General features: G+C 45.2%; 3 protein-coding genes across 5 annotated transcripts; 1 reads left to right on the top strand and 2 right to left on the bottom strand.

Annotated features, from left to right (window-relative positions):
• Nucleotides 1-19,680: 19,680 nt before the first annotated feature.
• LOC308671588 (E3 ubiquitin-protein ligase MARCHF5-like) lies at nt 19,681-34,357 on the bottom strand. Its single transcript, XM_081333880.1, has 6 exons — nt 34,050-34,357; nt 25,213-25,415; nt 24,286-24,416; nt 22,209-22,392; nt 21,196-21,365; nt 19,681-20,063 (listed from the first exon to the last, which is right to left on the bottom strand). The coding sequence occupies exons 1-6, from the start codon at nt 34,085-34,087 to the stop codon at nt 19,893-19,895; spliced, it is 897 nt and encodes a 298-aa protein (XP_081190006.1). The 5' UTR covers nt 34,088-34,357; the 3' UTR covers nt 19,681-19,892.
• A 1,317-nt stretch (nt 34,358-35,674) lies between these two features.
• Nucleotides 35,675-60,106, top strand: ACTR1B (actin related protein 1B). Of its 3 annotated transcripts, none has more exons than XR_014027241.1 (12): nt 35,675-35,898; nt 42,430-42,494; nt 42,905-42,980; nt 43,389-43,514; nt 44,643-44,767; nt 48,438-48,654; nt 49,333-49,425; nt 49,915-50,089; nt 52,742-52,803; nt 56,616-56,656; nt 57,478-58,840; nt 58,958-60,106. XR_014027241.1 is itself a non-coding variant. In XM_081333879.1 (11 exons), exons 1-11 carry the CDS (start codon nt 35,851-35,853, stop codon nt 57,578-57,580), a joined length of 1,131 nt encoding a protein of 376 aa, XP_081190005.1. In that variant the 5' UTR covers nt 35,675-35,850; the 3' UTR covers nt 57,581-60,106. The 3 variants fall into 3 exon arrangements, 1 of the variants encoding a protein (XP_081190005.1); XR_014027242.1 differs by having other exon boundaries at nt 57,478-58,845; nt 58,974-60,106; XM_081333879.1 differs by having other exon boundaries at nt 57,478-60,106.
• A 1,918-nt stretch (nt 60,107-62,024) lies between these two features.
• Nucleotides 62,025-68,249, bottom strand: COX5B (cytochrome c oxidase subunit 5B). The gene is made up of 4 exons (XM_081334202.1): nt 68,058-68,249; nt 64,299-64,369; nt 63,537-63,636; nt 62,025-62,255 (listed from the first exon to the last, which is right to left on the bottom strand). The coding sequence occupies exons 1-4, from the start codon at nt 68,152-68,154 to the stop codon at nt 62,146-62,148; spliced, it is 378 nt and encodes a 125-aa protein (XP_081190328.1). The 5' UTR covers nt 68,155-68,249; the 3' UTR covers nt 62,025-62,145.
• Nucleotides 68,250-70,381: the final 2,132 nt, after the last annotated feature.

The raw sequence follows: 70,381 nt of genomic DNA, 5'->3' as shown, positions 1-70,381 counted from the left end.
CCAGCCTTGTGCAACTCTTTAAGTCACAAAAAATATCAAAAAAACAAGCAAAGGTTACCATTAGGAAGTTGTTCAAAGCATCTGCTAGGTTTTTAACTGATCTGGGGACGATTGTTGTGCAAACACTATCAGGCTAAGATAACTCAGACTCTGTCAGTGGGGTGGGTGAGTCCCTAAATTTGATATATAAATAAATAAAATAAACAAACATCTCACATAGCTTACATTCTGTGGAATTGCTGTAAGGAAGGTTGAAAAAAGAATACAGGTAATCCTTATGATTACCACAATGGTGACCAGAATTTCCATTGCTAAGGTAGTTGCAATTGCACCCTTTTTGTCATATTTGTTAAGCAAATCATTGCAGTTGTTAAGTGAATCACATGGTTGTTAAGCAACTCCAGCTCTTCCCCATTAACTTTGTTTGTTGGAAGCCGGCTAGGAAGTTTGCAAATGGTGAGCACATGACCCTGGGATGCTGCCACCATCATAAATATATGCCAGTTGCCTAGCGTCTGAATTTTGATGACACGACCACGGGGATGTTGCAACGGTGCAGGGACCGGTCATAAACCATTTTTTTTCCAGTTCCATTGTAACTTGGAATGGTCATTCAATGAATGGTTGTAAGTCAAGGACTACCTCTGTTAGTTGTACCTGCTGTGCTAAGATTTGATATAATGTGCTTGGTTTGGACTTTGCCATGCTGTGCTTAGCATCCAGCTATTCAATTTTATAGCCCTGGTTTATAGTTTAGTACACTGTGTAAACCCAGTCATTGTGGTTTACTCAATAAACTATGGCTAAAGAAACTGTCCTTTTACAGGGTGTTCAGATCAAATTGAAATAATTAAGACAACCTTCCTTCTAACCAAGTATCGCACTTAATTTTATATAAAGATTTTATATAAAGATTCAAGTAAGTAGGCAAATAAAGTGTGAACTATTCATTAGTGAACCAGTGAGGGGGAGGAAATATTTAATTGGATAATCAGTAGCCTCTCTGTGTGGGGTCAAAACCTGCAAGATGGAGGACTTGACATTGCAAACCAAGTTCTACTGCCCCCTTTTTATACATCTATTGACATCACATTCAACCACAAAGGGGCAATGCTTGGATTTTTATCTTGCAGATTTTGACACCTTCCCATGGACCCCAATACAGTTAAGGTAGACTAATAACAGATCCAGAAGAATTTAGTTACAAGAATGACAGAGACAGAAGCAATGCATATCAGTAGGAAGAAAGTTAAATTATGAAGACTGCCATGTCCCATACTTTGAAGACCTACTCAAAGAGGATTCAAATGGATTATAGATTTACCCCTCCCAATTTGTGGCAAGCATTTGATATCTATTGCTATAGTTTGCCAGTTCAGAAAGGTTAGTTGAGTTATCATTCTGACTTTGTAATAATGCCGCTGGGGTGTGTGTGAAAGCCCTAATAAGCAGGCATATACATAGAATGAAGGCTACTGCTAAGCTTGTAAGCCGCCCTGAGTCTTCGGAGAAGGGCGGGATATAAATGGAATTAAAATAAAATAAAATAAATAAAAATTCTCAATGTTATGTATGCAGGCACCTGCATAGCAACAGCCACCAGGGGGCGTTGGCCTGAACGGTTTTGGCGGGAAACCCTGTTTCGGCGGGAAACCTAGGGCCAACCCCATTGGCTGTCCGCTTACCTGGCCAGGTATTTAAGGAGGCCAGGTAACCCTCATTCTCGAGTACGCTACCTCCTCCAATAAAGAGCTGAACACGTACTCCGGCTGGCGTCTCTTCCTTGCGTCGGACCCACTACACAATACTCAATGTGGAGAATGAGTTTCAAGAAAGGTGGCACTGCCAGTTCATGCCTTTGCTAAGACGACATTTCCAGATGGGATAAGAGAAAATGAGCTGTCCATGGTCCTGTTCACCTCTTCTCTATCAAGACAAAGTTAAGCAATAATAGAACATGGAATAAGAGTTGGAAGAGACCTTGGAGGTCATCTAGTCCACCTCTCTGCATAAGCAATACAATTCCAGACAAGTGGCTGTCCAGTGTTTTCTTGAAAACCTTCTGTGATGGGGCACCCACAACTTCTGAAGGCAAGGCACTGGTTGATTATTTTCACAGTGAAGACATTTCTCCTTAGTTCTAGGTTGCGTCTCTCCTTGATTAGTTTCTCTCCATTGGTTCTTGTCTTGCCTTCTGGGGCTTTAGTAAATAGCTTCCCCTCCTTATCTTTGTGACATCCCCTCCAATTCTGGAACGCTGCTATCATGTCACCCCTCGTCCTTCTTTTCTCTAGCCTAGCCATACCCAATCCCTGCAACCGTTCTTCATATGTCTTAATCTCCAGGTCCCTAACCATCTTAGTTGCTCTTCTCTGCACTCCTTCCAGAGTCTCATTGGCTTGACTTGCTGCCTCCTGACTTAATGGCTATGTTTGCACAAAACACTAAACCACGGCTTAGGCACCACTATACCTAAACCAGACAGGACCCTCTGGAAAGCAGCCACCTCTTTCTCTTCCTTTCTCTGTACACAGAGCATCCATGGCGTTGTGCAGGTTGATTGGGCATGCTGCTAGTTCATAATAAGTACAGGCTGTGCTGCAGGGCTTATACCAAAGCCAGAAAAGGCTGCTTTGTTGGCAAGCAAGATGATAATGTGGCTATGGAGGATAGCTTTGTTTTCATTTTCATCCGTGAGAAACTAGCCAGAGAACCATCATCACGATTTACTAGTACAGAAAGAATGGGCTGTTTTAGCATATATGAGGTTTTAAAAATTCTCTTTAATTGACGGAAATTAGAAAATGTTTTCTCCCTCTGACGGAATGAGTCACTCTGGATTATTTCATTTTCATTCCGCTTATGTATATCTCTCTCTTTCTGATTTCATTAGCATGATAGATGTTGTTTGGGGGTAATCAGGCCAGATTAGATCAATAGTCCTGACCAGACCAAATCATTCCTTATTAGGAAAGAGGTGGGCAACCTGCAGCCCACTCTGTACCATCCCGCTGCTTCTCCATGGCTTCTGAACTTTCCTGCGATCACTTTAGCTGAAACCTGGAAAATGACAGTACGGGTTCTACAATACACTTAACCTGTCACGTTTGATCTAGTGATTAATACACCAGGCTAGAAGGCAGGAGACCATGAGTTCAAGTCCTGCCATTAGCCATGAAAGCCAACTGGATGACATTGGGCCAGCCACTCTCTCTCAACCCAGTTCGCTCACAGAATTGTTGTTGTGGGGAAAATAAGAGGAGGATGCATTTTCTGTCTTGCGTTTATCTGTAAAAATAATAAAGGTGGGATACAAACCATCAAACAAAAAAAAATAACCCAATTTGAAAAACAAAGATCTCCTGTCTGCCCTCAGAAAATCAAGGGAGGATCTCTAACCGTTCTGCATTGTTGCCTTATTCTTCTTAAGACTCTAGCTCCACCAAATGCTGGGCAATTCCACCCCGCAAAAGGTGGTCCATCCTGGATTAGAGGGTGAAAGACTTTGATCTCTGACCTTGACTCCGGTCAGCATGGCTTGTCTGTGGGGAATGAGGGCTCAGTAAAGTCAAGAGGGAGATCAAGGTGCCACCTCTTTTTTACATGCCTCAGAATCCCCCCACCTGACACCCCTCTTGGCAACATGACCAAATGACATGATGTCCCACCCTGGGGACATTTTGATGAGGGACTCTCAAAGGATAATCATACCCAAGACCCATAAAGGACCCAAATGCCTGTACACGAATGCTCAGAGTTTAGGGAACAAACAGGATGAACTAGAAGCACTAGTGCATGAAAGCAGATACGATATAGTTGCCATTACTGAAACTTGGTGGGATGAAACCCATGACTGGAATGTACTGATGGAATAGCTTCAGAAGTTGTGGGTGGTCCCTCACTGGTGGCTTTTAAGAAGAGATTGGACAGTCACTTGTCTGGAATGGTATACTATAGGGTCTCTTGCTCTAGTAGGAAGTTGGATTAGAAGACCTCCAAGGTCTATCCTGATTGATTGAGTGATTGAATCTCATTTCCAGAGTGGATTATCTTCCCACATCTGCATCAGCCAGGTGTGTTGGACTATGTTTCATTATGCCAAACAACATAATGTCAGATCAATCAATTTCCCAATCTTTCTGACATCCAAAAAGCTTCTGTCTGTGTGCTTGATGTCTTATGGGACTGCAGTATTTGGCAATTCTAGCCAAACGTGACTGATCTCTTAAAACACTAAGCAGGACCAGATCAGGTTAGTATTTGGATGGGAGACCACTCCCTGAAGGGCTGAAGGCTGTGTTGTGATTCAGGGTCAGCCTGTGGGTTCGGCAGTTGGGTCGGACGACTCAGAGGAGGAGGGGGGTGTTGAAGACCTTGCTGAGGGGGTTGAAGATCTTGTTGATGAGAGCCCTCAGCCAGGCCCCTCCCACTTGGTCACCACGGAGACCCAGCTGTGTGAGCCTGACAGCGTGGATGAAGATGACCCACAGCTGGCCCTGTTCAAGGATGCCCGACGCAGGAGGCAGTCAATTAGGAGTAGACAGAGGAAGGCAATGGGGCTTCTCGGAAGGAGGCAGAGAGAAGCCACGCCCTGAACTTTATATAAGGGGATTGTGTGGGGAGGGCTGGTTTGCTGAAGGCAACCGCTTGGATAGTTTGTGTTTCTTAAAGCTCCGGTTTCTTGGTTCGTGTCTTGTTTGTTTTTGTAGTAATAAATTTGGCAAGCGTAATTCCAGCCTCTTGCCTTATTGTAAAAGGGGTTGTCCCTGCCTTTTCTGCAGGGCCGGTAGCAGGCTGGTACAGAACAGGCTGAGAAAAATATTCCCATAGGACAGAATGATCAACCCTCTTCCATACAGTTTCAGGGAAGTTGCACAAACATATCCATGAAGTCACCGTTTACAACAGATGCTTTATTTTTATCTTCATTTTTGATCCATTGTCAGGTCTGCCTTAAACAACAACCCAGCTGAGCTGCAATATCAGCATTATCATCCTCTAATCAAGGAACTTTATTTTTTTTTAATTGTCCTAGCAAATGTTCACAAATTCTTCATTTGGGAACACTTCTGGAAAACCTCTCAGCCTCCTTTTACTGGAGCATCTTGTAAGCAGGACAGCGGCAAGGATTAGAGTTAGGGGCTGCTGGCATCTTCCAGTTGCTCCTCCCCAAAGGATTGCCATAAGCTCCAAATGGAATTCATCCCTTTTTCTTGAGTATTTTTTGGAGGATAGATCAGCTCTAAATATCATGAAGATTGGTCCCCCTTTGCTTAATAATAGTGGATAAACACTTAGGAGGCCCAGGGTGAAACTTTCCCTCAGGCCCTGGATCCTTTTTGAGGGGCTGTCACAGAGAAGAGGGGAGTGCAGAACAAGGAGTAACAGATGGAAACTTATCAAGGAAAGATCTAACCTAGAACTGAACAGAAATTCCCTGTCAGTAAGAACAATTAATCAGTGGAATGGCTTGACTCAAGAAATTCTGGATGCTCCATCACTGGAGGTTTCCAAGAAGAGATTGGGCAGCCAGAATGATGTACGTAGGTTCTCCTGCTTGCAAGGAGCTTGGACTAGAAGACCTCCAAGATCCCTTCCAACTCTGTTACTCTGTATTTCGTATCTCCCTTGGCTGCATTGAGCCAATCCCTCTCTCTTAGCCCATCATCCCTGGATGGACCTTGAGCTCTGACTTACAAACAAAACAGAGCTATCATGCTTGATGTCCACTTTCAAAGAGAGTTGAACCAGAGACCTTCTTTCCTTTTGAGGATTTTCATAGGAGAACCTTCCAATGCACTGCAGCTGATCCTGACACATATCAGCTTTTACGATGCTGGCCAACGGCTGTTTTCTGCGCAAGAGATGATGCAAGCGTATCTCCAGGGCAAAAAGGACTTTCAAATTCCGTTGCAGAAAAGGACAGTCATAGCCTGACAAATATCAGAGCCTTGTTAAAGGTGTGTGTGGGGGGGAAAAAAACAACTCCATACTGCGACACTCTTGCTTGATAGTGAGATGGGAAGCACATAAGTTTAGTAAATAAATAAACCTGTGTGCCTCTTGTCATTCATTCCAAGACTTCTGCATCTTATCTGCGTAGCGTTCTGTTCCCCTCCATCAAGAACCTATCAATCGCCAAGGTAAATTGAGAATAATCTTCTTTGTTTTGCTTGCTATTGCTTCTGTGGTCAAAATGTACACTTCATCATCCAGAAGTATTGACTAGCTATATTGGATTGGTGCTAATACATTAAATCATTCTTTGCTGAGCAGTGGTAGTGCAAAGGGGATGCAGATAGAGATAAACAGCATCTACATACCATTTAAAAGAGAGATTCAAAAAGCTAAAAAGGAAAGCCAAAGGCCAAAACACCTCCTTGCCAACAATCAACAGCCAGATAAGCAGGAATTAACACTAAGATTAAAACTAGACCTACAATCAAGCAGTAAACAACACCCCAATCGAGGAACTACCAACTCAGACAATCAAACTGTAATCAACAACCTAATCAAGCAACCAACAAGAACATTTCCACCACAGTGACAAAGCAAGCCATCTATATATAAACAGAGATAAACCCCACTCCCTTCTAGCATTGATGATGTTACTATTTGGGTAATGGAATGTCTGCAAGAAAACAACCAAGCTCAAAGAGTACCAAAGACCCCATAGTCGTCATCATCGTCGTTGTCATCGTCCTCCTCCTCCTCCTCGTCCTCCTCCTCCCTGCAAAACCCACTCCCTTCTAGCATTGATGATGTTGCCTAGTTGGGTAATGCAAGAAAACAACCAAATTCAGAGAGCATCAAGAATTCCCCCGGCCCCCAGGAACAGATCTTTCTAATGGCTCTTAGAGTTCTAAATGCTCCTAGGAAACTAGGAAGATCCCAAGAGATTCTGTAGCAGTTTTGTTTTAGAGACAAGACTTTAGATCAGGGGTCTTCAAACTCAACCCTTTTATGACTCATGGACTTCAACTCCCAGAATTCCTCAGCCATGCACACTAGCTGAGGAATTCTGGGAATTGAAGTCCATGAGTCATAAAAGGGCTGAGTTTGAAGACCCCTGCTTTAGATGAAAATTAACATCATCTGGCCAGATCAGTGTAGGATCTGAGAAAGTTAAATAGTCCTCTGGGTTTAAAAGCATTGTGCTTGTGTGGCAGACGTGATTTGGAAAATAAGCAGTGGTCCACATGATATTGTTCTTTCCACATCTGAAGGACCACATGCTCTCCATCCCTGCTGTGGCTTTGATATGAACCAAGGCCACTGTGACATTTTGAGTTAGAAAGAGAATGGCGGCAAAGGAAAATCTGCTTGGTACAATCAGTTGCAAAGGCAACAGACTTGCTCCTATTAGTAGTAAGGGGGATTCCATGCCAATCCTCCTGCCACAGACTTTCTTCCTTCCTTCCATCTTCCCTCCCTCTCCTTCCTTCCTTCCTTCCTTCCTTCCTTCCTTCCTTCCTTCCTTCCTTCCTTCCTTCCTTTCTTTCTTTCTTTCTTTCTTTCTTTCTTTCTTTCTTTCTTTCTTTCTTTCTTTCTTTCTTTCTTTCTTTCTTTCTTGGATGGCTGTCTTTAACAAGAAAGGGCAGACAGGCAAAGAGTCTGGTATTTTCTGACACATTTTTGTATTTTTTTATGCATTTACTGTATTTCTGTGGTATTTCCAAATGGATGGCTGCTCCCAAAGGAATGGCATCCAGTCAAAAGACATTGCGCAACTCTTCTATGAAAAGAAAAATGGGGGGAGGAGCAGTGGGAAAACACATTACAGGGTGTCCAAATAAAAGATGTCCTCATCTGGGTCCTCAGAAAAATTCCAAGAAATGAAGTAGGATGATTGCATAATTCTCTTTCTTTCTTTCTTTCTTTCTTTCTTTCTTTCTTTCTTTCTTTCTTTCTTTCTTTCTTTCTTTCTTTCTTTCTTTCTTTCTTTCTTCTCTCTCTCTCTCCCTTCCTTCCTTCCTTCCTTCCTTCCTGCCTGCCTTTTCTTTTTCTTTCTTTTTCTTTCTTTCTTTCTTTCTTTCTTTCTTTCTTTCTTTCTTTCTTTCTTTCTTTCTTTCTTTCTTCTTTCTTTTCTTTCTTCCTTTCTTCCTTCTTTCTTTCTTTCTTTCTTTTTCTTTCTCTCTCCCTTCCTTCCTTCCTTCCTTCCTTCCTTCCTTCCTTCCTTCCTTCCTTCCTTCCTTCCTTCCTTCCTTCCTTCCTTCTTTCCTTCCTTCCTTTCCTTCCTTCCTTCCTTCCTTCCTTTCTTCTTTCTTTCTTTCTTTCTTTCTTTCTTTCTTTCTTTCTTTCTTTCTTTCTTTCTTTCTTCTTTCTTTCTTTCTCTTTCCTGTTTCCCTCCGTCCTTTATGAAACAACTCAAAATAATATTCATAGTAACAGCTTTATAACGATACAAACAATAATATATTGGTAACAGTGGGACTATAATTCTTACCTCTTTGATAGATTTCAGATACTTGAATTATAGACAAGAAAACCAGATGCGTCCTTGAAAAACAATGTTCTCTTTCCAAAGTCATGTTGACAATCAGATTAATTTCAGGCCAAAATATGGCAACAGGACAATCAGCTCAAACCGTAAGCACACCAACCCAGCCACTGGCTTATCCCTCCAAATCTTAATGTGCATTTTCCTGCTGCCTTGTGAACATCCTCACAGCTGGCATCCTTAAACTCACAAAGATGTCCATGAGCCAGCCTGTGCCCTGTCCAGCTCAATGGGGAGGGGGGGGAGCACTGAAAGCAGACTCCAGCCAGCCTCCCCCTTTCTCATCATTGCTTTGCAAAATGGACTGAAAAATAAGCCACTCCTTGCAAGAGGCATCTGCAAGGTCGCTTTTCTGCTTGATCTCCCCAGCATTTCTTTCTGTGCTGTGGCTGAGTCAGAAGTTAACCGGCTGAAATGTGGAAGGGCTGCTGCAGAGCTCGGGCATGGGAATAGAGGGATGTGTGGCTGATCCTAGATTGGCATAAGCTGGGGGTGCGGAAAGGGCCCATCAGAGTTCATGTTTCCACTGCCAGTCTCCAACCTAACAGGTGCACCTCAGGCCTCTCTGACTGGGTTCAGATGCAGCCTGGTTTCCTTGCTTTTGATGAAGTGTGCCTTATGAAATCGGCCATTGTGGTCTCCTCAAATGAAGGATTCTTAGTTTACTGCATATGTGTGGCTTCACACTACTGTCATGTTTTTCTCTGGCACCGGAGGCTTTTGTTCATTCACTTGCTCAAAATGTCCAAGCAATCTCTTTGCTCTTTTCACAACCACACCCAAGACCCAACGAATCTGGAGCAACCATCATCTTATCCATGCCAAAAATGTAATAAAAATTAAAAATTAAAAAGGCTGCTAGAAAGCACACAGAAAGAGTTAGCCAGGGAAAATCTGAATATAGATATTAACTTTTTAAAGTAAAAAAATACAGGGTCTACATTCTATGCACCCATGAAGGGTTCTGATAGAAGCCATGATGATTTCACCAACAGAAGAGAATATTTGTAGCTCAGAGTTGAACTGTGGGGTCTTTGGTGATCTCTGAGCTTGGTGGTTTTCTTGCAGATGTTTCATAACCCAGCAAGATAACGTCATTAGTGCTATTGATCAGCACATCAGCACCGATAATGTTACCTAGTTTAGTCATGAAATGTCTTCAAGAAAGCCCCCAACCTCAGGGAGCACCAAAGACCCCACGTGATGATGTTACATAGGCAGTAATGCTAGTGCATATATTAGGTGGTTAATGTGATTTGTGTCAGTCCCATTTGCAGGATGACATCAACGCCCATATTTTGTGGATGTCCACGTCAGGCTGCAAAGTCCTCTCTTTGCCCTTGCCATGATGCACATGGCTTTGTGTTAAGCAGCGTCATCCTCTAGTAATTTTTTCTTCAAATCCAATTTATGAATGTTCCTATCTGTACAGTACAGTTTGGCTGACTTAGTAAAACATGGTTTTTAGGTGCACATAGAAAATGGCTGGAGATTCAACTGCCATCATGATGCCATTTTGACTTTTTTGGATGTCCCTGCATTAGATAGTTGTATGTTGTGTGATTATTTCAGCTTGTTCAATGCCCCATCACTGCCTTTTTTTGCAGGGTGGCAATGGGGGCTAGTGATGTCACAGACATCCATCACTGACCCAAATTACCTCATTTACAGGTAGTCCTCTACTTATCACCACAACTGAGCCCCAAATTTCTGTTGCTAAGCAAGACAGTTGTTAAGTGAATTTTACCCCATTTTATGATCTTTCTTACCAAAGTTATTAAGTGAATCACTGCAGTTCTTAAGTTAGTAACATGTTAAGTGAATATGGCTTCCTCATTGACTTTACTTGTCAGAAGGTCGCAAAAGTGGATCACATGACCCTGGGACAGTACAATTGTTATAGATACATGCCAGTTGCCAAGTGCCTGAATTTTAATCACGTGACTGTGGAGATTCTGCAACAGTCATAAGTGTGAAAGACAGTTGTAAGTCACTTTTTTCAGTGCTATTGTAACTTCAGACGGTCACTAAACAAATGGTTGTAAGTCAAGGACTACATGTACATATGATGTCATTGTAGCTTCTACTGAAGAGCTATGTCTATAGCCTTTTCAGCTCTCTGGCACCTGCCCAGACAGAAAGGAGTTTTTTCCCCAAGCACACTTGGAATTAACAGAGGGATAGAATCAAGGTCACGTGAAGTACTAATACCACTTTACAATGCCTTGGTAAGGCCACACTTGGAATGCTGCATCCAGTTTTGGTCACCACGATGTAAAAAAGATGTTGAGACTCTAGAAAGAGTGCAGAGAAGAGCAACAAAGATGATCAGAGGACTGGAGGCTAAAACATATAAGGAACGGCTGCTGGAATTGGGCATGTCTAGTTTAATGAAGAGAAGGAGTAGGGGTGACATGACAGCAGTCTTCCAATATCTCAGGGGCTGCCCCAAAGAAGAGGGAGTCAAGCTATTCTCCAAAGTGCCCGAAGGCAGGACAAGAAGCAATGGATGGAAACTAGAGAAGCAACCTAGAACTAAGGAGAAACTTCCTGACTGTTAGAACAATTAACCAGTGGAACAACCTGCCTCCAGAAGCTGTGGGTGTTCCAACACTAGAAGTTTTTAAGAAGAGACTGGGCAGCAATTTGTCCAAAATGGTAGGGTTTCCTGACCAGGAGGTTGGACTAGATGATCTCCAAGGTACCTTCCAACATTATTATTATTATTATTATTATTATTATTATTATTATTATTATTATTATTATTATTATTATTATTATTATTATTATTATTATTGTTTTTGTTTTTGTTGTTGTTATTGTTACTTCTGCAAGAATGTTTAGCAAGATTTATTGAGAAAAAAGGATGGTACTATAAGAAGTTTGGCAGCTAAGCAATGAAAGGTTCCTAAAGAGTAGTGTGAGAATCCCTGGTGGGGGGTGTCCCCAAGACCCTTTCATATATTCTGCAAAATCAGAATTACTTCCTAGATATTGAAGATATTTGCAAAATCCTAAAACAATGTCACTGTTCTTACTATTATTATTTGTTAAAAAAGTATAACATTTTTTCATGAAACATACCGGTATTTTGTTGATGTTAATACCTCATGGGTTTAATACAGGTGGTCCTCATTAATGACCACTCATTCAGCAACTATTCGAACTTACTATGTCACTAAATCAGGGGTCTTCAAACTTGGCGCTTTTATGACTTAGGGACTTTGCTGGCTGAGGAATTCTGGGAGTTGAAGTCCACAAGTCATAAAAGGGCCAAGTTTGAAGACCCCTGCACTAAATGAATAAGAGTTATGATGGAGCCTTGTATTTAAGTTGGTTGCAAAATCCCCAGTTGTGTGATGGCAATCTTTGTGCTCAACGCCTGGTTCACAAATAAAATGTCACAGCATGCTGCAACCATGTGATCACCATTTGTGATTTTATTTAATGGTTTCTCACAAGCAAAATCATTGGGGAAACCAGCAAATTAAAAAGATACCAATCATGTGACATCCTTGCTTAACGACATATATGGTGACTGGTGGATGGCAACTGGGAGTGCTGGAATTGCCACTTTAAAAATGTGTGGATTTAAGTTCCCAGAATTCTCCAGTCAGAATGCTGTTGAAGTCCACACATCTTTCAGTGGCCAGATTTGAAAAACACTGGCCTACAATTTATGAAAAATGGTTCCTTTGAGTGCATTACTTGACCTTGAATTCCATAAAGACAGATGCCAGGAAGTTATAAAACTTGTTCAGTTGGAAGCTGTTCTCATCTGTCTTGAAAAGCCTCTTCTGGAATGTTAAGTGTTGGGAGGCCAGACAGGCGGAGAAGAAAGTTGAGAGAGAGATGCTTTGCACCTGCTCAGAGACATTTTTTTAAATTGAACTGGCTCAGAGCCTTGATGCTGCAAACAGATGTTGGGGGGTGGCATGATTTGCTGCCTTATTTTGGTATTCTGCTTCCCTCTCATTCTTGTGTAAGCTTTTGGCTTCTCACACTGGGCTGCAACAACTGGAACTCAAATTATGCTGCCACCCAGGACCTGTGACAATCACAACGGTTTATTGTGTGCTACGGTTGCCAAGGAGAATAACAATTTGTGCACTGCTTACTGGCTTTTTGATTCTGAACAGCACCGTGTGGAGATGTTGATAATGCAGATAAGATCACGTTCAGAGGAAAGTAAGGGACAATTTGGAGCCTAAAGCTAAACCTCAGACTACATTTAAAGTTTTGCAGGGATGATTCTGCTGGTAAATAAAGTTTGGGGATGAAGAAACATATTGATTTCCATATTTTTATTGGCTTCAGTCTCAGGTCACACATCTTGCCTCTACGTGCCACACCCCTTCAGGCTCCGCCCCTTACCTGTCAGATAACACCTTAGCCACCTCCCCTGGCAACTCGAGCCAAAGGCAGGGGCATCCAGGAAGGAGGTCAAAAGATTCAAGATGGTGGCTGTGACTGTGCAATTGAAGCCCCACCCCTTTTTATATAATGTAGAGCACAAATCCATGTTTACCGTATCATGGTTTAATGAAGAAGCAATAATGGGAGGGGATCACTAATCTAAGGTTTATGGCAAGGCTTTGTACACATTAAAAAGTAAAACTACAGAAAAGGCCAGGAGTGTCTCTGCAGAGGAATGAGTCAAAAAAGTCAAGATGGCTGCATGTACATAAAAAGGGGAGGAGCTTCAGCAGCAGCAATCATCTCAACTGTATTGACACTACAGGCATGGCTGAAAACCCCATTCGCTTGGTGTGACATGTAAAGCCAATTGTACAAACTCTGCACATTCTTACAATGCTGCAGTTGCACATTGGTACAAGACTGTTGAGCTATGCTGTAATTCAATTCATTTTGCTCTGGCTGGGCACAGGATCAGCCTTTTTTTCCCCCCACTGGGGTCACACTTTAATTTTTGCAGCCTCACAGGGGACTCGGGACATATGACTAAGGAAAACAAACCCTAGCATGATATCTGATGGTTGTGGTTGATGGCAGGCTCAGCATTGCAAATGGACTTTAAAAGTCATCAGCTGTACAGTCCCGGCAGTGTTAATTTTGGAGGCAGGCGGAAGTGATGCCCTGCAGCTATCAGAGGTTTGAAACAAACTCTTCAGAGGAGCATCCCTGAAAATCCAGCTCCTAAGTGCTAAGCAACTGACATTATTAAATAGATAAATACAGAGTCTCAAGAGAAGAAGATTGTCAGATTTAATTTTATGACTGTGTGTGTAGCGTCTGCAATTTCTCTCTCTCTCTCTCTCTCTCTCTCTCTCTCTCTCTCTCTCTCTCTCTCTCTCTCTCTCTCTCTCTCTCTCTCTGTGTGTGTGTGTGTGTGTGTGTGTGTTTGAGAGAGAGATTCAGGGGAGGAATAGGTCACTTTTTCCCAGTTAATGAGAACAAACGGCAGGTTCCCAACTGAGCAAAAAGCCAATATTAGCAGGGGAAGGTAGAACTCACTTTGCCTTCCCTGCTGTTTCTTTAGCTGCCTTCCAAAAGCAGCTTGGGTTTTTAATCCCCCCTCCTTCCATCACTTGCCAAGACACTCTGATTTTTATTTTTATTTTTTTTATTTTAATTCCATTGATATCCCGCCATTCTCCGAAGACTCAGGGCGGCTTACAAGCTTAGCAGTAGCCTTCATTCTATGTATATGCCTGCTTATTAGGGCTTTCACACACCCCCCCAGCGGCATTATTACAAAGTCAGCTTAATTGCCCCCAACAATCTGGGTCCTCATTTTACCTACCTCGGAAGGATGGAAGGCTGAGTCAACCTTGAGCCTGGTGGGATGCGAACCTGCACTAATTGCAGGCAGCTGGTGTTACTTAAGGAGGCATTAGCCCACTGCTCCACCAAGATGGAGAAGAGACCTTCCAGGTACTTTCTCTTGATTTCCATCATAAAACATAGAATAATAGGGTTAAAGGGACTGAGGTCTTCTAGTCAACCCCACTGCTCAAGCAGGAGAACTTACCATTCCGGACAAATGGCTGTCCAATCTCTTCTTAAGTACCTCCAATGATGGAGCACCAAATGAAAACTGTTCCACTGGTTAATTGTTCTCATGAAAATTCTTCGTTCTTGGTTGGATCTCTCCTTCATAAGTTTCTATCCATTGCTTCTTGTCCTGCCTTCAGGCATTTTGGAGAATAGGTTGACCCCCAATTCTCTGTGATAACCCTTCAAATATTGAAAGACAGGAATTATGTTCCCTCCCAATCCTTCTCTTCATTAGACTGGACACAGCCAGTTCCTTCACCCATTCATTGTATGTTTTAGCCTCCAGTCTACTAATCATCTTTATTGTTCTCTGCACATTTTCTAGTGTTTCAACATCTTTTTTGTACCATGGTGACCAGGAGTGGGTGCATGAAATCAAATGTGGCCTCACTAGTGCAGTATACAGTGGCACTATCACTTTACGTGATCTTGAAAGTATTCCTCTGTTGATGCAACCTAGGAATCAGCACATTTTCTCCTGATAGAACCTCATTTGAATAGATATGGGACTATCTGAGCGCTCTTGATGTAGATACTGAAGTTATTTGGTTGAGGAGGGAGGGGCCTGGGTGTACCAGTGCAAAATGATGAGATGGAGACAGGATTCGGTCTTCAGCCCAATCACAGGCCCTCATCACTTAGCAACTTTGCAGAATTAGGCTGTCAAAGCTGGACTGCAGTGCTGCAAACATTGAAATTCAGCACAAAGGGAAGAGATCTCAAAGAGTGCTTGGCAGCAGGAATTCTGAGACTTTGCTTGAAAAGGATAGGTAAAAGGTTTCTTAGGAAGTAGAGAAACCAGCAATCTGGAAAGGTGTAGCCAAAAGTCAGCCTGGATGGTACATTTTCTCCAGGTTGGATAATTTGATCCAAGCTCCAAACTCCAAAAAAGAAATGGGTGGGTCACGACAGAGATTAAAATTCATTTGATCTATGTTGGGTTGCAGCAAAATATTGGGATGTGTGGATCAGCTGCAGTCAGCGTCAAATTATGCATTCAGTTCAGATGGTTGACTTGTTCCAGTTTAATAACTGAAATCCATTGGGGAAGTGGGTTGATTTGATTTTCCAAATTATATTTTGAAAAATCACCTAATTGTTTTTGAGGTCCCTGGGTGGATTTAAAGCTTCAGTGCAAATCCATGAACCCAAGTGGAAGTTTTTACTCAAGGGTCAATCAGATTGCCTTTCATCCAAATCTCTGAATCAAAGCTAGGATTCAGCAAATCATGTTAAAGCCGTGGCTTAGTTCAAACTAGGCAATCTCTTTTAGATGTTATCTTATCTCTCTTTCTTTCCCATGCAGGAAATCCCCAGAAAAGAACAGACAGAACTGATCACTTACAGAAGGCTTTGGAAATTAAATCAAGGTATACCCACAGCTGTTCCTGGTGTAAGGAGAAGCTCTTCTTCAGGACAGCCTTTCCCAACAGAGAACCTTCTCTTTAAAGTGGTGTGCTAGAATTCCCATCAGCCCCAGCTAGCAAAACCAATGCAGAGGATGATGAGAGGTATCGCTGCACAGGTTTGGAAGACACCAGAATGGAAAAAAAACCCGTTCTAGCATTAAATCCAATAAATGTTGTTATATCCTGCCTTTATTTTATTCAGCTGAAGGTTATGTATGCAATGCTCCTATGTAGTGGTATGTGAGAAAGACCTTGGGAAAGAGGGCAGAGAGATGCTGTCAAGAGAACAGTCCAATAACAGACAGCATCTGCGTTGCAGGCAAATTCTGCCCACTGCCAGGAGTTTGATGCTGACTCAAGGTTGACACAGCCTTCCATCCTCCCGAGATCGGTAAAATGAGGACCTAAATTGTTGGGGCAATATGCTGACATTTGTAAACCACTTAGAGAGGTCTGCAAAGCACTGTAGAGTGGTATATAAGTCTAATTGCCATATAGCCCACAGCTGGATATTGAACGGGCAAGAGGCTGCGAAAGGACCTTCTCTACATTCTCGTAATGTAAAGAAGACTGTTAAAAGATATTTAAATCTTCCGGCGCGATCTAAAAACGTATTTATTTGAGCAATCTGACCTGGTTTGATGGGTTAGGGTTGGGGTTTTAATATGTTTTTAATTATTGTTTTAAATTTGGGCATTATATTTAATCGTTTTTTAACTTTTGTATTCTGTTTTTATATTTATTGCCCTGTACACCGCCCTGAGTCCTTCGGGAGAAGGGCGGTATAAAAATATAATAAATAAATAAATAAATAAATAAATAAATAAATAAATAAATAAATAAATAAATAAATAAATAAATAAATTTAGTAGCTGGAGCAGTGGGGTCGTGCAATGAGCCAGATCAGTTATAGCTGATTGGTCGGAGAATGCTGGCTCCTGTGTGAGGCAATCTGCGCTGTGATTGGTTGCTGTGGGTGTGGAGGGGGAGTTTCCCTTTTTTCCCACCTTTTTCTTCTGTGTGTGCTCTGTGATTTTCCTCATGATGCTCCTGTTTTCCTATCTCAACTGATGTAAATATAGATGTAAAATATATTTGTTTACACAAAGCCACAAGTTCGTGTGAGCATCTCTCACTTTGTTTGGACACCTGCTGTGCAATTCCCCTGACAGAGATGTTGAGAAAATTGTACTTTCAGACTTGCGGATTCTGTAAATGTAGTTTTACAATAAAGTAGAATTAATTGAACTGGTTGTATTTCTTGTCTGACCTACCTGGGAATGTGGAAATCCTGTTTCCTATTTGCCCCACAACAACAACCCTGTGAGGTGGGTTTCGCTGAGAGGAAGGAATTGGCCTCAAATCACCAGCAGCTTCCCTGCCAAGGGAGGCCTCGAACTCAGGCCCTCCCGGTTTCTAGCCCAGCACTTTCGCTATATCTCCAAAGTGACTCCCTAATAAAAAGATGTTTCTGCTCATCTGGTGATGGAAAATCTAAAATCTTATTTCTTTCAAAATTCAGCTGGTCCAAGAGGAAAATGTTGGGGGAAAAGACTGAGAACTCTGGTTTGAGGAATGAAATATAGTCTTTAAACTAGACAAATCGTGTGCTGGGAACTGCCATTGCTTTCAAAATAAACTTCCACTGGGGATAATGTTTCATAAACATTATAAAAATAATGTTTCCGCAAAATAAACTGTGGTAGATCTGGCAAGCTTCAAACCTGCTTACCTTTTTTTTGTCTAAAGTCAGGAGCTGAAGAGAATCCCTTGATATTCTTTAAACTGCCAGCACCATCTTGTGGTTGAAAAGGAGTAAAAGAATATCAGAGGAACAGAGATGGAAGGGACCTTGGAGGTCTTCTAGGCCAGACATGTCAAACACAAGGCCCGGGGGCCAGATCCGGCCCACAAAGTGGTTTCATGTGGCCCGCGAAACCATCCTGGAAACAGTGAGGGAACGGCCCCCACTGCCTTGGCCCTGGCCCAGAGACCCTCCTTCTGCCAGAGACCCTCAGATATGTCCCACTCCTGCCCAGGCACCCATAGGCACCCTTGATGCGAATGATGTAGAGCTGGCCATGCCCACCCAGTAGGCCATACGCACTCCAGCCATGCCCACCCTGGCCATACCCACCCGGCCCCTTGAGGGCAACCGCAATGCTGATGCGGCCCTCAATGAAATTGAGTTTGACACCCCTGTTCTAGGCTAACCCTCTGCTCCAGCAGGAAACCCAATCCAGACAAGTGGTTGTCCAGTCTCTTCTTAAAAGCCTCCAGTGCTGGAGCACTCATAACTTCTGATTAATTGTTCTAACTGTCAAGACATTTCTCCTTAGTTCTAGGTTGCTTCTCTCCTTGATTAGTTTCCATCCGTTGCTTCTTGTCTTGCCTTCAGGTGCTTTGGAGAATAGCTTGACACCTCTGTGGCAGCCCCTCAAGTATTGGTACATTGCTGTCATGTCTCCTGGTCCTTCTTTTCACTAGACTAGACATACCCAATTCCTTCAACTGTTCTTCATATATTTTAGCCTCCGGCCCTCTAATCATCTTTTGTTGCTCTTTTCTGCACTCTTTTTAGAGTCTCAACATCTTTTTTTATAATGTAGTGACTAAAACTGGATTCAGTATTCCAAATGTCTTCTTGCTAAGGGCCCCATTCCTGCGTAGCGTTTCATCTTCAGAATTTTTTCCGTTGACACCAACGGAAAGTGTCATGTGTAGGCAAACGTACTATGAGAATTTCAGAGGAAGAGTTCACCCTGCCTCCCTATACGTTTTGCCATCCCAAAATCACAAAACTACCTGTCTGGATAACAACGGAACTGAGTGCTTCAATTCTGCCAGTGGAAATTTCACTACTAGCCCTCTTCCTCTCCCCAGGAAAATAACTATCATTTGGAATAGAATGTAGTGGGATGGCTAATCTGAAAAACTGATTCTTTTGCAAAAAGAATAATGAATCTGGAAGTAGCCCTTGCTGCAGGTATTCTAGGTGTGTTTGAAAAAAATGGGCTTGGTGTGGATATGTGGTTGGCTTCTCTTGGACTCAGAGAGACAATTGCTGACCTGGAGGTTCCTGTTCTTGTGATTTCCAGTCTCTCCTTGGAACACCATCCCCATGGAGATTAATTAGACTGTTTCCCATTGTGACACTCTTTCGCAAGGCCCTGAAGACCTGGTTTTGCCACATGAGCCTGGGGAACCCAGAATAGGATGGAACCCATGAAGTGGCTTGCTTGTTTGATTGACTGCTGTTACCAGGGTGTGTGTGGGACTATTGCTTTTACTATCCGTATATTGGGTTTTTATTTTTTGTAAGCCACCCAGAGTCACTGAAAGTGAGTGGGCAGCCATATAAATTCTCCATATGAAATAATAATGAGAAAGGCAAGCTGTAGGGGAGCATGGGGCTTAACAGTCCAGTTTTAAATCACTGCGCATGTAAAAAGAGGCAGGGCTTTGGTTGTATAGTTATGGCCACCATTTTTACTTTTTTGACACCCCGCCCCCCCCCCCAGGCACCCCTCTTTCCCTACCAAATATGAACATGTTACAACCCAGCATCTTTCTTTGACAAGAAAAGCCATACTATGAATTCCCCTAGCGGGAAGTGGGAGCATCGCTGATTTATTGAAATTATGATTTCTAAAGTGATCGAGGGAAAAGATTCTAGGCAGGATTCAGACCAGACGGAGCGAAAACAGAAGACAGAGCAAGGCCAGCTGGTCAGAACACAAAAAAGGAACTGGCTTGGAAATGAGCATTGTTTACTGATACAGAAGATTCCAGAGATTTGGTTCACCCAAGTCAGCATCTCCCCACAACACACAGCAGCCACATCTGGGTTGCCCGAAAGGCACTTGCTTCAAGAATGACGCTGGATGAGCTACAATCTCTCGTAGAGAAGAATTCGCTTATTCTGGGGGGAATGGAAGGATCTGCAGAAGCCAAGGCTGTTCTTCCTAGCTGAGCCCCACTTCACTACCGCTGTCTTCCTCGGGCTGAGCCAAGTCCTTTTGCACATCCTCTTTCTCTACAAAGTTGAGGATGCGGCGATTGGCTTGGATCAAGTACTGTTGTTGGCGGAAATAAACTTTCAATGCTCCTTTGATGGCCACGAAGGCAATGCCACCCTACCAAGAGAGAAGAGAAGGGAAAGGAATTAAATGGCAGGCGGTGGATCGGCCTTCCTCGTTTGGGTGCCCTCCAAGATTGTCATCTTCAACCTTTACAATCCCAGCTAGCTAAATTTAAAACGATCAAATCAGGATTGCAAGAATAACAGAAACACTGTAAAGCACGGGTCCCCAATCCTTGGTCTTCAGACCAGTACTGATTTGCAGCATGTTAGGAACCCACCACACAAGCGAGCAAAGCTTCATCTATGCTTGTGTGGGATATAGTATTTTGTGAAACCATTCCTCCTGCCGTTGGTCCGTGGAAAAAAAAACTGCTTTCCCCAAAACTGGTCCCTGGTATCAAAAAGATTGGGGGCTGCGACTCTAAAGAATACTACAGCCTAATTTGAGCTCCAAGCCTGGATGAACAAAGTGGTGATGTAACAGATAGAAGGAATAAGCTTTCTTGTTCCTTCTATTATTTCAGGAGGAACAGTCACTATCAGACAATGATTAGATAAAGGAAATGTGAGTCTAAGCCAGAACTGTAACCTGAGAAAGCCTCTCAGGCCTGCCCTAGTTCTCACTAAGACAAAGGGAGGTTGGGGGAAATGTATTCCAAGTTGCAAGACTCTATTACAATAGTTCTATTATAAAAAACAGCATTAGCCTATTTATTTGACTTTAGTTTCCTAACCTGGTTTACCTTGAAGAGTTGGTCCCAATCTTGCAAGTGTAAATGCGCTTCCTCCCTCCCTTTATCTTTGTGAGAACTAGGGCGAGTCTTATCTGGAATGCTTTCTCAGATTATAGTTCTGGCCCAGATTCAGACCTCTTTTATCTGACCATTGTCTTGGTAATGGCTTTTTCTTGTTTTCCTCAAGTTATTCCCATTATGTTTCTTCAATGGAGACTGCTGAAAGACGACTAGATTTTAGTTGACCTTATAATGTTTGTGTATGTGTGTTTATGAGGGACAGGGAGAGGGAGGGGAGGGAAGGGAAGGGGGAAGAGAGAGATGCTCAATAGCAAACGACAGCGATTCCTTACTGAATGCAGTTGGACTGCACTGGGACCAGTTCTGTGGAAGGCAACCCAAACATTTATCGCTGCTAATGGCTTTCTTTCAGCAAATCTCCTGACTCACCAGGATGGTACGCTGGAGGTTGGAATTGACTCTCTGAAATGTGACCCGGCCCATAAGGTTGGCAATAGTTGGGAACACCAGGGCCCCACACAAGGTGCGTGAGATGGAAAGGTGGTCACTCTGGTAGCGTGACTCGGCCAGAGGTATCGATGGGATTGGACGACTGGTTCCTGAGGAGAGAAAACAGGAGAATAGACCACTCTGAAGGGACTGGATTCCCAGATTCCAGGGACTGAACTGCTGATCTCTTAGCTTCATTATAGAGCCTTAATAGGTGGTCTACAATGGCAATTAGAGCCAACAACTGGTCCTGTTATTCTCCTCTGCAGCAGGTGCCCACCCAAACACCAACACACAGAAAAGATTCTCTTTTGGACATTGGCCAGAGATTCAACCTCAGTTCTCATTTATGGGATTCCTCCAAAACACAAATCCACACTTGAACACACATACTGAAAACAAAAATCCAAGGTTCTAGTCCTTAAGGTGAAAATGATATGTTTAAAAATACATGGAGCACGCCAGGTAGAATTAGACTCAAGTTGGTTGCTTAGACAAGGCTTCTTGGGTGCACAGCTGCTTCTCCCTCCCCCCAAAATGATGCAAAATTATTCCTTTTGCAGGACTTAAAACCCTGGTGCACCATCTCTAATGTGGATAAGGATGCAGTACACATCGCTACTGACTTAACTTCCTTGCCATGTTTCTCAGTCTTGAAAATGTGTGGACTTCAACGTCCAGAATTCCCCAGTCTGTTCAACTCCCATGCTGAAGCTCTGTTAAAGTGGTGGGAGTTGAAGTCCACAATTCTTCAAGTTGCCAAGGTTGAGAAACACTGCTCTCATGAGTCAAGGCCAAGGATTATTCTGCTGCCACCTTGATTATGACACCTCCCCACTTGCAGATGCCCCCCATAATGCAAGAAAATCAACTCCATCCCACCCCGCCCCACAAAAAAAAAATCCTTGTCCTTATCACTTCAAAGTAGGAGCCCAGAAGAAGAACACACTAACCTGGAACCCAGGAATGTAGGAGCTGGAGCTTGCTAGAATACTTCCGCCACACTCGGAGCACGTAGTCTTCCCAACGGATCATCTTGCCCAGCACCAGCATGACTGGAATGGTGGGCAGCCCCATGAGCAGGAAGAGGGGATCGGCTCGCTCCATCACATCCAGGCCCTTCTTATGGCCGACCACCTGTGCAGATGAGTGAGGGATGAGGAGTTGCGCAAGCCTTGGGGAGGCCGAGATTCTAGTCTCAGCTCAGCCAAAGAAACTCTCCGGGTGATGCTGGGCAGGTGACTGTCACTCAGCCGAACCTAGCTCGCTGGGGGGTTATTGTGGGGAAAAAATGGGAGATGGCTTTTCGTGCTGTCTTGAGCTCCTGAATGAAAGGTGGCATAGTTGTGCTAACACACAATTCAAAACCATCTTTTACAGGAGAGCCAGCGTGAGCAGAGGTGAAGATATGGGATTCTTGGCGCTCCCTGAGTTTTTTGTTTTCTTGCAAACGTTTCAGTACCCAACTTGGTAACATCATCAGTGCTAAAACAAGAGTGGGGTTCGTTCTCTTGTTTATATACCAGTGGCTTGCGCTATCAATGTTGGTGGGAGTATTTAAGGAATCAAGAAGAAACCCCACTCCCTTCTAGCACTGATGATGTTACCTAGTTGGGTAATGGAATGTCAGCAAGAAAACCAACAAACTCAGAGAACACCAAGGAACAACAGTTCAATCCTGAGCTACAAATAGTTCTCCTCAAGCTTCCTCCTTCCGTTATATATTCAAGATGGACAGTATTTAATATTTATTTGTTATGTATATGTAAGTGTGGGTCTATACATATGTTGTATATAGTATGTTTCTCTCTGCCCAAATCTACCTTGCAGGGTTGTTGCTGCTTGTAAAAATGGGGGATGGGGACGTTTGAATGCCACGCTTAAGATCCTGAATGAAAGGCAGGATGTAAAAGTAAAGTAAATAAAGATGAAGGTAGCCACTGACTTGAGAGAGATGGGCGGTTAGGAAATAGGAAATAAAAAAAATAAAAATAAAAAGACACGTCAATGAAGCTTTCTGCACACATAGGAAGTTGAGGGTGGCTCCTAATATACCAGCAGACATTTTTCTTACTTCTCACGGGTCTGTGGCCACACCTGATACTTTTGATTTTTTAAAAATTTAATTTTAAAAAGTGAGAAACTGATATAGTGCACAGCAAAGTTGCAGCATCCCTTGATATCCAAGAATGTACAAAAGAGACACATCCCATTTTTTAAGGAAATAAAACAGGTGAATGCCTTCAGCCTAATGTTTTCTTTCAAAGAGGCCTTGCATGCTCAGAAAAACTCTTTAGCTGAATTCCTCATGATAGCAAGCCAGTTTGTTTTAGACCTGGAATGAACAAGCCATGATGGTCTGCTTCACTTGGAACATTAAGTGATCAATCAAGGCTGATAAACCACAATGCTTTTACACCTCAGGCTAAGCCTATTCTCAAGCCAGCCTGTTACACACATGCAATGTGTGATTTCTGTTGGATTGCTGTTTCTGAGCTATAGTGCAACAGGATGGGATCAAAAGTAGCTCTGATTCTACAGCAGGGGAATTCTGGGAATTGAAGTCCACAAGTCTTAAAGTGGCCAAGATTGGACACCTTGGTCTATAGTTAATGTGCCATTTAAATCTAGCTACTGCTATATACAGCTCCAGTCACATTCTTTGCCATCTTTTTTTCTATTCTAGTCTGTGTCTTTTTTCTATTGTGAAAGAAACCCAGTTCTACCTGGTTTTCACCAGGGCTGCTTCAGAGGCAAGTATGTGTGTGTGAATGGAAATAGGGAAAGCAGCAGGCACAGTATTATGATTGAAGCCTGCCTCTTTGTCCCGCTCCCTTACAGATGTTGGCCCCCACCCATCCATGACTCCCCTGTCCAGTAGATTAATCCTGATGGAGAATATCAATTCTCCAACAGCCTAAGGCTCTGGACTTCATCATGTTTTGCAGACTAACGTAGTCATGGGGGGGTGTCTCTGCAGAGGGTCTTGGAAGGAAGGGCAACCTTTCCTGCTGCCACATCAAGTCTTACCTGCATCACAGTCACAGCTCCATAAGTCACTGCCGACCAGTACAGTGTGCCCACCACAATGCCAGCAGCAGCAAAAGGGCTCACTTTGGATAAAATCCGGTCCACTTGCTGCAGGAAATAGACCAAGGGTCCTGCAAAGAGAAGACAAAGCATCACAAGAGGTCTTTGTGGACCAGAAGCCAATCTGTATAGCAGTGGCTCCCAATCTTTCCGGCTTTGCGGACGGTGTGGGGCGGGAGAAGAGGAAATGGTTCCATGTGAGTTTCAGGTACGCGCAGCTCAATTTACATGAGTGGTGGGCACGTACGTGCACACGTACCCGCCACTCACGCTGCAAGAACACGCATGCCTGCCACTTGCACGGCCCGATTCTGGACAGGCCGCAGCCCGGGGGTTGGGGATCCCTGCTGTATAGAACAGAATCCTAAACCAGGAGTCAAAACCCAGGGCCCCTGCTTCTGTGCCACATTCAGAAAACAGACTTACAAAAGTTTGAAGTTACAACGGCACTGGAAAAAGTGACTTGTATCTCACACTTACAACCACTGCAGCATTCCCGTGGCCACATGATCAAAATTCAGACGTTTGTCACTTTTTTTCAGTGCCGTTGTATTTTCAGTCACTAAATGAATGTTTGTAAGTTGAGGACTACCTGTATAAGTCTCATTGGTCCTGAGCAGTATTAGACCAGGGAAGGAAGAGGGGAAAAAAATCTTGAATCATCCATTATTGGAAACATCAATAACAGTCATTTGAAGTCTCCAATGTGTCTTATTTTGTGCAAGCTACACCATTCTGGTGGAGAAGACAGAGTTTGCAACGACTCTGGAGGAAATGCAGTGTTTATTCAGCACCTGATTCCATGTCAGTGAAAGGGGGCATTTATCCAGCAGTGGTTGGGCCTTTCCTGGCCAGCTCTACACTCACCTACTTTGGGAAAGACGATGCAGTACTCAGTTCCACACTGGGGACAACTCACGCTTCCAATGCTGTTGCCCTTTTGCTTCTCATCCAGCCATCGTTGGAGGCAAGCCTGGTGGATCCACTTGGTGGATCCTTTGCAACGACAAGGACAAACCCACTCGGCCGACCGGTCATCGCCTTCAGTAGCAAAACACACCCAGCAATGCCTGGGAGACAAAGAGAGAGAGAAAGGAAGCGTTGAAGGGTGATTCCCTCCTCCACTTTGTCCTGCTAAATCAAAAGAGCAAGCAGGAAGATCAAAATTTTCCTGTGATAAATAATTGGAGACATAGTTAGGAGACTTCCCCCCCCCCCAAGAAGGGATGTAGATCTTGGGGGAAGTGGTGGAGGAGGCCAACTCTGTAAGATGAGGTTCTGTATGGCACCGAAACTATCCTGTAAAAGGCTTGCTTTTTTTTTCTTCACCCCCTGTTCTGGTTAACTTTGGGCACCTGATGACTGTTGCTTCCAGAAAAAAAAAATCCCTCAATTGTCAAATGTCCGGCACAGGATTTGACAGCTGGACTTTGCAGGGTCTTTGTAGAAAAGAGTACGCACAGTTCTTGGTCAGAACATCTTTGGCTTTTCAATAATATGCTATACTGCCAAAATAAGGCAGAGACCGGGCAAAAACCATGGAGCTGGAAGGCCTACAAAGATCACTTATTCCAACGTTTTCCAATGTGCAGGAAAACCAATTATAAATCATCCTTGAGAGTGCTATCCAGTTTCTTCTCCAAACCCTTGAGAAATGAACAACCTGCAACCTTCCATTTTTGTATGTTATAGCCAGGATTTTTTTTTCTTTTACAGTATATTGAAATAAATTTAGGCAGTTGCAATTTCAACATCTGTTATTTCAGATCTTAACTTCTGTGGCTGTAGAAAATAAAATTGGGTTCAATTTGATGGATGTTAACTTGTCCTTCCTCTTACACTAAATATTATGGGACTCTTTTATAAGTCCAGAAAAAAGAGAGAACATTTAAAGAAGAATATCTGTAGCTCAGGGTCGAAACGATGGGTCCTTGCTGCTCTCTGAGCTTGCCTGTTTTCTTGCAGACGTTTCATTACCCAAACAGACTGTGATTTGGACATGGTGCTGTGCCCAGTCTAAATGACCAACTGGTCTGAGATCAACTTGTACTCTCCCAAACAGTGGGGTATGCCTCTGGAATCTGCTTCTGAAGTGAACCCAGTTTCTCATATTAATGAAATGATGCAAAGATTTCTGAACAAACCCACGGTAATAATGATGTGTCTGAACTCTAGTGCTGAACAATGTTAATATCAAAGCTGGTCTCACAACTTTGGAACTACACCTTAGGCACAGGAGGAACTTGAAATGAGACACACCCAGCATGTCCCAGTTTTGCCACGCATGGCCTCATGGTTTGAAGTACTATCTCAACCATGTTTACATTGGAAGGTTTTATGTTCCCAAATTTATTTTATTTATTTTTTTATTTTAATTCCATTTATATCCTGCCCTTCTCCGAAGACTCAGGGTGGCTTACAAGCTTAGCAGTAGCCTTCATTCTATGTATATGCCTGCTTATTAGGGCTTTCACAGACACCCCAAGCAGCATTATTACAAAGTCAGCTTATTGCCCCCAACAATCTGGGTCCTCATTTTACCTACCTCGGAAGGATGGAAGGCTGAGTCAACCTTGAGCCTGGTGGGATGCGAACCTGCACTAATTGCAGGCAGCTGGTGTTACTTAAGGAGGCATTAGCCTACTGCTAATTAGGAGGCATTAGCCCAAATAACAAGAGTCAATTTGGTCTGGTGGTGAAGACACCAGAAACCTGTGAGTTCTAATTCCACCTTAGGCGTGAAAGCCAGCAGGGTGACTGTGGGCCTGTCACTTTCTCTCAGCCCAACCCACTTCGCAGGGATGTTGTGGGAAAAAGAGAAGGCAGGACTGTTAAGAATGTTCACCATGTATAAAGGAGGGGATATCAATCTAATAATAATAAGAGGAAGATTGAGCCAGAGTAGTTACTGAGAGGATAGAGACAGCCTTAACAACTACAAACAAATATGACATTTGAATCGGGAACTTTGTGTTTCACCATTACGCTTTCTCAGCTGAATTTAATTTAATTTAATTTATTGAGATTTCTATACCGCCCTTCTCCCAAAGGGACTCAGGGCGGTTCACAGGGCATGTATAAATAACAATACAAAAATTAAAAAACAATTAAATCAATGCCCAAGTTAAAACAAGAATGATAAAAAATAACAAGCCTATAAAAACCCATATACCCCCATCAGGCCAGACCCGCTAGTTCAAATAAATGGGTCTTCAACCCGCGACGGAAGGATCGGAGGTCTGATGCCGTCCGGAGCTCAACCGGCAGTTGGTTCCATAATGCCGGAGCACCCACAGAGAAGGCCCTCCCCCTGGGGGCCACCAGTCGACATTCCTTGACCGGAGGCACCCTGAGGAGGCCCTCTCTGTGGGCACGCACAGGGCGGAGGGGAGTCGACGCCGGCAGCAGGTGGTCCTCGAGGTATCGCGGACCCATGCCATGTAGGGACTTAAAGATCATAACCAAAACCTTGAACCTTACCCGGAAGACAACTGGTAACCAATGCAGCTCACGGAGCAAAGGTGTAACATGGGAGTACCGGGAAACTCCCAAGACAACTCTCGCGGCCGCATTCTGTACCAGTTGGAGCCTCCGAGTAGTCTTCAAGGGAAGCCCCATGTAGAGAGCATTACAGTAGTCTAGGCGAGAGGTCACGAGCGCGTGAGTGACCGTACATAAGGCCTCCCGGTCCAGATAGGGCCGCAACTGGCGCACCAGGCGAACCTGGGCAAAAGCCCCCCTAGTCACGGCCACTATATGATCCTCCAAAGTGAGTCGTGAATCTAGGAGGACTCCCAAGTTGCGAGCCCTATCCACAGGGGGTAAAAGCTCACCCCCTATAGAAAGAGATGGAACATCCCAGGTGTCCCGGGAAGCCGGAATGTACAGCCACTCAGTCTTGTCAGGGTTGAGTTGAAGTCTGTTCCTCCCCATCCAGACCCGAACCGCCTCCAGGCAACGGGACATCACAGCGAGGGCATCACTGGGGTGGTTTGGGGTCGAAATAAAAAGTTGGGTATCATCAGCATATTGATGATACCCAACTCCAAAACCACGAATGATCTCACCCAGGGGTTTCATATAGATGTTGAACAGGAGAGGCGAGAGGACCGACCCCTGAGGAACTCCACAAGCGAGAGTCCTAGGGGTCGACCTCTGCCCCCCTGCCAACACCGACTGCGAGCGTCCCAGGAGATAGGAGGAGAACCACTGAAAAACCGTGCCTCCCACTCCCAATCCCCTGAGACGCCGCAGCAGGATACCATGGTCGATGGTATCGAAAGCCGCCGAGAGGTCTAATAGGACTAGGACAGAGGAATATCCCCTATCCCGAGCCCTCCAGAGATCATTCACCAGAGCGACCAATGCCGTCTCCGTGCTGTGCCCGGGCCTGAAACCCGATTGGTAAGGGTCCAGATAATCCGCTTCATCCAGGACCAGAGGGAGCTGATGCGCCACCACACTCTCAACAACCTTCGCAAGAAAGCGAAGGTTGGAGACTGGACGAAAGTTGTTCAATACAGCTGGGTCCAAGGCAGGCTTCTTGAGGAGAGGTCTCACCACCGCCTCCTTCAAGACGGTGGGGAAATAACCCTCGCTCAAAGAAGCAGATATAACCGCCTGGAGCCAGCCTCGTGTCCTCTCCCTAGCTGCATAAACCAGCCAAGAAGGGCACGGATCCAATAAACATGTGGTGGAACTCAGCTTCCCCATAATCCTGTCCACTTCATCAGGGGTCACAGAATCAAACTCCTCCCAGATAACATTGACAGGACCGCCCGTGTCCTGATCGCCAGACTCTGCCCAGCTGGAGTCCAAACCGGTCCGAATCCGAGCGATTTTATCCGACAGATGTTGACTAAACTCCTCGGCACGACCCTGCAAGGGATCCTCCCTCACCTCCTGATTAAGAAGGGAGCGAGTCACCCTAAACAAGGCGGCCGGGCGATTATCTGCGGACGCGATGAGGGTGGAGAAGTAATTACACCTCGCCTCCCTCATCGCAGCGAGATAAGACCTAATGTAGGTTCTTAACTGCAATCGGTCGGGTTCAGATCGGCTGGACCTCCAGCAGCTCTCTAGGCCCCGTTTCCGACGCTTCATCTCCCGGAGCTCCGCGGAGAACCATGGAGCTCGCTGGGATCTGCACCGGGTCAGGGGCCGCAAGGGTACAACCTGGTCAAGTGCCTCAGTGGCTGCCCTTTCCCAGGCTTCCACTAAGGCATCCGCCGAGTTGTGAGTAATGGAGGCAGGTGGGGACCCCAGCGCCGCTTGGAATCTATCAGGATCCATTAGGCGTCTGGGGCGGTACCATCTAATTGGCTCCGTACCCCCACGGCGGGGGGTGGCAAAATGGAAGAAATGCCAAGAATCGTGGGAATTGAGAGGCAGAAATTTTCAGCACAGAGATGTCAGTTATGAATGTCAACAACCAACAGTTATCCAGCTTTGCAGGAAAAAAAAAGGTTACACCAGTGTTTCTCAAGCTCAGCCATTTTAAGATGTACAGTATGGACTTCAACTCCCAGAATTCCCCAGGAGACATGCATTCATGCTGATAGAGGAAAAGATCTGATTTACTGGCTTCTTTCTACTGTGCAATAAAGATCTTTATCTAGCTTTTTCATGGACTGGGGAGGCTTCAACCAAGTATGATTCTTTAGCAGAGCTGCAGAGTTGAAGGTCAAGGAAATGCTTTTTTATTAAAAATGTACTAATTTCTTTTACACTACCATGCACATAAGAAGAAATCCTCACTATTAAAGGAAAATATATACTAGAAGCAAGCAAAACGTTTTAATTTGAAAAAGGAAAACAGAAAACACTTCTATAATATTCCCGGTGAGCCTAAGATGGCTCTTTCATTTTAAAGACAAATAATGTGGAGGAAAAACAGACTAAATTTGTGTGAAATAGCCACATACGATTAGCTGAGGTTCACATATCTCATTGCATATTATTGCATGTCAAGACTAGCAGTAATACTTTCACAACATTCATTTCATTATTTATTCAATTTGTATACCATGCAATGGTTAGTTTTTGTATCTTGGTATGATCTGCAAACCAAAAGTCTTTGGTTAATTCATGAGTTAATATACTGCATGAACCAGAAAACTGAGGAATTCAATAACCAGCTTAAATGTGTTGTCTGAACAAAGTCACTATGTTGTACAAGCAAAATCCTAGTTTTCCTTTCAGCTATATAAAATAATACAGGTAACCCTCGACTTACGACCAGAATTGAACCCCAAATTTCTGTTGCTAAGCAAAATATTTGTTAAGTGAGTTTTGCCCCATTTTACAATCTTCCTTACCACCATTGTTAAGTGAATCACTGCAGCAGTTAAGTTAGTAACACGGCTGTTAAGTGAATCTGGCTTCCCCACTGACTTTGCTTCTCAGGTTACAAAATATGATCACATGACTTCAAGACACTACAACCGTCATAAATATGAGTCAGTTGCTGAGCGTCCAAATTTTGACCACATGGCCATGGGGATGCTGCAACGGTCGCAAGTGTGAAGAACAGTGATAAGTAACTTTTTTCGGTGTCCTTATAACTCTGAATGGTCACTAAGGGGAACTGTTGTTAAGTCGAGGACTACCTGCAGTACATCCAAGATAACAACAGCAATTTTGAAGAGAAATTGAAAGCAGATCGAAAAACAGGAGACTGCACTCCCTTCTATGCACAGTGTTTTCCTAAGCATCAAAGTTGGAGGCGGACTGGAAAACTGAAAAACCACCCATAACATAGTCAACGTAGTAAGTAAATAACACACAAATCCCAGAAGAAGGTAAACCACTTTTGTTTCCAAAGTCAAGCACAACCAGAAGGAATGTACCTTCCTATCCTAAAAGATCCTGAAAGGTTGATTGGTTTTCTTAAAATCTGGAAACCTGTTTTGACCACTGGACAGTGTCAAAAGGTAAGAATACCACAACACTGTGAATGGAAATCTTTGCTTGTCAGCAGAATCAGACAATCCCAATGCACATTTCCTTGAGCAGGTGCTCTCTGTCATGAATTAGTACCACTTTATAACGTCTATTCTATCATATTCGTACCGCTTTGTAAAGCCTTAGTAAGGCCACACCTGGAATACAGCATCCAGTTATGGTCACATTATAAAAAAGATGTTGAGACTTTGGAAAAAGTGCAAAGGGCAACTAAGATGATGAAAGGAGACTAAAATTTATGAAGAACGGTTGCAAGAATTGGCTATGGCTAGTCTAGAGAAAAGAAGGTGTGACATGATAGCAGGGTTCCAGTATTTGAGGGGCTGCCACAAAGAGGAGGGGGTCAACTTATTTTCCAAAGCACCAGAGGGCAAGACAAGAACCAAGGGATGGAGACTAATCATGGAGAGATCCAAGCTAGAACTAAGGAGAAATTCCATGACAGTGAGAACAATTAACCAGTGGAACGGCTTGCCTCCAGAAGTTGTGGGTATTCCATCACTGGAGGCTTTCAAAAAGAGACTGGACAACCACTTGTCTGAAATGGTATAGGGTTTCCTGCTTGAGCAGGGGGTTGGACTAGAAGACCTCCAAGGCCCCTTCCAGCTCTATTCTGATTGATTTATGTACACAAAGACAGATAAACCCAGCTTCTTCCTTGTTAGATATGGAGAATTTAAACCTTAAGAGAGAACATGAAAAGTTGGAGGACAGAAGCTGGAAAAAAATGATGATTTTGGGTTTAATATATCTGCAAATCTTCTGATACATCTGGAAGTTTCAGAAATCAAATCATTTTAAAAAATGATTTAAGAGTAATTTATTTTCAATATAAACAAGATTTAGGCAGGAAGTTGTGTGAGATTTGTTTATTTTTGGTGTGGATCTAGGAAAACCTCATTGTTTTTGGAGTTGTATATATTAGATATGAAATCAAGTTTATCATCTTTTTACACTTTCTTCAAGCTAAAAATGTTCGTCTTACTTAAGACATTCTCTTATGCTTTGGGAATCTCTCCTGAAATCATGCAGAACTCACTATTGTACCATACTAGCCTAATCTTGCAGTCTGCTTGGAGAATTACAATTTCTCTTGCATATTTTTAAACCAAGTCGCATTTATTCCCCTCTAGTAGTGAATATTTATATGCTTAGATATTTAAAGTGAGAAATATTTGTCTATAGTTATATTTTCCTAACAGTCTGATTTTGTTTATCTGTGAGATTGGCAGGGTGTGGAAGGACCTAGTGTTTCTCAAATGTACACATTTAAGATGTGTGGATTTCAACTCCCAGAATTCCTTATCTCCTACTAAACCTTCCGAAATTATTTTTTTAAAAAATATTTTGGGATGGTGCCAACGTGATACAATCAGAAAATATGTGGTGACAGTGGGAACAACCAAATTACTATCCCAAAGCAGGAGGCGAGATATTAAATCTCAGGAGAAGATTTGTAATCCCTAGGCCCTCTATTCCATTGGCACAACTGTCCCTCTACACAACACTTTATCCATCTGCATAACGTGTCCCAAAAGTGCTTTTCCCAAAAGGCAACTTGTTTTTTTCCCCACTTCTCCATTTTGCTTCTCATCCAAGAAGTTTCTTCAGTTGAGTCTATTTTTATTTATTTATTTATTTTATTGGATTTGTATACCGCCCTATTCCCGTAGGACTCAGGGCGGTTTACAGGGCAGTTAAAACCATGAATACAAAAAATTAAAAACAATTAAAACAATTAAATTAAATTCAAGCCCCAAGAGTAAATCTAAAACCCAGTTAAATTAACAACCCCACAGTCTGGACCAAACAGATCGAAGAGCCAAGTTTTCAGGTCCCGGCGAAATGAGCGAAGGTCGGGGGCAGTCCTGAGTTCTGTGGGTAGTTGGTTCCATAGGGCAGGCGCACCCACAGAGAACGCCCTTCCCCTGGGAATAACCTGCCGGCATTCAGGACTGAAGAATGTTCTTGGATGAGAAGCCAAATGTTTTCAAAGGAAAAAACCCCAAGAAAGTCCAGTTGCCTTTTGGAAAAAGCACCTTTGGGACAACCATGACTTGATTGATAAATCTCCATAGTCATCTGCATACCATAACTGGAGTAAACCCCAAAACCCTCTCCATCCTTTTCTTTTGCCTCCAAGCGGTGGTTGCTCAAGTGAGAGAACTACACAGCTCAGTGATCAGCATTAAACAGAAACAGAAAGTAGGGCAGATCCAGTTTGACCCAGTGGGTCATCAAGAAAACCAGCCGGGAGCCCTGAAATCTAGTCCTGCCCCAGCTGGGTGACCTTGCACCAGCCCTTCTCTGAAAGCTGGCAGGGCAAATCCCCTCCACATTCTTGCCAAGAAAAGCTGCAGGGACTCCTCCAACCGTCCCCGCGAGTCAAGGCTGACTCGGAAGGCGCACGTGCGTACGGGAGACGCTTGGCCAGAAACCGGTCTGGAGCCCCGTTTGTAGGGCGAAAGGGCTGCGTGCCGGGCACCTACAAGAGGCCGTCGTCTGTTTGGGGCTCTTTGGAGGCAGGACAGGCCTCAATCAGCCTTCTACACACACACACCGTCCTACATAGACCCGGTTTGGCTGCGCCAAAGTCGGCCAGCCCCGGTTCAGCCAGGCTGGGAAGACGCGGGTCCCGGGCCGGGGAGGCTACCAGGCCGGGCCCGATGGGGAGCGGGCAGAATCCGGGCGTCCGGGTCGAGGACAGGCGCCCCACCCGCCCCCGCCCGGCCAAGACGCACCTCTCGGAAGCCTCTTGCGCCGCCTCCGCCATCGCCATCCCGTGGGAAGGTCCGCCCGGCCCGGCTGTCCAGCTCAGCGTCCCCCGCAGGGCATCGCCGCGCCGAGAAGCGCCGCAGAGGCACGCGCAAAGCCCGGATGAGCCCGCCGAGGCCGCTCGGCTTGCGCAAGCCCGCGCTCTCGGCGGCGCCACCCCGGCCCGCCGAGCTTCCGGGCCCGCCTGGAGACGCGCCGCCCGCCGTTGAGCGGGGGGGGGGGGGCTCTCGCCTTCTTCGGCAACCGGGCGCCCGCCGGAAGGAGGGCCGGAGAGCCGGGCTCTTTGCAGGCCAGATTGCGGGGGGGGGGCGCACAAGCCCCCTCCCGCCCCGCTTTACCTGGAGCCCAGCGCCCTGGGCAAAGGCGGCACCGCCTCTCCCATCGTCCCCTCCGCTGCTGTGGGGTGGGGACGATGAGGTTTGGAGTATGTCGCCTGCAGCAGGGCCGGGAAGGGCCAGGCGGTTTATGCGAAATGCGGGGGAAGGAACGGATTTCACCCACCCCCCCCCAATATATCGAAACGCTCCAAAGATGTTTTTTTTCCCCTTTGGTTTCCAATTTTGCTCGGTGTGGCTCAGTGGAGTTTGGGGGACGGGTAAAGCGATCAGTCTAAGTCAGGGGTAGGCAAGCTTGGCTCTTTTATGACTCGTGGACTTCAACTCCCAGAATTCCTGAGCCAGCCATGCTGGCTCAGGGATTCTGGGAGTTGAAGTCCACGAGTCATAAAAGAGCCAAGCTTGCCTACCCCTGGTCTAAGTAGAAGCTGCTGCAACAAATTTCAGGGATGAGGTTCCCGGAGCACGAGGGCTTCCGGGTACGTTGGACGACAAATCCCATGAGTCCCTGCTAGCCTAAACATCAAGGATGGAGTTTCGGGGCAGAAATGCCAGGCTCGCTTGAGCTTCGAGTGATGCTGTGGGGAAAATCCAGAGAAAGGAATATTTTGGGAAATATTAAAAAAAAAGGCAGAAATCTTCCATCAGTGCGACGGGCGAACGTCCTGGCTTTTACCCAAGCGGGTTCGGCCCACCTGCCTTCACTGGGGGCTCCCAGCTCACGTGCTGGATGGGAGTGATGGGAACTGAAGTTGGAGGATAAACCCTGGGCCTTTGGCGGGCTTCCTTTCAGCTGCAGCCTCATCGCCTTATTACAGGTGTCTTCAAACTTGGCCCTTTTATGACTTGTGGACTTCAACTCCCAGAATTCCTCAGCCAGCTTTGCTGGCTGAGGAATTCTGGGAGTTGAAGTCCACAAGTCATAAAAGGGCCAAGTTTGAAGACCCCTGCCTTATTAGGTATATTTTCCCTTTGCAATCTCTCTTTTTCCCGAGCCCGGATCCCGTTGCCGGGCCGATCAACCCGCTTCCTCCGCTCGGGAAGCCCAAAGTCAAAATAGCGCGCTGTCCCTTTAAGAACAGACCATGACATCATTTTCCCCGCCCCCCCTCCCTCCCTCCTGCGGTCGCTTGGCTGAGCTTGACACGGAAGGCCCGCCCTTCCGCAGCCCGGGAAGCCAATGGCGGGCGGACTTTCCCCCGGAAAGCGGGAGCTGCCGCCGCCCGTTCGCGGATGTCACTCAAGTGCCGCCGACGCCGACTGGGCGGGATGCTGTCAATCTACCTTGCGCCCGCCTTTCCCCGTGGCGGAGGGGCGGCCGGGTTCGGGTGCGCGGGCTTGGGTGGTGGTTCCCGGGCGCCGGCGGCAGAGCTCCAGCGGGTCAGGCGGGCGGTCCAGAGTCCTCGCTCGGCCAGGCCCAGCGGCCCCGGCCATGGAGTCCTACGATATCATCGCCAACCAGCCCGTGGTCATCGACAACGTAAGCCTGCAGCCCGCCCGAGCAGCCGAGGGGAAAAAGAGCCGCGCCCGGCAGGGCTGCAGCAGCGGCGGCGGCGGATGAGGTGCCGGAGCTGGGTGGGGCCTTGGCCGTGGCCCAGGGAGGGCCGGCCCGATCCCTGCCTCGGCTCTCTCCGTAGAATAAGGGACGCCACGGCTTTCTGCTTGGTTTTTGCATCGAGTGGCCCTCGAGGCTGGGGCAACGTTGAGCCACGATGCAGGACCTTGACTTGCTTGGTTGGTTGGGGGTCCAGCGTGTCGTGTGAAAGCCGGTAACGGATGCGTGTTCAGAATCCCGGGATAAAGAAGGCTTCTTGCTTCGTTGCCTGCAGGAGCCCAGCCGCTCTTAACGCCGCGCGATTACTCAGCGGAATCGGGCAGCGTATGCCTTTAATGTAAAATTGTTGGGGGCAATTAAGCTGACTTTGTAATAATGCCGCTTGGGGGTGTGTGTGAAAGCCCTAACAAGCAGGCATATACATAGAATGAAGGCTACTGCTAAGCTTGTAAGCCGCCCTGAGTCTTCGGAGAAGGGCGGGATATAAATGGAATTAAAATAAATTAAATAAAAATAGGTTGCGTTATTCACGACCGGGTCGGTTTCCAGCGGGGAGGAAATGGTGCGCCTGGATGGGAAAGGATGGGGTGGTTGCAGATGCGGCGGATACTCGCCTGACATGGGGTGGCTCTAGGAAAGGGAGGGAGGTTATTATGGGGGGGTTAAGGATATTGAGGAAGGTGGGTGGTCACCATTATCATCACTCTCCCACCCCAATGGGCATTTCCCTTCAAAACATGGGATAGATTGTTGCTTGGCAATGTTTATAAAACCATCCAGATCTGGAGAGAGTCTTTAAGTACCATCATTTGCTTTGCCTGGAGAGGATTTAGTCCAGCCTTTCATGGCAGCCAAGGAGAAGTGGCCTCCGATGCAGGGCCTCTTTCTTTGTCTTGATGGTGCCAAAGGCCTCCCTGCTTTTCCTGTACAGCCGGTTGCATGTTCTTGGGAAGCCCTGAGTATCTCCAGCCGAAGCCGCGTTCTGGTTTTGCTGAGCCACAAAGATAATCCAGCAAACTGGGGCTGGAGGTATAGCATAAGAAAAGAGAGAGAGAGAGAGAGAGAGAGAGAGGCATCCGTGTTGATCATGGTTCCTACTGTTTTGTTCCATCCCTGCACTTTTTTTTTTTTTGACAGCAATAGTTGCCCTGACCCAGTTGCTCTTTGGTGCTCCACCTGATAGGACTGTTTCCCGTGCTTAATTTCCTGGTGTTGAATGTATTCTTACTGTAGTGCCTGCTTAAATATTGCCGTGGCTTGTGTTAATGCCTCTTATTTTCTTGTGGATGCTTTTTTGCTCCTTTCCAGATGAGCCTCAATAAGTGATTTACATATAGAATAGAATACTTGGTTCGGCTAAGTGTGGTTAGACACACAAGAAATTTATCTCCTTGTGCATCTAAGCACACTTGACCAAATAAAGTGTTCTGTTCTACTCTATATGCAAATCACTGACTGAGCTTTGATTATGATTGTTGAAACATCCAAAATGTTAAGTTTATTAGCATACTCCATAACTTGTTGATACTATAGTGCAGGCATGTCAAACTCGCGATGTATTGCGACTTTTCCCCCATTGCCGGCAATAGGGAGGGTGGGGTTTTGTTGTGATACATCTGGCCGGCAATTTGACATGCCTGCTATAGTGGTTCTGCACCAGGAAGACCCTAGTTTCAATCCCTGCTATTAGTTAATGATAGGTGGGGAGGAAAGGAAGGGCCAATCTTTGTGTAACTCCCTGACGGCCAGCATAATAATTTATAGCACTGTGAAGCATGGAAAATACAGGTAGTCCTTGATTTAAAAGAGTTCATTTAGTGACCGTTCAAAGTTACAACAGCACTGAAAGTGACTTATGACCATTTTTCACAGTTATGACCTTTGCAGCCTCCCCTCGTTCATGTGATCAGAATTCAGCTGCTTAGCAACTGATTCATATTTATGACACTTGCAGTGTCCCCAGGTCATGTGATCCCCTTTGGTGACCTGACAAACAAAGTCAGTGGGGCAGTCAGATTCACCTGTGGCAAGAAATGTCATAAAATGGGGGCAAAACTCACTTAACAAATCTCTCACTCAACATAAATTTTGGTCTCAATTGTAGTCGTAAGTAGAGGACTACCTGTAACTGGATTCTCTAGTTATATGTGTAAGGTAAGTTAGCATTAGCTCCTGTATTGTAGATGAGCACACTTAAGCTCATGAAGTGGATTGTTTAGAACAGGGATCTTCAAACTTGGTTGCTTTAAGACTTGTGGACTTCAATTCCCAGAATTCCTCAGCCAGCCATGCTGGCTGAGGAATTCTGGGAGTTGAAGTCCACAAGTCTTAAAGCAATCAAGTTTGGAGATCCCTGGTTTAGAATATCTAGAAAGAGGTGCTTCTGTGTTTTCCTGATGCATACATAGCTCATTTGTTTAACCAATATATTATGCTGACAACTGGCCTAAAAACATAAGTTAATACCATTGTTTAATGTAATGTAACTTTAAAATAAGTCTTCCTGAACTTCGGATAGGTTAGTGTTTCAGAATTCTAGCCAGTATGGCCAATGGACTCAGCGTATTTTGTTTTATAAGGGTCTATATCTCCAATGGAATTAACACAAATATGTGTGATACAAGTGGAATCTGAAAGATGACTTGGCATTTGAATAACTATGAAATTAAGATGTGTCCAGATTTGAAAGAAAAAGGATACTTATGTTAGACACCTCCTTAATTTAGATGCAATTTTGTAGGATCCCTGAGTTGCAGATAATCGTGATGTATGATCTGCATGTGCTCTGAATGGCCTTTTCCATTTTATCAACTAATATCAAAATCTACATTATATTATAGTAAATATTGTATAACGAATGTTTAGCTGTCAGTACAGTATTGACAATGTTGGTAATACTATCAATGTTGAAGACTCTTAAGAATTAACAATGATATTAAGGACTGCATACTCTTACTATTGAGAGATGCACTTTTTTAAGAGTTCAGATTAACTCTTGTTTTGGAACGTAGGAAGTGAAACAGCATTTAGAATTAAGGGCCCATCCTACCCTACTGTAATTGTAAAAATAGAACATAAGTTGCAACTCAAAATCTAGTACTTCCTAAGAGACAGATTATCTGTCTTTATATTGTTTCCTGCAGTTATGTATGTTTGTCTGACTTTCAGTATAATTCCTAGAAGAGGCCTTAAATTAGGTCTGTTAGAGAGGTGAAGAGCTTCAGACTGAGTTATAGAAAGATGCTTGTACAAGATGCGGTCCTTTTATACAGATGTTGACATACCTCATGGGCTCCAAAGCACCTTTCAGTTGAATCTGAAGCCATCAACTCATAATATTCTTCATTTTGCCTCAGCCTAAGAAGAAGGCAGTGGCAAACCACTTCCAAAATGTTGCTGAAGAACTGCAGGCTTATTTCTATATAATAATAATAGTTTAATTTCTATACCGCCCTTCTCCCGAAGGACTCAGGGCGGAAGTCTGCAGAAGTCAAGACCAGCTTGAAGGTATTATGTATATTAGAAACTGAAGTTTAATAAGAATATTCCTTGGCTGCGTCTTTGGTTCTAAGAAAGCTGGTGTAAGATGGTACTTTGTGAGTTCATAATAGCAGTAAAATTTGGACTAGAGATTTCCCGATTTCATAGTTCAGTTTCCGGCTGAAATTGTACGTCTGCTCATGGGTATGAGAGTGTGTGACCTGTTGAATTTAGTGCAGCTTGCTTCTAAGCATATGTGAATGTGATGTGGTTATTGTGCTGCAAGTGAAAGGACAAACTTGACATGCATCACATCAATTGGATATGTTGTGTTTTTATTGCCAGGTCTGGACTTTTCAAGTGGACTACAAACCAAATGGAAAATCCTATCTAAGTTGCTAGAAGAGAACTCTGTAAAAATTCTCTGCCACAAGTATCCCTCTGAGGTTTCCAGAGGGGTTTTCCCCCCACCCCTGTAGACTATTATTAAATGTTATTCGTAGCTGTTAGGCATTTCTTCTCTCTAGGTTCTTCTCTGTGAATGCAAAGCAACTTTTCCCAATTCCAGAAGTTGGAAGTACAAAGTGTGGAGCTTTCTGTCCCTCATTCAGCATATGCCAGGCGGAGTGTTCAGGGTGGGGATGGTCCCAGAAATAACATTAGTTGGAGGAAAAGATGATTTGTGGTGTTTTTTTGCCTTCTGTTTTTCATTTTACACTTAACAATCCATTGTCACGTGAGTGTGCCTGCCTCCAAGCTCACTACTATTGGTTTGGTCTCTTTGAACTTTCAGCGTTCCTGGCATTTTCTGATTACTCCCTGTTTTGTACGTGTGAATAGACATCCGACAGTACAGTACACAGTATAGTGTTTTTCCATCTTTTTAAAGAATTTGAGATTAAATTGATTTTTATAAATAGAGTATTTATTTTTAAGAATTTATTTGAGGGCTGCCACAAAGGTGGAGGGGACAAACTATTTTCCAAAGCACCAGAAGCCAGAGAAAGAAGGAATGGATGGAAACTAATCAAGGACCGAAGCAACCTAGGAATTGAGGAAAAACTTCCTAACAGTGAGAACAATTAACCAGTGGAACAGAAGTTGTAGGTGCTCCATCACCTGAGGCTTTTAAGAAGAGACTGGACAGCTATTTGTCTGAAATGGTATAGACTCTCCGATTGGAGTCGAGTGTTGGACTAGATGACCTCCAAGGTCCCTTCCAACTCTGTTATTCTATGTTCTGTATGCTAGGAATTCAGGGAAGTAGCTGCATTTATGACTTGGCCAAACTTGTTATCCCTTTTGCTACGCAGTGAGGGTTGAGAGTAGCTTACTAGTCAGGATACGTAAATATCACACAAAGGGTCATTGACTCACACCTTAATGGTGTGTTTATTAATGAATACTGTCACTTTTATAAAATGTGTCCCCCCCTTTTTTTGTCTTTGCTGCTTAGCACTTTTCTTTCTGGAGGCTTTCCATGCATGTTTGCTCTTGTTGTAAATTACAGTAAGAATATAAGAAATATATTGGATAAGATAGAAGTAATTTTACTTCTTGGGGCTAACTAATTAGACTTGACCCACCCCCCTCTCTCTAAATTTGTATAGTGGGGTAGTTCTGACAGGTGTGGCTACGAAAGAGACTTGCTTGTTCATGCTGCAAAGAAATAATTATCAACCGGCTGGAGAGATTTGGGGCAATTTCATAGCTGTTCCCAGAGGCCGATGGACAAGCCGTTGCCCCCATCAAAGGGGAGGTTTGCCCGCAGCTAAGTTGATCCCGTGATTCTCAGGCCTGTGTTGGATGATTAAATAAAGGTGCTTCCTCTCGGGAGATCGAGGACCCATTCCTACCTGCAGCAGAGGGCCGTTTTTGTTGCCAGCCCAGCAAAGCGATCGTAAGTGGATCTTACGACCGAAAGGTGGCTCATAGATTTTCATCCTTGACTTCCAGCACTGTGAATTCTCTTTTCTTTCAACGTGCTCTGGCTTCCGAGTTTGTTACTTGCGGTCATGATTTTGATCTTCTGGAGGAGTGAATCAGCAGTGAGTCAGTCTGATCTTTCCCAGCCAGCAAAAGGGTCTCATGCTTGCTTTGGTGGGCATTTGAAGCTTGCTGGCAGTGATCCAGGCCAGTGTTTTTCCCGACTGATGGCAGGCTTCTGCGATCACGAGCAGCAGCGGACGGACTTCCCCCCCTGCTCTTACTCTCGCTTAATGTGGCACAGGTAGTCCTCGACTTACGACCACAAGCTGAGCCCCAGATTTCTGTTGCTGAGGGAAACGTATGTTTAAGTGAATTTTGCCTCATTTTACGACCTTTCTTGCTGCAGCTGTTATGTGAATCACTGCAGTTCTTAAGTTAGTAACACGGTTGTTCGGTGACTCTGGCTTCCCCATAGACTTTGCTTGTAAGAAGGTCGCAAAAAGGGATCACATGTCCCTGGGACACTGCGACCGTCGTAAGTACGAGTCTGAATTTTGATCACGTGACCACGAGGAGGCTGCAACAGTCGTAAGTGTGAAAAACAGCCTTACGTCACTTTTTTCAGTGCCTTTATAACTTTGAACGGTCAGTAGGTGAACTGTTTTAAGTCGAGGACTAGCTGTATTGTCAAAGACTGAATTAGGAATTGGCCTGTGGTACATAGTAGGTCTTCTGCCACTACAGCTAACAAGGGATTATAGCTGTATAAAAGTTAGATCTGGAGGAAATAAATACACAGGGCTTAAACATCTCAACTGCTTTGTCTGAGACAGCAATGTGTCTCCCCTTGATCTCTGAGGCATATCTGATAAAAGCGGGAGACATTTAATCTGAAAAGTGATACCTACAAAAAGGGAAGGAAAATCTCAGTGCCAGTTTTATGCCAGTAGGCGACGTGTGGCAAACTTTGCTACCAAGTGTGTTTCGAACTAAGATGTCTTCTGCCTTGCTGTTGATGAGGCTGTTTTTTTTTTCTTCCCCATATAGGGTTCAGGAGTAGTTAAAGCTGGCTTTGCTGGAGATCAGATTCCGAAGTACTGCTTCCCAAACTAGTAAGTATTGCTCCAAAACTCCTTGCCTCATAAGCTGTTGGGTGGAGAAAGTTGGGAACAAGAGGGGCGTTGGGTGGGGTTAGGGTTGATGATCAATTGTAGAGGGTCACCCAGTAGAATAATACGTAAGAATTATCTTTGGAAACAGGGCAAAGAGACACAGCCAAGGGAACAGCCGGATAAAAGGCAGCAGAGCCCACAGTAGGAAGGTGGGCAGGTCAAGAGGCTCAGAAGGGACCTGTTTCCTGCGCTGTAAAGGAGATGTTGGGAAAATTGTACTTTCAGATTTGCAAGATTCCCTTAATGTAATCTTACAGTACAGTTGAATTCCATCAACTATTTGTGTTTTCTGCCTGGTCTACCTTGTAAGATTGACCCATGCTGGTGATAATCGCTCTCTTTCTTGCTAGTGTGGGCCGCCCGAAGCATGTCCGGGTTATGGCTGGAGCACTTGAAGGAGATCTCTTCATTGGACCGAAAGCAGAGGTAAAATCCCACCCACAGCACCTCTGGGATACCCCTCCGGTACCAAAGATGGTATAGTCCCAGAACCAGAGGGGTCCGGCTTCATTTGAACCCTGTTCCCGACCTGAAGTAGTAAATGACTTGATTTTTCTCCTTATTAAGATTTTTCCTTACACCACAGAAAAAAAAGACACATATGCCTGGACAATTATTTATCCAACACTAATAGGCAAATAGGAGCATTTGTGTTTTAAACTGCCTTTTAGACAGGTTTGGTCTGCTTTGCAACCTTTGAACTTTTCTGTGGTGTCTATGTAGACCAGGGGTTATGTATTTTGAACATTATCTGTTCTCCCCACCCAAGAGGATATATCTTCTGGCTGCTGGGTGCCATCCTCTGCAGCAGAATTCCTCCTCTGTCTCCTGTAGGAACACCGAGGGTTGTTATCCATCCGGTACCCCATGGAGCATGGCATTGTCCGGGACTGGAACGACATGGAGAGAATCTGGCAGTATGTTTATTCCAAAGACCAGCTGCAGACATTTTCAGAAGAGGTAATATGGCAATACTGGTAGAGATTTGTAACCTCCTGTGTTTGTTTATACATTCTAGTATTTTTAGAATTGGTGCTGTAGACCAGGACTATCCAATCTTGGCAATTTTAATACTTGTGGACTTTAGCTCCCAGAATTCCCCGGCCAGCATGCTGCTATATGCCTTGGTACTCATCATTAGTGGTTCCGGGAGGCGCAAAGAGTACCTAACAAATTTTTCCCATCAGGAATACCATGGTACCTTGGTACTCAACTGCTTTGAAACTCATCAAATTTGTTACTCAACCCATTTTGACATGAAAATTTTGTCCTGGTACTCATCATTTGTTTGGTACTCAATGCCCAAGCTAAAACTTGTCAATGTTGGCTGCCTTGTGACTCATTGCACCATTCCTTATGGGGAAAATTTGCTTGGTACTCATCATTTTTGGTACTCATTGTGCTTCCCGGAACCAATTAATAATTGGTACCAAGGTACCACTGTAATGTAGTGTGTCACAAGGCAGCTGACGCTAACAAGTTCTCGCTTGTGCGTTGAGTACCAAACAAACGATGAGTGCTGGGACAAAATTTCGACATCAAAATGTGTTGAGTACCAAACAAACGATGAGTGCTGGGACAAAATTTCGACATCAGAATGCATTGAGTACCAAATTTGATGAGTTTCAAAGCAGTTGAGTACCAAGTACTCTACCACTGTGTATAGCAGGGGAAAGGGAGTTGGAACCTTAGTTTCCTAACCAGTAGGGGTGGAAAACCACATTTGTGGTAAAAGGATGGGTTCCAGAGTTTTCTAGATCCTGCTGTAAGCCTGATTTGTCTGTGGGTAGTTCTGATGCCAGAGGAGCCCTTTGCTCTAGATTTGGTTCTGATAAATATACATGTTCCTGAAGAACGTAGTGTTGTGAAAAACATAGTTTAATAGAAAGCTCCTTAAGATCCAGTGCTCTGTATCACATCATATCCTTAGAAAAGTAAATGGAATTAGCTTGGCAGTCAATTGCCTTGGCTTCTAATTGGATTGGGGCACTTTTCAGGGCCTGGATGGGGTGACTGAGATGAAAAGGTGCTTGTAAAAACGTTCAGTCGGTTTCGTGACTTGATGTAGACCCTCTGTTTTCCTTCCAGCATCCTGTTCTCTTGACAGAAGCCCCTCTAAATCCTAGCAAAAACCGGGAAAAAGCTGCAGAGGTTTTCTTTGAGACTTTCAATGTTCCTGCTCTGTTCATCTCCATGCAAGCTGTCCTCAGTCTGTGAGTGTCTGTGGAGATTCTCAGTCCTCCGGGTCACAGTTGTCTCAAAGGTGTTCAAAAGGCAACTGGACTTTCTTGGTCCAGTTTTGCTTGAAAACATTTCACTTCTCATCCAGGAAGCTTCTTGGATGAGAAGCAAAACACTTCCAAGGAAAACACCTGAGAAAGTCCAGTTGCCTTTTGAACAACACCTTTGGGTTCTCGGTCCGTAAGTTTCCAATTGCTGGAAGCGGAGGTTGGCTGGATCGGAAGTTACTGTTCACCTCTGAGCTTCAGTTACGGTTGACTTTGTATGTTCTCTTGAAAAGAATTTCAACGACAGAGCTCTTGGAAAAGGCCCATGTCTTGGTAGGAAATTAAATTTCATTAGATGTCAGCGCCACCCAGAAAAATCACGGTGTTGCAAACAGTGAAAATACAGAATGAAGAACAAAAAGCAGAATACAGGTAGTCCTTGGGTTATGACTAGCTGTTCAGTGACCAAAGTTATGACGGCACTGAACCAGGGGGGTTTAAAAATGGGCCTTGAACTTGCAGTCGTTGCGGCAGCCCCATAGCCACGTGATCACAATTGGCAATTGGATCGCAGCTCCTACACTTGTAGCATCCCATGGTCACTTTATATGTGGTGTTCAAGGGCAGCCCCATGTAGAGCACATTTCATTAATCAAGCTGGGAGGTGACCAGGCCATCAGTGTCTCTGTGAAAGGCCTCCCAATCCAGGAAAGTGGCTACATGAAGCTTGGGCAGAAGAAGTCCAAACAGACCCCGCTAGATTGTGCACCATCCTTGAATGGGGAATGTGCAGATTGACTCATGGTTAAAAATGGAAGAGCCCTGGAATCAGATGACCCTAATATTTATAACCATTCGGTAGGATTGAGCTGGAGATGGTCCCTTCCCACGTAGTTCCACAAAGCCTTCAGGCACAGGGACAGGACTTTTGACTGTCTCACGTGGCCAGCCTGAGGTCAACTGATGATGACAATGACTGACAAAACCGTAATGCAAACTAGTGGATGATCTCAGCCAACAGTTTTATGTAAATGTTGAAGAGGAGGAGGAACAGCTAGGAACATTCAGCCTCCTGCAAAGGAGAGGTCTATAGAATGCCCTCTCCCCTCTGACCAACGCTGGAACCGGTCCCACAGGAAGGAAGGGGACCACTGTAAGATGGCGCCCACAATTCCCAATCTGTCTGCTCTTTAAGATAGATCAAAGTAGTTACACATTCTTCATTTTCTTATTCTGGAAGTTGCCTCCTCCCCATTCCTGTCCTTCAAGGCCTTCTAGTCAAGATACTCCGGAATCCTCCCCGGTTCCCTGAAATTGCAGTCTGGTATGTTCTTAAGGAAAGGTTGGGGATGGGATGATAGTTATCCAAGATGATTAAGGCCGATGACAGCCTCTTGACATGGGTACATACCACCCTCTCTTCCAAAGTAAAAGACACCACCTCCTTCCTCACAGAGGCTGAGACCAGACCAACATGGTATTATGACCCAGGTGGTCAACGCAAGGCAGGCCTCTAAAGAGTTCTTTATTTCTCTTAAACAGGGGTCTTCAAACTTGGCCCTTTTATGACTTGTGGAATTCTGGGACTTGAATTCCACAAGTCATAAAAGGGCCAGGTTTGAAGACCCCTGCTCTTAAATAAAGTTCCAGCCAACCGGTAAGGCTCTACCCTCAACGCTACCTTGAAGGTTTGAACAACAGCCCTTATCTAGTACAAAGAAAGCCCACAGAGTAGGAGCACCCTCCCAGGGCAAGGTCCAGGGTTCCGAGTCCCACCCACCAGGCAGGGTCCAGGCACAAGACCAGGGCAGTCCTCAGGTCCCAGAAAGGAAGCAGTTCCAAAGGCCCCAGGGAAGCAAAGGCCAAATGTAGCCACCAGAAAAGGGCCAGGTCCAAAACAAAACGTGAAACGCAATCTTCAAAGCGAGGCAAAAGCCGGAGGAGTGTAAGCCAAAGCAAACTATTGTTCCTGGCAAAGACTTAACTCCCCAGGGCTTTTCCTTAAGTTACTCCCCTCCAGGTGTTCTTTATGAGGAGGGGTGGGGTGACCTCCTCCTCCAGAGTAGCCTTGTAGCCCGTCTCTGGGCTTGCCTCCCCTCCGCTGTCCGTGCCCTTGGATGGAGTGGAGCAGGCAGCTGCTCCTCATCAGAGGAAATTGGCTGCCTATCAGCGCCACTGCCGGGCAGCAGCCGATCCTCCCCTGTGTCTGCAAGCAGGCAGCTCTCCGTCTGGCCGACCAGCTCCCCCAATGCCTGAGGGGCCCAGGACAGCATCATCCTCAGCCCCTCGTCCTTCTCTGTCAGATGGTCCAACTCTTCCTCCTCCTCCTCCGAACCAGCCTCTGAAGAGCCATGACACATGAACCCAATTATAGGTCACCTGCCTCCACCATCTAAGAGGGACCTTGGTCCAGCAAACAATGGAGCACAGCGCAGAGACGCCCTGTCTGCATCCTCAGGAGATCACCAGTTCCAACTCAGCTCACACACAGAGCCCTCGGCTCCTTGGCAAATCCTGTCAAACTGGAGTCCAGCTTAAGGGTGGATCTGAATGACTTTTATCTGCCAGATAGCCAGAATATTCCTCACAGCAGCCCTGCTGAGGGTCCTGTGGCCTGTCCCTTCCCAGTAGGGACCGGGTGATGGCTAGGGCTGCTGAACAGCAGACAAAATAGGAGTGGAGAACTATTAGTATTTTACACCCCATGATGTAATCTCTAGAGACTCTTACTGGTGTTTGGTCAAACTGGCTCCAGATCCCCCTCCAGCGGTGCTCCAGGTGTTTCTTCTGGCATTTCGTCTCCCAAAGTTCCTCAGTAACTCAAGGTGTGCCCTGAGATGGGTGTACGGGGAGAGGCAATGTAGAGCCAATACAGGTGGTCCTCAACGTACAAGAGTTCATTTAGTGACCGTTCAAAGTTACAGTGACCGTTGCAGCATCCCCTGTCTTGGTCATGCGATCCAAATCCAGACGTTTGGTAACTGACTCATACTTAACGACGGTTGCAGCGCCCCAAGGTCATGCGATCCCCTTTTGCGACTTTCTGACAAGCCAAAGTCAATGGGGGAGCCAGATTCACTTAACAACCCTGTTACCAACTTATCAACTGCAGTGATTCACTTAACAACCGTGGCAAGAAAGGTCATAAAACTCACTGAACAAATGTCTCCCTTACCGTGTTTCCCAGAAAATTAAGACCCAACCAGAAAATAAACCCTAGCATGATTTTTCAGGACACTCGTAATAAGCCCCAGTTAAGATTTGACAGCCAGACAAACACAGTTAGTACCGTATTTCCCTGAAAATAAAACCTAACCGGAAAATAAGTCCTAATGCGTCTCTTGGAGCAAAAATTTCGGGGAAACACGGTAACAACAGAAATGTTGGGTTCAATTAGTTGAGGGCTACTCGTATGGTCCAAGACTCCAGCCCCAGTAGAATGAGAACTCTGGCTGAGAAATAGGAGAAATAATAAAACTAGAAAACACAAGTCCCATTTTTTTTAAGAAACAACCACTGCAAGCGCCTTGTTTTAGGAATTGTCTGACGATGTGAAGGAATAACAGATGGTGAATGAAACTAAGTCAGACTAAGTTCCTTACTTAGCCTAATGGACTCCCTCCCTCCCTCCCCATCTCCCTCTGCTTTTTCCCAGTTATGCCACGGGTCGTACCACGGGCGTCGTGCTAGATGCTGGGGATGGTGTGACGCACGCGGTGCCCATCTACGAGGGCTTTGCCATGCCTCACTCAATTATGCGGGTTGACATTGCCGGGCGGGACGTCTCCCGTTACCTGCGCTTGCTGCTACGGAAAGAGGGCTATGACTTCCACACCTCGGCCGAGTTTGAAGTGGTCAAGACAATAAAGGAGGTAAGGTCCAGGGAGGGGGGGGATATATATGTGGGCTGTGGGGGGCTCTTTGCCCTCTTTGCAGTTGGGACGGACTCCCTGGTGTGCTGACAAATGTAGTGTTGAGCATCTCACTGAGACAGAACAGTTGGGAAGCTTCAAGCCGGAGATGGCGTTAAACTGGCGATGGTGGTTTTCAACTTGTCTTGGAAGCTGCTGCCGAGCGGGCGGCTTCTCTGAGGTGTCCGTCAGGCACCGAAGAAGGCAGAAGCTGTTTCCCTGTTTCAAAGCTGCTGCCTTCGGCCAGCGGAAAGCCTGCAACGGAAGCTTCAAAGAACCTCGTAGTCCGTGAAGTGGCTGCTTTGGTACCCCATGCCGAGAGGAACGCAAGCAGCCTTGTTGCTTTGAGCTGGGCTTCTCCAGCGTCTGGTGTCCTTGAACTAAGATAAAATACATACAAAGCACAGCCGAGATCGTCAGAGCTGCACAGCTTGAAAAGGAACGTGCAGATGAACCCCAGCAGACCTGGGAAAGACTTTGAGGTAGTTCAAGGTCTTGCCTGGTGCCGTGGTCGAGTGATGGAGGAGGGGCTTAGCTGACCTCCCACCCCACCAGGAGGACCTACAAGGAGGTCTCTTCTCTACCTGGTGGCTTCCAGGGCCAGTTCAGGTGCTCCACATATTTCTTTCCTCCCTACAGAGAGCTTGCTACCTGTCCATCAACCCGCAGAAGGATGAAGCCCTAGAGACAGAGAAGGTGCAGTACACATTGCCTGACGGAAGCACTTTAGATGTAAGTTCCTGAACTAAACGACCTGTCTCGCTCCTGGGATGGGCAGTCAGGGCCCTGAAACTTCCTGTCTTGGTTTGCAAGAGAGAAGCACTGTCACGATTTTCAGAAAAAGCTTTTTGAGTTCTTAGCTATGCATCAGAGTCTGGTTAATTCAGCTATATTTGGTGAGCTGTATAAGGAAGGGTTAGAGCCTAATGCTGGGAAAGGTCGAGGGCAATAGAAGAAGGGGACAACAGAGAGTGAGGGGGCTGGATGGAGTCACTGAAGCAGTTGGCGTGAGCTTAAAGGGACTCCAGAAGATGGTAGAGGACAGGAAGGCCTGTAGGAACGTGGTCCATGGGGTCGTGATGGGTTGGACACGACTTCGCAACTAACAACCACAACATAAGGAAGGGGCAGGAGTGGGGAGAGGAACCTTCGTCCGGCTTATGAATGTTGTAATCAAACGGTCCTGCCGTAGCAGAGTTGATCCTGTGGCTTTTGGGACAGGTTGGTCCATCTCGATTCCGAGCTCCCGAGCTGCTTTTCCAGCCAGACCTAATAGGAGATGAAAGTGAAGGGATCCACGAAGTGCTGGTATTCGCGATCCAGAAATCTGACATGGACCTGAGGCGGACGCTGTTTGGCAACATTGTCCTGTCTGGAGGATCCACGCTCTTTAAAGGTATTTGGTTGATCTAGAGGAGGTAGGTTCAGCTTGTAACAAATAATAGATAATGGAACAGCAGAGTTGGATGGGGCCTTGGAGGTCTTCTAGTCCAACCCCCTGCTCATGCAGGAGGGCCTATACCAGGGGTAGGCAACCTTGGCTTTTTTATGACTCGTGGACTTCAATAGCCAGAATTCCTGCACCAGCCATGCTGACTCAAGAATTCTGGGAGTTGAAGTCCACGAGTCATAAAAGAGCCAAGGTTGCCTACCCCTGGCCTATACCATTCCAGGTGAATGGCTGTCCAATATCTTAAAAGCCTCCAGGGGTGGAGCACCCATAACGTCTGGACAAAGGAGTTTAGTTCTGCATTCCCAAAAATTGGTTGGAAGGAGATGTGCAGTTTTCATTTCTTTCCCAGACAAGGTATAGGTCCAAGAGAGCAGAAATATGGAAGGAGTATCTAAATATTGGGATGGCAATGCCTCTGGGAATCCTAGACCAGGAAGCTCGTGTTTTAAGGGAATAGAAATTGAAATGGAAAGGAGAGGGAGATCAATTCAATTAGAACGAGAAAAGTGGGGCTTATGGCACAGGCAGGATTTTCTACTAGAATGTTACTAGAGGATTGACTGTTGACGGTGGGAGATTTTGACATTCTAAGCAGAGACAGCTTTTGGCATCACTTCGCTTTTCCGCTCATTTCAGAAAGTGGGAAAATGGAGAGGCATGTTTGCCAAAAAGAACCAACTTCCTGTTTATTAACTAGATCTCACTGAAATCTGCGTTTCTCAAAACATCCCTCATCAACGGATGTCAGTTTTATTTTATTCATAAAGTGGCTGTTGCTTTTCTGGATCGCACATTCCAAGTGAAAATAAACACAATATGTAAATGAGAGAGAACGTGAGTGAGTGTGAATACCTGGTTATCCAAACTGACATACATGCTGCATAAGTCAAGTTTTTAAAAAATGAAGGCGCTACTAATACAGATAGTCTTTGAGATATGACCATTCATTCAGTGACTTCGAAGATACGACAGTGCTGAACAAAGGGACTTACTAACTGGTCCTGAAAAGTTCTGGCTGTTGCAATGCCCCCACAGTCATGGGAGCAAAATTTGGGCACCCGGCAACCAGCTCACGCTTACGACGGTTGCAATGTTTTGCGGTCACATGACTGCCATTTGCCATCTTGCCTGCCAGCTCTCCCCACAAGCAAAGTCAGGAGGGGCGGGGGGTGCTGGCCGTGAAGGGTGCAAGTCATTTGGGAAAGCCTTTGTACCGCCCTGGTGTGTGTGTGTGTGTGTGTGTGTGCGGTGGCCTAGCGGTTAAGATGCAGAGCTTGTTGACCGGAAGGTTGGCAGTTCGAGACCCCAGCCCTGCATGACAGGGTGAGTTCCTGTCAGTTGCTCCAGCTCCTGCCCACCTAGCAGTTCGAAAGCGAGCAAATGCTGTGAGTAGATCAATAGGCACCACTTTGATGGAAAAGTCACCATGTTCTGTGCGTCTCAGTGTATAGTCATGCCAGCCACATGACCGCGGAAGCGTCTTCGGACAAGGCTGTCCCCCTCAGCCGAGGAACGGAGGTGAGCACCTAGAGTTGGGGAAGGGGATACTTTTTCCCACCACCTACAAACTTTCTTTGCTCGCACGTCTCATGCCCCCCTTTGCTGCCACCGCCCCCCCATCAGCAGCCTCCATCTTGGGCCTCCCTGTGCCCATCTTCCTCAGTTTCTCTGCAGTCACACGCGTGCATATGCGTGTACCGTGTCCTCTTTCCACAACCTTTGTGCAACTGCACTGTGTACTAAATCCACAGGAAGACCCACCAGCGCCCTTCTCCTGGGTCTCCCTACCCTTGCGCGTGCCCTACCCCCCCCCTCTTTCCCCAGCCTTCCTGAGTCCCAAAGGTGTTTGGAAAAAATCCCTTTGGGATAATCATGACCTGGATGATTAAGAATCTCCATAGATACTCAGCTTTCCTAAGCTTGCGCTGCCTCTCAGCACCCCCATCCCAAATTTGGGCACAGCCTGCAGTCCCCCAGGGCCTCTTTCCTCTCCCCCCACGGCACCCTGCCCTCCTTATTTGGGGCTCCTCCTGCTTCCCTCTTAACAGCTGGCACACCTTTGGGTTAAGCATGACCACCAGAATTGCCTGGATTGCCATTGCTAAGTGATGCGGTTGCGCTTTTCGACTGCGTAGCTTAGGGAACAGCAATCCCAGTCCCAACTGCTGCCCTAACTCAAGGACTAGCTGTAGGAAAAAAAGCTGCCTGAATTTAAGCGTATCATTAGAAAGTAAGCCATAAAGCAGAATAGTAAAACGTGGTATTTACTAATTGCTTATTTATTTATTTATTTATTTAAAAAAATAGTGTTTAAACACACCTGCCAGATACATCTGAGAAGGGCATTCTGTAAATGGGAAGTAAAATGCCCTCTTCAAAATTGCCGCTTGTTTTTTTTTTTTTGAGAGAGAGAAGTGTGTGTAAGAGTGTGTGTGTGCGCGCGTGTGTGACTACAGCTGGGTGCCAGTTCTCAGGAATTCCACCCAGCAGGGTCAGAGGCCATTGCTTTAATGACCTGAGCAGTTCCACATCTGGGGGGGGGGCTTTTATTCTGGCGCTTTAAGAGGGTGTTAACTTGCCTCTCAAACTCCTAAGGTTTTGGAGACCGACTGCTCAACGAAGTGAAGAAACTCGCTCCAAAGGATGTCAAGATCAAGGTAAATCGATGGGAAAATGTTGTATTCCAGCTCTAATTCCATTCACGTGGGTAAACTCACCTTTTTAAAAATAATAATAATCCCAGTTCCCAATGAAAGATGAATGTTAAAGTCCCTGTGACTATGAAAGTCTTTGTTTTTTTAATGTGACAGTTTTAATGTGTCTACTCCCCTCTTTCCCTCCCTCCCTCCTCAATTATTTATCTAAAAAGTATGCCTGAATATGCTTTCTATTTACTGGCTGGCAAGGATGGTTCCCGGACTGGGTCCACCTTGAGAAAATACTTGCTCTAGATTTCCTGTAGTATTTTGGGAAATCTCAGTGGAAGAATCATTATTTTATTTTATTTTATTATTTTATTTTATATTTTATTTTATTTTATTATTTTATTATTTTATTTTATTTTATTTTATTTTATTATTATTTTTTAATTTTATTTTATTTTATTTTATTATTTTTTAATTTTATTTTATTTTATTATATTATATTATATTATTATATTATATTATATTATATTATATTATATTATATTATATTATATTATATTATATTATATTATATTATATTATATTATATTATATTATTATATTATATTATATTATATTATAGGGACGCGGTGGCTCAGTGGGTTAGGACGCTGAGCTTGTCGATCGGAAGGTCGGCAGTTTGGCGGGTCGAATCCCGAGTGCCGCGTAACAGAGTGAGCGCCTGTTACTCGTCCCAGCTTCTGCCAACCTAGCAGTTCGAAAGCACGTAAAAATGCAAGTAGAAAAATAGGGACCACTGCGGTGGGAAGGTAACAGCGTTCCGTGCGCCTTTGGCGTCTAGTCATGCCGGCCACATGAACACGGAGACGTCCTCGGACAAGCGCTGGCTCTTCGGCTTTGAAACGGAGATGAGCACCGGCCCCTAGAGTCGGAAACGACTAGCACCCATGTGCGGGGGAACCTTTACCTTTTTTATATTATATTATATTATATTATATTAATTATATTATATTATATTATATTATATTATATTATATTATATTATATTATATTATATTATTATATTATATTATATTATATTATATTAATTATATTATATTATATTATATTATATTATATTATATTATATTATATTATATTATATTATATTATATTATAAGTTATTTTGTTATTTTTCCATTCATTAATAGGTTTATTTATTTATTTTATTTTATTATATTTATATACCGCCCTTTCCCGAAGGACTCAGGGCGGTTTACAGGGTGATTAAAACAAAAAATACAAAAGTTAAAAACAGATTAAAAAAAATTATATCCGTCCCTGAACAAATAAAACCCCAGTTAATTAAAATTAAAATATAACCGCAGTGACCACAGATTAAAATCTACCTTTTATAAATGCCTCTCCCCCCCCCCGCTTTATACCATTCTACTGAAGAGCCATTCTGGGCCAGGAGCTTCACCATTTTGCAACTACAGGCAGTCCTCGACTTACAGCGGTTCATTTGGTGACCATTCAAAGTTACAGCGGCACTGAAAAATGTCCCTTAGGACCATTTTTCTCACTTACGGCCATTGAAGCATCCCCATGGTGACGTGATCAAAGTTCGGATGCTTGGCAACTGACTCGTATTTATGACAGTCGCAGAGTCCCAGGTTCACGTGATCCCCTTTTGCAACCTTCTGACAAGCAAAGTCATTGGGGAAGCCAGATCCACTTAACAACCGTGTTACTAACTTAGCGACTCCAGTAGTTCACTTAACAACTTGGCAAGAAAGGTCGTAAAATGGGGCTACACTCACTTAACTGTTGTCTTACTTAGGAACAGAAATTTTGGGCTCACTTATGGTCCTAGGTCGAGGATTACCTTTATTGTACAGAATCAAATAGTTCTTGCAGCAACTGAGGAACTTTCAATAACATGTCAATAACGTTTACAACTAGTCCTTGACTTATGATCACGGTTCTGTCCCAGCCTATGTGAGTCCTTGTTATGCTCACAAGGAGAAACCCCATGCAGGAACCCCAAGAAAAAAACAACCCCTTTTATTCTCACCGACCTGAGTCAGTGTCCAAGGCAACAAACACAGTCCACAGAAACTCGAACCTCAACACGAACAGTTGCCTTCGGCAACCAGCACCTCCCACACCTTCCCTTTTATAATTCTGCCAAGGCGTGGCTTCCTAATGCCATCTCCTTTGCCTTTGGAGCTGCCCCATTGCATTCCTCTGTCCTACTCGCTTCTCTTGCTGGCGCTTTCGTGCATCCTGGATTTCTCCCAACTGTTCTTCATCACTGTCCAACTCAGGGTCCCTGCACAGCCGTGTCTCAGCCTGAGCGCGAGTAGAGGGGCCAGGTTCCTCATCTAACTGTAAGTCTCGGAGTTCCTCAGAGCCTTCCTCTGATTCTGATGTCACTCCAGGCCCCTCCTCCTCCTCCTCCTCCTCCTCCTCCTCCTCCTCAGACTCAGCTGCCGGATCCGCTGGCTGGCGAGGAATCACAACAAATCACAATGGAGCCCAAAATTTCCATTGCTAAGCAAGACAGTAGTTAAGTAAAAGAGCCTTGGTGGAGCAGTGGGCTAATGCCTCCTTAAGTAACACCAGCTGCCTGCAATTAGTGCAGGTTCGCATCCCACCAGGCTCAAGGTTGACTCAGCCTTCCATCCTTCCGAGGTAGGTAAAATGAGGACCCAGATTGTTGGGGGCAATAAGCTGACTTTGTAATAATGCCGCTTGGGGGGTGGTGAAAGCCCTAATAAGCAGGCATATACATAGAATGAAGGCTACTGCTAAGCTTGTAAGCCGCCCTGAGTCTTCGGAGAAGGGCGGGATATAAATGGAATTAAAATTTAAAAAAAAGTGAGTTTTGCCCCATTTTACGACCTTTCTTGCCGCCCTTGTTAAGCGAATCACTGCAGTTGTTAAGTTAGTAACACGGTTGTTAAGTGAATCTGGCTTCCCCATTGACTTGGCTTGTCAGAAGGTCGCAAAAGGGGATCCATGTGACCTGGGGACACGGCAAACCATCCTAAGTCCATGCCAGTTGCCAAGCAACCAAATTTTGTTCGCGTGACCATGGGGAGGCTGCAGTGCTGGTAAATGTAAGGAATAGCCCTAGCTCGTAGTTGTTTTTTAGCGCCGTTGTAACTTTGAACAGTCACTAAATGGAACTGTTGCAAGTTGAAGACCACCTGCGTTCCTTTTTTGCCTAGAGGAGGGCGCAGACTCCAAAATGCAACCTTGGGTCTGTGAGCTTTGCAGGGAGAGGAGCTTTCAGGGGTTGCCCTGACAAGGGGGCCTCCTTGCAGTGGGGAGTGTGTGGTAGCCGGCTTGCAGGATCCAGTCTGGGTCCTTCGGCGGAGGTTTAATCTTCCGAGTTTCCGGACTCTTGCTGGAGCCCATCCTCAGGGGAACGTCTCCCTGCTGTGCTTTGGGCAACCTTGGCTCTTTTATGACTCGTGGACTTCAACTCCCAGAATTCCTGAGCCAGCCATGCTGAGGGGAAAGGGAGAGGTTTCCAAGCTGAGCCATGCTGGCTCAGGAATTCTGGGAGTTGAAGTCCACGAGTCATGAGGGGGCCATGGTTCCCTCATGCTGGCTCAGGAATTCTGGGAGTTGAAGTCTACAAGTCATAAAAAGCCAAGGTTGCCTACCCCTGGCCTATTCTGTGCATCGTGTTTATGTGGTGCCTGGTTGGGTGTGGCTTCCTATTGGTTGACTGGCACGTTGATGTAAGTTGGCTTGTTTGGGAGGACTGTTGTGTATAGCTGAAGGTGGCCTCTGGGCTTGGTCTGAGCGTCCTTCTGTGTTCTTCTTTCCAGATTTCTGCTCCTCAGGAGAGGTTGTACTCAACGTGGATTGGGTAAGAGTGTTCCCCTTCCTCAGCCTGGGGGGGGGGGTTCCACCAGAAGCCCCAGTGTAGCCATTTTTATAATATCTCGGCTTTCCTGAGCAAGAATGCGGTTTATTTGTTTTCAGTTTACTGTTCTTTGCAAATTCAGCCATTGGGTTTAATTACTCTGCAAACCATGTTCAGGTCCAGTTTGCGAATCCAGTGCTCTACTAGATCAGCAGCTCCCAACCTTTTCTACACCCCGCAACTCCCAACTCCCCTGCAAAGTAGGACATTTCAAGCCAGACTCCTCTGAGGGTGGCTCTGGGGGGGCTTCAAATGGGGGCTGGCTGGTTCCCCGTGGAAAGATGTAGCTCGCCGACCTGGTGTAGCACCGTGCCTGACTTCCAGCCGTTGCTTCTTCCACCAGCAACGCTTCGGTGAAAACCTTGCAAAATCTGTGCCCGTCCAGTCTGCAGGTTATCTTTCACCCGTGACATAACTGGGCCCAACATTTCTCTTGCTAAGCAAAACGGTTGGCCAGTTAAGTTAATGACACGGTTGTTAAGCGAATTTGGCTTCCCCCATTGACTTTGCTTGTCAGAAGGTCACAAAAAGGGGATCCCGGGACACGGCAAGCGTCATAAGTACATGCCAGTTGCCAAGCGTCCGAATTTTGATCACGTGAATTTGGGGGATGCAGCAGTAGTTGTAAGTGTGAAAGCCCGTCATAAGTCACATTTTTCCAGTGCCATTGTAACTTCAAATGGTCACTAAATGCATGATTGCAAGTCGAGGGCTACCTGTATCATTTTACCAAGGCAATGATTCTCCTCTGTCTGCTCCCCCAGGGGCTCCATTCTGGCCTCGCTGGACACGTTCAAGAAGATGTGGGTCTCCAAGAAGGAATACGAGGAGGACGGCTCGAGGGCCATTCATCGAAAGACGTTCTAGGGCAGGGCGGGGGTGGCAGCAGCAGGAAGCAGCAGCTGGGGTCGTGTCTCTTCTCTCGTCATCCTTTCTTGTCCAGGGCTGCTCCTTCCTTCCTTCCTTCCTTAATTCCTTCCTTCCTTTCCCTAATTCCCTCCCTTCCTTCTCTCCCTCCCTCCCTCCCTCCTTCCTTCCTCCCTCCCTTCCTTCCCTAATTCCCTCCCTCCCTTCTTCCTTCCTTCCTTTCCTAATTCCCTCCCTCCCTCCTTCCTTCCTTCCTCCCTCCCTTCCTTCCCTCCCTAATTCCCTCCCTTCCTTTCCTTAATTCCCTTCCTCCTTCCCTCCCTCCCTTCCTTTCCCTAATTCCCTCCCTCCCTCCCTCCCTTCCTTCCTTCCTTCCTTCCTTCCTTCCTTCCTTCCTTCCTTCCCTAATTCCCTCCCTCCCTCCCTTCCCTAATTCCCTCCCTCCTTTCTTGTCCCCCCACTTCCCTCTCTTAGTACCCCTGAATGCATGTTGCTAGCATGCCCCTCCCCAGGAGGAGGTGTTGCTCTCTTTCGAGGCCTTGTTTGGGGTTGGGGGGGTGGGGGTTGAAGCTCCTTCCCACCTGCGGCCCTCTTGCTTTGCCCCAGTGCTTGCCTTGGGCTGCAAGCAAGGAGGAAGGCCGCCCTCTCGACAAGAAGTTACCCTGGCCTCCATCTTCCTAGACATCCACATACTCGGTGCCTCTCTGGGGGAACCAGGAACGTTCATGCCTCCTGTTAAAAAAAAAAAAGTCAGAAAGTTGTTAGGGAAGATGGCATCTTAGAGCTGCTGCCCTGCTCGCCACCTCTTGCCAACTTTTATCTCTGGGGAAGACAGGGAGATCAAAGCTTCTTCAGCCTGCCCGCAAAAGTGCTCCGGTCCCCTCGTCACCCGGAGGAGCAACCAGGGGTCTCGGAGAGCAGGGCGTTGGGGGGCCTCAACCGAAGCCCCGCTTCTCCCCTTTTGGAGGCCCTTCCCCCAGCCCAGCCCCCCATCCTGACGTCAAGACCTGGGAGACTCACGAAGAGGCAGGTCCAGAGGGGTGTCTGAACGTCTCTCGGGGAACAGGGCGAGGGTAAGAGCCACGTCTTTCTCCTCTCGGGAGTTTGGCGTCAGCTCCAGGGATGGCATAAGTCCCGTTGGAAGGGCCAAGCCAGAGAGGAGGTAGGCAGCTGCTTAGCATCATCCCGGTCGCTTCTTCTCTCCCTGTTCTTCCGAAGGGGTTCCAAGTAGTGGGAAAGAATATTGAAAACCAAATCTCAGTCTGGTTAGGCCAGGGGTAGGCAGCCTTGGCTCTTTGATGACTCGTGGACTTCAACTCCCAGAATTCCTGAGCCAGCTGTGCTGGCTCAGGAATTCTGGGAGTTGAAGTCCACGAGTCATCAAAGAGCCAAGGTTGCCTACCCCTGGGTTAGGCTAAACAGGAGATGGGAAAGGGCTGCTCTGGAGAGCTATGTAGGCTGCGGGAGCTGAACCATCCCGGCCTGGAGTCCTTGGTGGTCTCTCCTGAGCTAGAATGGAGGGTGACTGCTGCGAGAGGAGGGGGGAGCTTAACAAGCGTGGTGCAGGGCCTGGAACATTTTAAGGTTGACCTAAGAAATAGACAAACCTATCCTGAGCCCACTCTACATGATAGCGTTGGGTTTTTTTTCCATGTCTGGTTTGGCTCTTGATACCTTGATGTGCTCTCTCCCCCCCCCCAAAAAAAAATCCATTGCAAATGGCCGTATCTCTTTGGGGGAGCGGGGGGGGAGGGTTCGCCTTCATCTGTATGAAAGCTGCCAGCTCTGTATCCAATCCCTGCCTCTTAGGCCAGCTTTCCCAAATGGATGGGGCACCCTCCAGCCGTTCCGGATTTCAATTCAGAGAATTCCCCCCCCCCCAAGGCTTCGTGGCCTCTGCCGAACAGCCTAAGGGTTGCTTCCCAGGCTTTGCAGGACAAACCCTGTCTCTCCCTCCCCCCCAATCAGCTCTGCGCGGTGCCCCCCCCCCTTGCTTACTGCCTTTCTGGGGTTTTGGATAGCATTGGCTCAAAGAGTCCAGAATTCAAATGGTTTTCCTAAAAGCTATCCCAGTTGAAAGCCTGTCTGGTTTTGCTAGCTGGGGGGCGAGGGGGTGGAGGGCAGGTTTCCAATAATTTATCCAAACTGCCCAGCAACTAAAGAGGACAAGCTTTCCTCTTGACTTCAGCTGTGTTGCAGATCATGGTCTTAGCCTCGGGCTGGGAAAAAAGCATTCAGCGTTTTTAATGTGTACGCCAATGGATTTATTTAAAAGAAGAAAAAAAAACTCTGTTCCCTTCAAATGTGTACGTACGTCGGCTTCTCCATGTTACCCATCGACAGTAACTAAAACCAAACGGAGGCAGAAGTGCCCTCTTCTTCCCATTCTCCGCTCCCCTCCCCCCCCACCCGTCCTTTCCCCGTGACACACCTTTCTGGGCTGCAATGTACAATAATTTAACACAGTTGCCTGTATTTTTATTTTGTAAATTCATTATACTAATAATTATAAATTAACTGCCAGTGGCTTGGCGTGCGTCTGAGGCTGCTCTGTTAACGGTGGGAAAAAGTGTGATCCTGATTGTAACGCTAGATGGAAGCACTGCCTTTTCAGATGCTGGGATTAGACCCTTCGGCACTCGGTGCTCCACGGGGTATGTTAGAACGCCTTAAATTTTTCAGGAATTGGGGTGGCGCTTCTTCCAGGAAGCGCTGCGTTGCACAGGTTGGGTTTAGGAAGCTCTTAGGTTGCACTTTTCAAAACATAAAAGTCTATTCCATATTGCTAGCCTTACCAAACCACGATTTTGCCATGTGAAGAGTTGATGCAAATCACAAAATGAGATAGGGAGTGTTAGCTGTTGGATTAAATGATTCTCCCAAGGATTTTGTGATGCTTTCCTGGTCCTGCAGATCAGTGAACACAAAAGAGATTGAATTTTAAATCTGTCTCCGTCCTCATTCCCGTAGTGGCTGTCCAGAACCTGTCACACACTAGGTCATTCTCACTGCTATCCTCTTTCTTGGTTGACCATGGTCAGCTCAGATGTAGTCATTTCAAAAATATGTGTGAAGTTAGACAGCGTTTCTCAACCTTGGCAACTTTAAGACAGGTGTACTTCAACTCCCAGAATTCCCCAGCCAGCCATGCATGGTCAGCTGGGAAATTTTAGAATAAATTAAAGTCCACTTGCCTTAAAATCGAAGTGGACCATGGTCTCCTATGTGACTCCTGATTGCAGGATATCGAATAACAGATTTAAATTTAAGAAAAACCAATGTCATCTGTCAGGGATGCTTGAATTTGAACTCTTACCCTGACGAGATTGGATGTTTGATGGCTTAAAGCAGGGGTCTTCAAACTTGGCCCTTTTATGACTTGTGGACTTCAACTCCCAGAATTCCTCAGCCAGCAACGTTTGAAGACCCCTGGCTTAAAGAGCCCTTCCGGCTTCAAAGGGTGGTCCCAATATACTAATTGCACTTTTCTTCTTGGTTATTCTGCCCTTACTAGCAAATAACCATATCCCGTTTGGTTGGAAGTTCCTTTTGGAAAGGAAGTAAAAAATATATGTTGTCTTAAAGGTTTTGTGATAGTCTGGCATCAGGCAAGCTGTGTCTGGAATTCATGTGACAGTGGAATATTTCGCCAGCAATATGATAACCAGTATGAGAAAGTGGTTTAGTTAGGCCTGGATATATAGCAAATACAAAGCACATTTGTTTGTGTGACTATCTAAGACTCCCATTTACCAGGGGGGAAAGGCAAATATATCAATAAATACATCTCAAAGCAACTATTTCAGTTTATTAGTAGATGTGCTTTTTTGAAATGCAGTTATGGATAACGATGGTTAGTGAATCTCCATACTAAGGGAGGATAGTAGGACTGAATTAAATGCTCGAGAATAAAGTAATGGCTGAGGATTAATTGATTGGCCCCTAGCAGAATGATGCTTTTCTCAATATGACAAAGGAAATGTTGCATACCCACACAGGCTTCGCGTCTGCAGTCCCAAGACTCAAAAGGTTGGAATTTAGGGTGCCGTTTTTCATTCTTTGAAAACCACTTGAATGCCTCTGGCTGCTGGTAAGAGTTAATTGGCCAAATAAAATCTGGGAGCCATACAGCAGCTGGGCAAAAATTGATAGCAAGTGCCCCAGAGAGTTAGCTACCAGCCTGTTACCAGTGTATCCCTGTAAAGGATTTCTGCAAGTAGCCCCAACTTAATGGAGAATGGCATTAACATTTAAATTCACTGCGAGGAAGATTCCATGTTAGCCATGGCATTTCTGTCCACGTGTACACACAATTCCAGAAGAAAACTCCAGGGACACAGATCTGCTTCTTGCCTTGAAACTGGCAAATGCATATTTTTTTCTTATTCAAAGTTCTCAATTTCAATGCAATTTTTAACTGCGAACACAGAACGCAAATGACATGTTTTACACTGTGGGCCAAAAGACTTTATTGAACTTCAGAAAATACAGGACCTCATAACTTATTCAGATTTCTGGCTCAAGCTTGTGTCCCAAAAAGTTAAGAATTCCGGTTCTGCAGCCCTTCACGGCAACTCGCAGGGGATCAGTTTGAAATGAGCCCCACACGAAGGGCAGCGCTCCATTTTATCTTGGTGAACCCAAAAGTAGTACGTTTCCGTGGCCTCCTCCTCACCTACAAAAGGGTAGAAACAAGATTATCAGAATGCTACAGAAGCATTAGAAAAATGCACACGCTTCCCGAGCAAAGGCTGCTATATGTGCAGCAAATAAATAAGCAAAACCTAGCTGTTTCAAGTTTAAAAAAAAAGGCAATCTTCTGAACCCTTTGGAATTTCGGTAACAAAATGTGGTTGCAGAAAGAAATGAGCGAAACAGCCAACGTAAGGAAGGGCTTCAAAGGGATCCCTCTTGTGACCAGGGCTGTACAAACGAAAGCAGTTAGGCAAACACTTGGGGAAGGGAAAGACCAAATGGTCAAAACGGCACAATATTTCAGATGCAAAAGGGAAGGTGCTTCACAGCATATGGGGCAAACAGCGCAGTGCCTGGCAATTTCCTGATCCAAAGGTGTCTTTCTGTGGGATCAGGCTACAAGTATGGTCACATGATGTTGGCATAAGGGGGAACTGCTTTTGAGGCATTGCAGACGGATGCTCTAGGTCAGTACGTCTCGATCTCAGCCATTTTAAGATATGTGGACTTCAACTCCCAGAATTCCCGAGCCAGCATAATTCTGAGAGTCGAAGTCCACACATCTTAAAACGGCTGAGGTTGGAAAACACCGCTTCTGGATGGCCCCATTGGCTTCGAAGCAGCTTGTTGCCTTGGATCCTGGCCCTACTGAGAGGAAAGTGGTTTTAAGATCCTCCTCAACCCTGGTGCAGAGGAGGTGGCCTTTTTAAGAGACGCCTGGAGGGTCCTTTCCAAATGCTTTGCGCGTCCCTGTTTGTATGTCACTGGCTTGCACTTCTCAAGAAATTTCAGCTAATGAGATGGAGCTCCCCATCCTTCTAAAACGGGGGTGTCTGCCGGCCGGTGGGCCGAATGCATCATAGAGAAACCGCGCCCAGCCCTTGGGGGGAAAAAGTCACGATACGTTGCAACACGTCACGTGACGTTGCGAGTTTGACACCCAAAGAGTTTTTTTTTCCCCTGCATCAAGAACAATACTTCTTTCTCCAACCATGATTTCAAATGCCTCCCCTCAATTGTCTTTTTGGGGTAAGCACTGTTCAAGAAAGTGGTCTCAATCAAGGAGAATATCTGAAGGGTCCCTGATGCTCTGAATTGGTTGTTTTCTTGAGAACGTTTCATTACCCACATTAGCTATCATCGGTGCTGATGCATTGATGACACCTATTGCGGGTAATGAAACGTCTGCAAGCAAACAACCAACTCAGAGAGCAGCACGGACCCTTCAAGAAACAAGTCCACCGTATGAGGAGCCACTTACAGATGCAGCCCACGAGCCTGGCGTTTGTCAAGGAGGGGACGAGGTGGGGGTCGTCTTTTGTTCCCCCGTATGGTTTGGATGGAAATACTCCATAAGGATCCTACAACCAGCAGAGAGAGAAAAGTTAAAGCCCTTAAATCATGTAGCAATGTACCATCCTTAGCCCCGATTCTAAAGTTATTGATGGCGAATCTCCTTTGATAACTTTTATCCTCAAGCTGACTTTGTAATAATGCCGCTTGGGGGGGCAAAAGCCCTAATAAGCAGGCATATACATAGAATGAAGGCTATTGCTAAGCACATTGATTTGTGCTTGGAGTGTAAGCTGCCCTGAGTCTTCGGAGAAGGGCGGGATATAAATGGGATTAAAATAAACAAAAATTGTCCAATTATGCCATTAGGAGAACTAGGCCCCCAGGCCCAGGATTAGCTGAATCTTTCCAACTACCAGTTTCAAGTCATGAATGATGGCTTAGCCTGGATTCTGAAGCAATCTAGGTTTCTCTGTCAAAGGCTCTGTTGATCATTGATCGACAAAATCATCTGTCTTCATGTACAGGGCTATGGTGGAGGATATGTTACTTTGGGCAGGCTCAGTAGTTGACCCTTTTAATTAAGTCAACTACTTAATTAAAGTAGTTAAATAAAGTACAATGACAAGCGAGGTAGCTAAAACGGTGCCCCTCCAAGAAAGGAGCGAAGTTCCTTATGGTCAACTGTTTCATTGCTCAAAGAAGTGCTGCTGTGCTTGGCTTTGCTCACCACTCCTTTCTTTATAGTATCCATAACTTTCCTCTCCATTCCTGTGGCCTGTTCTTCATCAGTAGGCATACCTGGGGTAGAGAAGGACAATATTAGGCAATATGAAAGATTCCTCCTCTTGTCAGATATTCCCCTTACGGCTAAAAACAAGGTCCAATATTCTTTGGTAGCATATGAAACATTTGCTTGCCCTGAAAACAGCAACTTCTTCTAGTAATCTAATCACAAGGCTAAAGAAAACCTACAGGCCCCATATACAGTTGAGTGTATTGATCTGGCTCTGAATACTTTTTTCCAGCATTCTCAACAATTTCTGTTGATTGGCTCCATAGCAGCTGGATGTTCATTTTGTTGTTTTTTTATATATAAATCAGTTTGTCTTTGTTTAATTTATTTGCTGCTTATCTCACCACGGGGCTCCTGTAGGTGGCTTACAATAATAAAAAAGGGGAAAGAAATGAGTGTAAACAGAAGTAAAACAATAGGACAATGAAATAAACAATGAAAAAGAACACAAGAACACATCAATAATAAGAATACAATTACATATCAGAGAATCACTGATCAATCCTAAAAGCCCATGCATTGTTTTATACTTTTACAGTATAAATTACTTTAAAGCTGATCTTATTGACTTTTGGGTTCAGTTATAAGCAAGAGAAGGACAAATGGAAATAACAGGAATTAAGGACCTGCTTCTCACTTAACCTTTCATCCTAAGCTAAAAGTGCTTTAGCCATGAACACAAGAGATTTTCAATTTACAAGCAGACTCAACTTTCCTAATATACAAACAGAAAGCAGAAGAAAAAAGGGTTTTAAAAAGACAAAAGTCAGCTCATGAAGTAAACGAATAGGGTGGTCTCTCAAGAGCCTATTTGATGTAGGTGTTCAGACTGCAGAAATAACAGGAATTTGACTTCAGCTACAAGCTCACACTGCACCATTTTGAACTAATGAGAATGGCTTAATCACACCCATTTTAGACTTGCAATTTCTTATATTAAAATAATTAAGTACAAACACGGCAGCCATTTTTCAAATGTCTTAGGGCAGTGGCTCCCAACCTCTTCTATATCCCGTACCCCTTCTGATATATTCTTGCACCCCTTACAAAAGCTCGAAATAATGACGAATTATGCATATACACTATAATTTTGAAAACCCAAGCTTTCGCACCCCCTGGAATATCGTCTCACACTCCCACGGGGTGCGAGCACCCCTGGTTGAGAAACCCTGTCTTAGAGGATACAAATATGTATAGTGCATCTAAGTCAGCACCCCTCAACCTTTTGAGCATGAGGGACCAGTTCTGCAGTGAGAGATTTTTCCGCAGTCCGGAGGTGGTGTGTGGTTTTGTGTGCTGCCTGCATCCCGTGGATGGGGCTTTGCTTGTTTACATGGCCCAGTTTTTGGCATGCTGCAACCCAGTGCTGGTCCATGGACCAGTGGTTGGGGACCCCCGATGTAAGTAATAGAATGACTGGTGTGTATGTATAATGTACACTACCCATCTATTCAAGACGTTCTGGTTAATAGACCTAGACAGCAGTACATAATTCTATATTAATAGTGGTTAGCAGGATTTTGAAATCTAGCCTAGGGGATCTTTATCTTATTAACCTGCTTACAAAAGAACACCCCAAAGGTCGGGAATTTCACACTAGAACGCATTTGGAGTCATCACTATTAACAAACTGCTACTTGAGCAATTCTGTAAACCCACTTCCACCCTAATATATTTTAAAATATTTTTATCTATTTATTAGGCGGATTTTCATGTTCCTTCTGTCAGTTTACAAGAGTGATAATATCTATAAAATCTATAATTTCAAACTGACTCCTCAAATAACGGTTTTTATGTTTCCTACAGTATAAATGGATAGGAATAGCCTGAGTTCAGGGAGGCAGAGGGTTCAAAGTGAGGGAGCTGCCTTTGAAACTGTTGTTTTTTCAGGCTCGCCAGTTGAAGAGGCAGCTCCTCTCCCAGTCATATTGTGCTGGGTGGACAAATTCCACCTTGAGAAAATGAAAGGAACTACCATTATCGGGAAGAGTATTTCCTTAAAAGTAAGCTTTTTTAAAAAAAAAATATCCTCAAGTGTAGGAATTCTGGCATTTTGTTGTCATGACAGATAAGACATAGGCTTAGCTTTCACCAATTTTGTATTATAAACGTGGGAACTAGTAATCAGGGTTAACTGGGGTTATGTCGGGGTTAATTATGGGCTATCTGCTAAACAATTAAATTCAGACTAGTATGGAGTTAAATCCCACGTGTTTATATTAGTCTGAAAGACTGGGGTAGAGAAGATGAGACAAATCTAACATGCTGGCTGAGGAACTCTGAGAGATGAAATTCACCCAACATAAAGTCACCAAAAAGGGACGCGGTGGCCAGTGGGTTAGGATGCTGAGCTTGTCAATCAGAAGGTTGGCAGTTTGGTGGGTCGAATCCCGAGTGCTGCGTAACACAGTGAGTGCCTGTTACTCGTCCCAGCTTCTGCCAACCTAGCAGTTTGAAAGCACATAAAAATGCAAGTAGAAAAATAGGGACCACTACGGTGGGAAGGTAACAGCGTTCCGTGCGCCTTTGGCATCTAGTCGTGTCGGCCACATGACCACGGAGACGTCCTCGGACAAGCGCTGGCTCTTTGGCTTTGAAACGGAGATGAGCACCGGCCCCTAGAGTCAGAAACGACTAGCACGCATGTGCAGGGGAACCTTTACCTTTTTAAAGTCACCAAGTTTGAAAAGTATGCTCTAGAACAGAGGTCCCCAACCTTTTGGGCACCAGGGACTAGTTACGTGGAGAGAAATGTTGCCGTGGACTGAAGGGTATGTGGTTTTGTGTGCTGCCTGTATCCTGCAGATGGGGCTTTGTTTGTGCGGCCCAATTGCAGGCATGCCGCGGCCCGGTACCGGTCCACGGACTGGAGGCTGGGGACCCCTGCTCTAGAAAGTGCTTTAATAAGCAGTTCTGATGGCAAGAGGACATTTCAATTCAATAACCTGTATGCTGCTTATGAGTCAGTCAAGTGGCACAAGGACCCTCGAAAAACATCTGCGGAAGCTAGAATGCCACCAATTACATTCCCTTTGCAGATCCCACACAGGGGTGGAAGGACTTCAAGAACTCCACTATCCTCCAGTTTTAGCATTCCAGTCATTCTTTCCCTTACCTTTATTCCCTATTATTTGCTTTGGTATTTTTGTATATTATAAGTGAATAAAACAAAAAATGTCAAAAGCATTCTAGTCATTCTAGTGTGAGAGAAAAATGGCATGAGAAATGCATCAGCTTTTTGATGGAAAATACAGATAGTTTGGTAATTATGGCAGAGCCATGAGATTGCTGGGTGTTTATACAGTTATTTTTTGTGGAGGGTGGCTGATGCTATTTTACTGTAACATGCATCTTTTGGCATTTTAAAAATATATTTAATACCATGGACTATCTATTCGTTATATAGGTGATGTGTCATTTTGTCTTTTGACTTTATGTATATAAACTCTGTAGCCCCTGATTATTTTTAGGTAGTCTAACAGCCCTGGGATAAAATGACACACCACCTTTATAACGAAAGTAATGATTTTGGGCTTGGTTTTAATTACGAAAAGGAGCCTGAGCAATACCCCCCTTCTGCACAAGCTGAAGCCCGCCCGCCCCGCGTGGCTCCCAGGCACTTCCATCCCGGGTGGGAATGATGGGAAGTGTAGTCTCAGCCTCGGAGGGGACGCCCGCCCGGGAAAAGCTCACCGCCAGTGCTTGCCGCGCGAGACCCCGCCGCCAGAGGCCCCGGTCCCACACGGAGAGCCCGCCAGGCTCCGCAGACCCGGAGTAACCTTGACGCCATAACAACCCTTCAAAGCTGCGGCCGCCTCAAAGACGCCTCTTCCTCCTTTGCGGGGGCAGGAAGTTCTGGTCACGTGCCCCTCCTCGCCTCTGAACCCAAGATGGCCGCGCAGCCCTTTCCGGTGCGCCGCACACGGCCGATGGGCGTGGTCAAGGCGGCCCCGCCCACGGGCCGCCCTGGGAAGAGGCGGGGAAGTTTGAAACGTGGAGAGTTTGGCTTGCCCGAAGTCAGATGCCCGCTATTTGGGCAAAGGGTTGGCACCGCCCGCTCCTCTAGGCTCCTCTGGAGGTTTTCTGAATTTGGATAGCCGTCCCCCGCCCAGATTATTCTCCCTTTTCTTTCCTTTAGCCTTGTTTTCTGCTATGGTTCCCTCGAAACGTTACCTGCAAAATTGCAAGGATTTGTGCAGGTTTTTCTCGGGAGAATGGGGACGCGACGCTTTTTAATAAAGGTGGTGTTAGCGTTTTAGTATGACATCCGTGACTCCTTCTTAAGTTAAAAAAAAGGCCCATGTTTTCCTTTTTAGCCAAAACTATTTTTTGTTAATGTGCAAAAGCTAGCCTATTCAGAAAGTAAGCAAAAGGGTCTTGTGGCAAGTGTTAAAGAAACAAGCCCCGAATGAATTTCCTGACGATGAGAACAATTAAATCAGTGGAACGGCTTGCCTTCAGAAGTTGAGGGTGCTCCAACACTGGAGGGTTTCAAAAAGGGAACGGTGTAGTTTCTTGCTTGAGAAGCGGGCTGGATGACTCACACCCTGCACGGTATCTCTTTACTCTCCTACCATCGGGTAGGAGATATAGGAGTATAGCCAGCCGCACCAACAGGCTGAGAAACAGCTTTTATCCGTGGGCTGTTAAGGCTTTTGAACGGGAAATAATTTTTATAAACTTTATGCAGAATTGACTTGTGAGGCCGGTGTGTGGTGCAATCAGTTCACATGGTGTAATAAGATGGAGGTTTGTTGTCACTGTGAGTTGTGGGGTGGGAGCACGAAGGGAGGTTCAGCTAATCTCAATGTATACATGGTTGTACTTTGACAATACAGGTTCATTCACCTCCGAGATCTCTTACAGCTCTATTCTGATTGATGTACACAAAGGCAAATAACCCCACCTTCTCCCTTGTTGGATATGGAGAGCTTAAACCTTAAGAAAAAAACTTAAGAAGTTGGAGGACAGAGGCTGGAACAAATGTTCAAATTTTGGGTTTAATATATCTCCAAACATTTTTTGTTATACAGCTGAAAGAAGATCTGAACTAGAAGATCTCCAAGGTCCCTTCCAACTCTTATATTGTCACTGTTACTGTAGTCTAAGAGCAACATACCCTGCATAGCATAAACCAGGGAGATTTGATGATAGTTGTTGAGTTGGCTACTGTAAGAACTGCCACCTCACTGCCAGTCTGCATGAACCATGGGGTGAAGCTGGAAGGGAGGATGAAGGCCTGGGGGTAAGTGAAACTGAACTGTGAGGAGGTTTCTCTGTGAGAACCAACTCAAGGTCACTTCCCTGGGAGAAGAACGCCAACTTGTAGAGTGACTGTTTCCAAAACATCTCTTTTAAACTTGATTGGACAATGAAAGATAAACTGGGAAGGGACCAAGGGAGGAAAGTTAACTGGCAAAAATCTGGCGCAAACTTTCCATTCTGGCTTTACCCTACTGCAATTCATTTAACTTCTAATAAACTGTACCTTTCTCAACAAATGGAGTTAAGGATTATTTTTACTTAGAAGCCCAGGTTGAGGCAGGTCTGACAGCTAGCTTTAAACCAATTTAGGATTTTAATTCCCAGTGGGAATGGTGACTGTTACGAGTGACAGTTGTATAGGTTTATTGATTTAAAAGTATACTTTGTTATATATGCTCGCTCCTTTAATACACTTCTCAGTTCCTACACATATTTCCTAGATACAAAGAGCTGGTCAATACTGTTTAACAAAAACAGCGTGATTCCTATCACTAATATAGTTTCTAGATTGATGTCTTGTTCCTTAATCTCAATGGATTCTTGAACTTAAATTAGCAGAGGAGAAAAAAAAACAAAGCTCAAAGTGAAGTACGTGACACAGCAGAAGATAAAATAAAGCACAATGGACTGAATTAACCAATCATTTTATTTCCCTCTTGTTATATTAGCTGGCAGAACTATTTGTTGGACTCTGACTAGCAATTTTTGATATGTCCAAATTTGGGTTTATCAGTTTTATTCCCTCTTCAGAA

Source organism: Vipera berus (assembly GCF_964194415.1).
Source record: "Vipera berus genome assembly, chromosome: 8".
In the NCBI taxonomy this organism is placed as follows: Eukaryota; Metazoa; Chordata; class Lepidosauria; order Squamata; family Viperidae; genus Vipera; species Vipera berus.
This window is presented reverse-complemented; position numbering and strand designations above follow the sequence as displayed.

Bases quoted from the DNA above. Each gene is read 5' to 3' on its own strand.
- COX5B (XM_081334202.1), bottom strand. From the start codon at position 68,154: ATGGCGTCAAGGTTACTCCGGGTCTGCGGAGCCTGGCGGGCTCTCCGT. The intron at 64,370-68,057 runs GTGAGCTTTTCC...TCTCTACCCCAG, and splicing joins TCGCGCGGCAAGCACTGGCG to GTATGCCTACTGATGAAGAA. The intron at 62,256-63,536 runs GTAAGTGGCTCC...ACCCTTTTGTAG, and splicing joins CAGGCTCGTGGGCTGCATCT to GTGAGGAGGAGGCCACGGAA.
- LOC308671588 (XM_081333880.1), bottom strand. From the start codon at position 34,087: ATGGCGATGGCGGAGGCGGCGCAAGAGGCTTCCGAGAG. The intron at 21,366-22,208 runs GTTAGTGTGTTC...TTCTCTCCTCAG, and splicing joins CCTACATTCCTGGGTTCCAG to GAACCAGTCGTCCAATCCCA. The intron at 20,064-21,195 runs GTGAGTCAGGAG...CTCTCTTGGTAG, and splicing joins ACCTCCAGCGTACCATCCTG to GGTGGCATTGCCTTCGTGGC.
- ACTR1B (XM_081333879.1), top strand. From the start codon at position 35,851: ATGGAGTCCTACGATATCATCGCCAACCAGCCCGTGGTCATCGACAAC. The intron at 42,495-42,904 runs GTAAGTATTGCT...CTTTCTTGCTAG, and splicing joins AAGTACTGCTTCCCAAACTA to TGTGGGCCGCCCGAAGCATG. The intron at 52,804-56,615 runs GTAAATCGATGG...TCTTCTTTCCAG, and splicing joins CAAAGGATGTCAAGATCAAG to ATTTCTGCTCCTCAGGAGAG.